At 40.6% G+C, this 72,089-nt stretch overlaps 1 protein-coding gene and 1 long non-coding RNA gene across 2 annotated transcripts; both read left to right on the forward strand.

The window, feature by feature from the left end:
* Positions 1-33,289: 33,289 nt before the first annotated feature.
* Positions 33,290-40,391, forward strand: LOC144521722 (ADAMTS-like protein 3). The gene is made up of 5 exons (XM_078256324.1): positions 33,290-33,923; positions 35,091-35,295; positions 35,767-35,870; positions 36,833-37,047; positions 37,912-40,391. Exons 1-5 carry the CDS (start codon positions 33,712-33,714, stop codon positions 38,028-38,030), a joined length of 855 nt encoding a protein of 284 aa, XP_078112450.1. The 5' UTR covers positions 33,290-33,711; the 3' UTR covers positions 38,031-40,391.
* A 2,338-nt stretch (positions 40,392-42,729) lies between these two features.
* LOC144521795 (uncharacterized) lies at positions 42,730-46,429 on the forward strand. Its single transcript, XR_013502358.1, has 3 exons — positions 42,730-44,330; positions 44,423-44,522; positions 44,911-46,429. It is a non-coding gene; the product is annotated as an uncharacterized LOC144521795 (long non-coding RNA).
* Positions 46,430-72,089: the final 25,660 nt, after the last annotated feature.

A 72,089-nucleotide genomic window follows, 5' to 3' on the forward strand; every position in this document is an offset into this window, starting at 1 on the left:
CGAAATGAACCCCAGACTGAAAGCCAAGTTCATTCATTTGCTGACCAGAAACAAAAACGTTATTCATTTTATAACTTCGGCCCTGGAGGTAACGAGTCTCCTCTTGGTTTTCTGACCACGGTCGAAAACAAAGCAATCAGGAAAGGTTAACACATTGAACATTTTAAATTAAACAGCTTATTAACGTGCGCTTGTCCCGTGTGTGCTGATGCGCTCATCTATTGACATTTCTGAATGCCTTCCTATAGTTGCTTAATAAAAGCTTTCCACACAAACAAACGTATATGTGTCATTAGTATGAGAACATTTTTTTATTTTAACTGTGTCTGGCTCGGGTCGGGCTCGGACACAAATTTCTTAATGTCTGTCGGGCTCAGGCCGGCTCAGGTCTATTACTTACAACATGTTGGAGTTAGCAAAGCAGTTTTGTGTTTATATGTGCGGGCGGGATTTATTCTGATTGATAAATCCTACGGTAAATTGGCTGGTTTACTAAACAGGGAGGGACTATAAATCCTGTCTGTTTTTTGTATTTCAAGAGCGAATTGCTCCACAATATGAATACAGATTGATCACTTATTTTGTTGGTAACCGTTGTTGTATAATCACAATATTACACTTGAGGAGGCCTATACTTCAGTAATGCGCCTTTCGGACCTCGAAATTAAACCCTCTCATGTAATATGGCTTAAACAAACGTCAACATTAAACGCTGATGCAGTTTACAGACGTCTCTGCTGATTGAGAATCACCTGTGACCTGAGCCGAGACACACCCACCAAACGAGAGAAAACATATCTCAAACATAGACTTATGTTATTTACAGTCTATGCAGTTGCACTCTCTCTCTCTCTCTCTCTCTCTCTCTCTCTCCTCCCCTCCCCCCTGTGGGGTCGAAAATCCAGCTGTTCCACTTAGCTGCTCCCTCTTTTTTGTTTCATATTTGCAGCGTTTATGTATTTGGTTGTGTTGTGTGTATTTGCAGCACGTTTGCTGAATGCTGCGCATGTTTTGTCAAATTAATGAAGTTGTTTTTTCTTTTTGCATCGCTTCTTTTTTCGGGGTTTGTGTGCTTTTCTTTTTGCATTGTTTTTTATTTGCAACGCGTTTATGTATTTGGTTGTGTTATATGCATTTGCAGCGCGTTTGCTGAATGCTGCGCATGTGTTGTCAAATTAATGAAGATGTTGTCTTAATTTGCTTGTGTTTTGTCTATTTGCGTGTATTTTCTTAAGTTGCAGGGCGTTTGCCCCTGTCGGCCACCGTAGGCTTGTATCATGAGGACGCACCAACGTGGATGTTTTCTTGTCATTACTTAGAATTCCTCATGGGGTCGACAGAAACTATGCACTATAGCTTTAACCCATTCTAAGTATTAGGAGCAGTGGACAGCTAATAGCATCCGGGGAGCAACTTGGGGTTCAGGGTCTGGCTCAGGGACACTTTGACATGTGTCTGGAGGAGCCTGGGATCCAACCGCCAATACAGTCAACTATAAATGCCTTTTTTATCTGTGAAAGAGGGAGGAAGTAAGGTGTTCGGTAGCTCGGCTGTAGTTGCTGAACACCAGTGATGCAATAATTACTTGGCCAGATGCCTGGCTTTTCAAACTTTCCAGCTCTGGAGTCCAGAGTTTGAGTTTAGGTGGATTTACCCACCTCTGTCCCCCTAATGAATAGCCTGCCCGGTCAGATTGGGGGCCAGCAGGCAGGTCAGTGGGTGTATTAGCGGCAGCAGACTTCCAACTTATTTTGGCCCTTTGGCCCTCTGGCAGTTCTGGAGACACAGGCTGGATTCTCCTACTGCTCTGGGAAAAGGATTACCATGCAGCTAATAATACACAGCTCCTACATTAAGCCATTAAGCAGCATACACAAGTGAGTGGCTGAAAACTGTATATGACTTTGATATAAGGCTTACTATGACTCTGGCAGAAAGTATAACTGCAGTCATTTTCAAACTCTGATCCTATTTTCCCATATTCTTCCCTGATTGACACTGGCTAGAATGTCATCATTTGTTTTTCTACCACTACTGCTACTGGCTTCTTTCTGGCCTCGGTGCTGCAGAATAGTTGGCAAATAAGATCCGATGGATCTTCCAGAAATCCGTCTCTAAAGCAGCCAAAGCCCCTTGTCCCCTTTTCAACACACTGATTGCTCACTTTGATCTGAGACATAAAATTAAAAAGAAATTGAAAGGCATTGAAAAGACGTGGAAACTGATCAATCAAAAATCCGACAGTTCTAGTTAGTCTACTCTCCCTCAGTCAGCAGATGTCTGTCTGCATATGCCTCTATGTAACATAGTGCAAAGTGAGCTATCAGTCATCTATAATAAGACAAATCAGTTAAAAAAAAAAAACAGTTGATCTCATCTCTGATTTCTAATAAACTGGTAATAAACTGGTGGCGTGCAGTTTGAAAGACATGGGTGTTTAAAATGAAAGACAGGATCAAGTCAGGCAGTGACTTTGAACACTAGCCATGTTTCCATCCACACGTTTTTATGCAAATGAAGTAATATCGAATGAAGAATCCCTTATGGAAACAGTAAAATTTGATTGAATGTCATGAATAGCGACACAAAGTTTGTATGTTTAATGTCATCGGATTTTCTCTTAATCTCGATAAATGCTGATGGAAACGTTATTTGCTGAATAAATAATGGATCGAGATTACGTTTTAGGTCATTTTATGATGGTTGCAACACGCCAAAAAACAAAGAAGAAGAAGAAGAAGAAGAAATGTTAGGTCATGTCTGCCACATTTTTCTGCTTTCTTTGCAGACACGGCGGGTGTCAACAAAGACAGATATAAGTGGACGACCAAGGAGACGAGAGACTTTTTAAATTTAATTACTATTACTATTACATAGCAAAAATCTAAGAAATGCCATAATTTTATATAGCGATGTTTTGATAGCGTCGCTATCAGCTGGCACATAAGCACTATTACAACTTGTGCAGTATATAGTAAGTAAGACATCTGCTGAAAAAGTTTTTGTATTCATTAGCATGATTTCCATACTGTTTAGTTCACAAACATCCAACACACCAAAGTACAAGTACAGTACCAGCTGGGAGGGCATGAGACGGGAGCATAGACTGTATATTATTAATATATTATGTTATTAATAATAATAATGATATGAATTTAATATACAGTGGATAATATACAGTCCACTAGCAAAACTTTGATCATAAATGTTTGGCAGTGTTATTAATAATGTCATACTACTTACTTCTTTGCTTCTGACAGGCAGTCATCATTTACATGGCCTGGTCTAATTAAGAGCGGAAAAGGAGCCAAACATTTTGTGTGATTTCAGAGAGGTTTATGTGGGTGTGCCTTCACTACTAAAGTGACCAAAATACTTTGAGCATTAGTGTGCTGAGCTGTGGCTTTCTTTAAACCAATCACAATCATCTTGGGCGGGGCTAAACTCCGGACATAGCGACGGTGACTCTGCAAAATAGTCTCGGGAAGGAACTTGTTTTGGTGGAACATTTGCACCCCGCAAAAGAAAATATATACATATAATATTAAATTAAGTCAACTGTTACAGTAACGTGCGCTATTTAAATTAGCTGGATACATGGTTAAACCTCATTAGCTCTTATCGCCGTTTGTACTTCGTCCACAGCAATCCCACCAATCGGTCCCAAAACGTCCCAGTTAGAGAGGAAATGCCGTTAACATATTCTTTGTAAATCTTTACAATCATTCCCCGAAACAACCAGGCAGGCCTGCCTTGTTGCACAATCCAAATTTTCTTCCAAACTTGCCATTTTCCGCATGTAGCTTGCTAGCTTGAAGTTTCTTGTTGTTTCCCTGAAGAGAGGAGTTAGACATCACCAGCACACATCGGCGGAACATCTGGTATGAATTGTCATCAATCCAGACTACCTCGATATCAAACTGACCAAAACCAAGGTTGCGCGCTGCACGCTAAGTCTCTATCAAGTCCCCCAACTTCATGAAGGTGCAACACTAAATCACTGGACTGCCACTTTAAACTTCAGGAACCACAACAGCTCCATTAGTAGTCTGACCGGGGTGGATTTTCTCCTGCGAGAGCAGTCATTTGGAAAACCTGTCATTGTTTGAGCACAGCTGGGTTCTTAATCATTACAACTTATGAAACAAAACATGACTCCAGGTCAGCTTTGGTCCATAAGTCAACAGTCACAGTATGCTACTGTGATGCTGAGCACTACACACACGTGTGTGTTCCTCAGCAAAGCAGCACTGCCGTGGTTTATGTTTAAGAAACAAATGCAGATCGATTCTACATGACTCGTTGGCCGACACTTTCATTAAAAGGAACATTTCACTATAATGGTCACACAATGTGCACTCAGACACACACACATACACATAAACACAAACAGATGAGAGTGTTTTTCCAATAGGCTGTCCCACTGCCACCGACAGCATGACAGTAAGCGATCCGCAGCTGCATGCTTACGTATATTGAAGAATAACTGGTCTTAAGAGATCATTACCTTTACATAGGCTCTGTGTTCCTACAAGGCACATAACAGCATATAAGGTAAAATACCACATTATATACAATTACAGTATATACAGTATTTTACCTTTGTCCTTTACTATTTTTCGCTCTAAAATCTCTTACTGTTTGTTGTGTTGTGGTTGTTTTAAGGGAGTCACTTGTAATCAAGTATACTCATTATGTTTGAAGTCAGTTTTACTGGCCAAACCAGAGACTAATTTCAAAAAAGCTAACTAATATGACTACATCTAGTTTAGTTTAGTTTAGTTTTAGTTTAGTTTATTATTTACACATACAAATACTACAGATGCATATACTCATAATCAATAAAAGATGTGATGGAGAGATACAAAAACCCCTCAGAGGGGCTTAATCAGGACACTCTCCAATACATAATCCACTTAATATAGAAAGAAACTAAAATACATAAAATAAAAGAAAACTAGAATTACACGCAATTTCAAATCAACAGAAAAAGTACAAAAGGTAAAATAATATTAGGAGTTACTTGAGTGGTTTACAAAGACATCCCATAGGGATAACATTGCACAGACAAAAACAAACAGTTTTCTTAAATTGTTAAAGTATTAGTTTAGAATTGTTTTCCAACTGAGCTGCCCCACTGTAACTGTAGTTTAACCTCTTTTAAAATACATACAGTATAAATATAATTTCCAGGGGCTTAGGCCTGGTGGGGGGCAATTTAGGCCTGGTGGGCCCCCAGGCTTGCAATACACTGGGAGAAACCCTGCAGAGGGATCTTTCATTATCAGTTTTAACAATTCTTTAGGCCTCCTGTAGCGCTCTGAATGCAGGGACTGGGATTTCAATCATCAGGGTAAATATAGCATGCCACCATGAGCACAAAGTCAGCCTCTGCATTTTTGATAGTGTGTTCAGAAGAGCACAGTATTACTGTGAGAGACTACTGTATGTCTGATAACAATGTTTGGATCAATACATGTGTGAGTCATACTTCAACCAGAATGCAACAAAGACACGCAAGAAACTGACTTTGTCTCAGCGAGCTACCACAGAACTGTATCCTGACATTTTTTACCATTAGATATGAAGAACTAAGGTTAATGCACCTTTGTCAAAAAAAGTGATTCAATGCAAATGTGTACTCTGTGTTGCACTACAAGACTAGATATAATTGGTAATCCACACACTGTAAATAATGGCCTTTTAGTGGCTTAAAATCTTTCCAGAGGCCCTTACCAACATAGGGGCACTGTATTTAAAAGCACAAAATGACCAAGTCGAAAAACGAAAATCCTTTTCAAGTCCATTTATTCCATTATTATTTATAATTTATCTATTGTTTATTCTATTTCAGGTACAGCGTTGCAGTGTGTGTGTGTGTGTGTGTGTGTGTGTGTGTGTGTGTGTGTGTGTGTGTGTGTGTGTGTGTGTGTGTGTGTGTGTGTGTGGTTGAACTGGCATAGCCAGGGTGCAATTTGTGAAAAAAACAGAGGGGGTTTTGTTTTGTTTTGATCATGCAAAACAATACATGGAAGAACTAAATCCCCCTTTCAATACCGTGGATATAGTGCCATTGAAGAGTAAAGAACAACAGTATGTAAATAATTATAACATACATAATGTATCTCGTAATTAAACAGACATGGTAAATATAAATGTAAATAAAACAGATATGCTCAGTAAACTCAGTAAATGGCTTCTTCAGGCCTGCATTATTTAATCCTGAATCCTGCAAAACAACCTTGTATCCATCCGCCTACGTTCAACAATCACAGATTTTGGTTTTGGTCACTGTACAGGCTCAATGGTACCAAACCTGGCAACCTCACTGGAATGACCAGACTCCACGCAGCTGTTGTCTGTCAAGAAACTGTTCCAGCATTTAATTGTCAGTTTTATGTTTCTGATTGCACACTGATTAAACAAACCAGAGGCAACATGTAAATGAATCAGCTTAGAGGTGTTGGTAGGCGTATTTTACTTTACTTTGGCTTGCTGTTTTCCTCTGCCTCCAATCTTTACCCTGACTCCAAACCGATACCTAACACACAGACATGAGTTTGATGCATTGTCCACATGGGCGTTTTTTGACGGGAGGGATCGCCCCGCTTCCCAGACACTTGATGGTCTCGCCACTAGCTGTTATCAATTTCTGTTCAATGACCACTGACAAGCAAAGAAAACAGGCTCCGCCCTCCTGCAACAGCGATGGATGCACCTGATTGGACGACACTTCACTCATGGGCTGTCTGCTCACAGATTTAAAAATGGATTAACATGGCGACTCGTTTGGAAACTTTGGAAGCTTTCTTTCTGAAAATAATTCACCGAAATGTGTTTCTGAAAACAGTTCATGCGAGAAATAAGCTGCAGTTGCTGAATCCGTCTTCATTTGAGATCGATAACAGTCAGTTTAAAATATTTTCAAGGGATTTTTAAGAGGCAGCGAGTTGACCTGGACACCCCTGATTTGCATGAAGTAGCCTGGATTCAACTTAATGCAAATGAAGAGTGGGCAACTCGACACCCAGTCTCTTAAAGGTCGCCACGACGCTCCCAGAATGCATTGTCCGGCTGCAGACAATGAATGGGAGTGCGTAATAGTGGTAATGACGCTTGTTGTGTGCGTCATTACCACTACTGTGGTACAGCAGTGGACACGTACCATCACTCTCAGGAAGAAAGAAAACAAGGAAATTTCCCAAGAAGCTACACAATCTCTTAAAAAATGCCCTGCCTTGATGTAACTCATCACGTTGGCCCTTGTGAAGTGTAACATGAAGGTCAGCCCGTAAAGCAAGTGAGGAGGACTAACATGTGTGGATGATCACAGATTGACATCAATTTGCATTTGCAAAAGTGGCTGTAACTAAATAGTCACAAGATGGTCATAATATTTATGTACGCTACTTAGCGATCAGTGTATGCCAGTCCGTGTGTGTGTGTATGTATCTGTGTGTGTGTGTGTGTGTGTGTGTGTGTGTGTGTGCATGCTATACATGTAAATCACTGCATTTCCAGGTAGCAGATGGATATTTGCCCATCTGGTAGTCATGCAAGTGGGAGGCATGTCTGATTCACACACAGTGATTTACCGCTCTCTTCTCCTCTAATGGACATTTACAGGAAGCAGCTGCAGAGTGCAGGGGCCTGACACACACACACACACACACACACACACACATACACACACACACACATGACATCTCTCTGTCCCAAGCACACACACTCACAGCACAGTACACATGCTGTAGTCTGCTGCCTGAGAGTTTGGGAGACCAACGGTGAGAACACAGTGAGGTGTATAAACTCCCAGATTCCCTCTTCTATGCTATCTGTCTAAAACTCTCTCTCTCTCTCTCTCTCTCTCTCTCTCTCTGCAAGTGACTGCTATGCATCATTCTTCTCTGTGGGGATTTGTCCCTTGCCTTGCATTTTGTCTGACTTTATTAACTTTATGAAAGCAATAAAGAAACTAGAGCTCTGTATGAGGGAGTTGCGTTGCATGAGGTCCAGTGCTATCAGCAGCCACGTCAGAGTCCTCAGGTCAGACGTTCAAGCAAGATTTAGTATCTTCAAATAAATTCATTTGGCAGCAATGGCATTCTTCCTTCGCACACAAACAGTTACAGACTACCATGCGAATAGCCTGTGCCACCCGTGTGCCCATAACTCATGAAATCCTTTTTCATGAGTCATTATTTAATAGAGCAACGCCACCAATGACTATCTGTGACATGCATAATATGTTAGAATTTAAATAAAACATCATGCCCATTAGATTCTGTTGATGAATTGCTCACTGTTTTTTTTTTTTACAGACATGACATATTAGTGTAAATGATTGTAATTTACCTGCTATAGCAGTATTATGGCCCCCTTAGTTGAAATTCAAGTGACAATATTTATCATTTTTATCTCTTTTTTTCACATTTCACATGTTTTGTTGGAGGAAATAACTAAAAAGCAAAAACTGCAGTGCGCCCTTGTGGCTCGCCTGGTTGAGCATGCGCCCCATCTACAGAGGCTCAGTTCTTACTGCAGCGGCCCAGGTTCAAGTCCGACCCTTGGCCCTTGGCTGCATGTCTCCCCCCCCCCCCCTTTCTCTCCCTTTTCCTGTCTTCAGCTGTCCTGTCAAATAAAGGCCTAAAATGCCCCAAAAATATTCAAAAACGTAATATAAAAAGACACTTAATGCCACATCAAGCGCTATTCAAGCAAAATCCAAGAGTTGAGTCATGAACATTCCGTCTCAAGCAGTGACAGCTGTGCATCATGATTAATAATGCCACTTAGAAATCAAGCCCAATTGAGCCAAGAAGGCTTCATTTTCAGAAACATGTTGCTCTGATTTCTCCATCCTCAATCTGATTCCTTTTACTTCCCACACAGTGTGGGTGGGAAGAGGTGAGACAGAAGGAAGAGATGTAACAGGGCCACAAATAGGGGTGGGTATCGTTAGGGTTTTTTCCGATACCGGTGCTAAAGCGATTCTTTTAAAGCAGTGCCGGTGCCTAAACATTAAAAATTTGATCACAATAACAATAACTTATTTCTCCAGTAAATTTCTGTTAAACGACAAAAACAACCACCAGATGTGAAAAGGGTATTTTACAATAACTTTGAATGCACCACGAGGCTGGCGAGGCGAGTTTTGTGTTGTTTTTCCGACAATGGCAGCTGCAGACTGTTGTACGTCCCAGTGTTGAAATCTTCTAAAGGGAAATACAGTCACACTTTTACACCGTTTAGCTGTCAGCATTTTAACCGTGTTTAATCCAGCTACTACCTTACGGTAGGCTAAAGTTACGAGCTGCTAAGTGTAAAGTTAACTAGCGTCACACGCAGTGATGCTTCTGTTGCGTCTAACGTCTGTTTCAGAGCATCAGAGAGCAGCGCAGGCATTTAAGTGGCACCAAAATGAGGCACCGAAATCTGCATTGCTATTCCGTTGCTATTACCGGTCGTTTAGGCACCGGTGCCGTATTAGCACCGGGTCTCAGTACCCAACCCTATCCACAAATGTACCACTAAGGGGACATCTAACACTGTTGGTGAAACTGGACAAAGTATCACCACTACTGCAGTCCATCTCCTAGAAAGAGCTTGCATCTTAAAGAGACAGATAGACAAAGTGCAAAGTTCTCCACATCATGGGAGCTTTCTCTCCCACAGACAGCACTTTTTCTCAACTGCTTGAAACGTCTCACCCACATTCCTGTTTGAAATTCCTTAATTAGTGATGTCATTAATTAAGAAAGCCAGCCCAGTTTTTCATATGTGCTGCCCATTGGTGCTGCTTGAGCAAGCACAGCCCACTCAGTGGCTTGTTTTGTTGTTTGAATTTGGTTGACCAATCATAACAAAGTGTGCCAGCTGACCAATCAGAGCAGACTGGGCTTTTCAGGAAGGCGGGCCAAGAGCTCAGACAGAGCGTTTCAGGCAGAGCAGCTGCAGCAGTGGGCAGTATGAGAAACATGATGGGGTTTTTTGAACATCAAAGCATGTAAACCTATTCTAGTAGACCCCAAGAGTACAAATATGATGCTGAAAAGGAATTGAAATAGGGGCTCTTTAATATTTAGCAGTATTGAGTGTCTGACCTGCTCCATTATCTCTCTCTGCAGATGGGAGGTGACAGCATGGACTGACTGCTCTGCATCCTGCGGCGTGGGCATCCAGACCAGGAGTGTGTTTTGCATGCGTCTGTTGTCCGTTGACCAGCAGGATATTCTGACCATTTCAGAGGACGAGTGCAGGGAATTCAAACCTGCCATCCTGCAACCCTGCAACCAACTGGACTGTCCTCCGGCCTGGGAGACCGAACCTTGGCAGCAGGTGTGGACTTTGGTTGTGTGTCTGTGCTTATAAATGTGACACAATCTCAAGTCAAGTCAACTTTATTGTCAATTCTCTCAAAATATGTGCCAGACATTCAAAGGTATTGAAAATGTGTTTCTGTCCATCCCACGGTGCAATAAGTACAAAATGTATATGTAACTGAGGGTTTGTTATGCTGCCTAAGCTCAGGTTCGACTACAAAATAAAGAAACACGGGCTTCCAATGCTGGAACCAAGACGCCACTGCACCTCTCACTTTATTAACGAACAACACAGTCAAAGTCCACTCATTATCGCTTTTTTCCACTTCCGTTTTTCTCGTCAAAATAAGAGCTCTATGGTTTACTGTAACTCCTCTAAGCATTCAACTGAGAGGTAACACAATAAAATACCTTACATATACAAAATACATACAATCAGGGCTATAAATGAACTTTTTTTTTATCATCAGCCAACATGGCTAGGAGATTTTTAAGTTAGCAGCCAATCAGATTTTCCACAGGCCACATGTTTGGTTTTCTTTCCTAACTAACTTTACTATTTCATTTCAGCTCATCTGGTTTATTTGGCTCCGTTCCGTTCGTCTTCGCCGTTTCAGCGTAGCTCGTAATCGATAACATGCAAGCTAGGCGCGTAGCCAACGGTGCGTTCATGGAAAATGTAGGATTAGAACTACAAGCAGTGTTGCCAGATAAAGATTACGTTTCCAAGCCAAACACACACACAAAACAATGTCTTAGCAGAAAACTGACCAATCTGGCAACACTGACTTGTTTTCTGCAGCCGGCCGATAAAAACAGACACTATGTTATATGCCTTATTTCATTCATCACCGGCCAAATTGCCTAGTAACTTTACAATGTTACTCACCAAAGTTCACTTTTACCCGCATTTGGCAGATGTCAATTTAAAGCATACAATTAACAAATTCTAAATAGTGCAAAAGTAAGACTAAACAGTATAGAAAACTAAAGAAATTGAAAATGTTCCATATGAAGGAAAAATATCATTTGTCTAAACTCCTCCATTCCTACCTCTAGTATGTTTATCTTCTGCTTGGTCCCTCCAGTGCTCCCAGTCCTGTGGCGGTGGTGTCCAGGTGCGGAAGGTCTTCTGTAAGCAGCTCCTGTCCACAGGGGCGTACAGGAGGCTGGGAGACCAGGCCTGCAGGGGGGCCAAACCTGCCACTAACCGAGGCTGCAGCAACACCGACTGCCTGCCCTACTTGGCAGGAGGCGAATGGGGAAAGGTGAGCAGCAGCGAGTGGAGGAAGGAAAGAAATGATCGAGGGGAGCTGGAGGATGCAAGCTTGAATGAAAGCTGCTGTTTTTAATATTGAAATAAAGAGGCAAAGTGGAACATCATGGGACCTTATTCCGGAAAAAAATATGTACCATAGTGAACGGGGAGAGGCAAATAATTATTTGATCCCGTTTGAATTGAGTCATGAATTACATATATGATGTTCGTCAATTTAAAAGATAATTTTGCAAGTGAAGAAAGTCACAGTTTGTCGTAAAACTGTGAATACTTAATTAGACTCCTCACCCCAAAGTTGCCAACGTGACATCTGGCTGAAGCTACAATGACGGTGTGTTTGGTACTGGGATGTAACGTTACTCGCACGAGCAACAGGTCTTGCGTGTTCTTTAAAACAGTGGTTCTCAACCTGGGGGTTGGGACTCCCAAGGGGGTCGCGAGAACATTTGTGAGGGTCGCCAGATGGTTAGGGAGAATAAAATTAAATAACATATTCTAGACTGGGGAATGTTTTTTATAACATTACAGTGTGCGTTTGGTACATTTCATGTGTTATGTTCAAAGCGTCACTTGTAAATCAGGACGTGCTGGAACACAGAAAGGGGTTTAAGGGCAAGTAAAGGGGAGAGAAAAAGTCACAAGCGCATTTAACCACCACAGAGCCTAGAGCACATTGGACAAGGCTATGTGCTAGCTGCTAAAACTAAAACTAAACTGTCATTAAAGCAAAGCATTATTTGTTTACATGTATTAATCAAAGCATTCACAAAAAGCACTCAAAAGCAGCAGGGGGAGGCGTGTAGAAACAGCTGTTTACACCGATTTGCAGCGCTCTTTCTCTCATTGACAAGATTACTTTTTTGGGCATTTTTTAGGCCTTTATTTGTAGAGAACAGCTTAGACTTGAAAGGGGAGAGAGAGAGGGAATGACATGCAGCAAAGGGCCGCAGGTCGGAGTCGAACCCGTGACCTGATGATGGATAAAACACATCAGGTAAGATAAAGTTACATGTGTTGTGGAACATAGCTAAGCTAGCTAGCTAGCGAGCAAGCCAAGCATCAAGCGAGGTGACGTACATATATTGCGGGAGACGAGAGACGTAGTTCACTGAGCGCTTTCACACAAAACTAAGTGTTAGGCTTCTACTACGACAAATTTATGACAAACTGTGACTTCTTTACTTGCAAAAACATCTTTTAAGCTGACATAGGTGTAATTCAAACAGGATAACAAAAAAAGGTCTTTCCCTGTTTACTACCGTACATATTATTTTATTAAATAATGTCCCGTGGGGTCCACTGGAAGGGGAGGGATTTTGCCTTTCTATATTAACACAGAAACGTATCTAGTTTGAACTAAGGCCTGATCAAATATTTATTTATAAAAGCAACACTTTTTAACCAAATCTGCTTTTTTCAATGGAATCACAGACAAATGTGGATTTCCTTGTGGGAGAGTGGCAAATCCACAAAAGTTTTGCAGGACTTTAGGGAACTTTGGCATGCAAATGTGTGGCATTAACCAAGAGCAAAATGACTCGACAGTGCTGACATTTGAGGGAAAGGAGAGCCAGAAAGCCCAAGCTGTGTTGCATATACAATCTTGCTCAGCCAGAGTATAAACTGTTCCACAAGAGAGCCATGGTTTGCATGCAGTTATGAGAAAATGGTACAAAATATCTCTTGAATAAACTGTGTGTACTTACATAGACCTAAAGTGAAACTGAAACTTCCGGACATTCTGGCTGAATGGTGTTGGAAAAAACGTCATATCATGGTCATGGAAGAAACCAAGTTCTGGCCACGCCAGTACATTTTCATGAGACTTGAGATTGTTTGACTTTTAAAAACGATGAACTTCTAATAGCAAGTGATATATACTCATATATCTTAGAATGTGGATTGTAAACCCTAGGAACACGTTTCACTTTTTGAGAACGAGCACCGACATAAATGCTCAATGAGAGACTTGAGCATTGAGTTATGGAATATAGTTTAACAGCGGCTTGCCCAGACGTCCCATCAGGACTTTGGTTCTCTTTTCTCCAGTTAGAAACCGACTAGTTACTGTAGCTTGCTAACTAATAGTTATATAACTAACTGTTTGCAAACTAACTAACTTGCAGAGCTATTGTTTTGGCTGGCTAACTTGTTAGTTCACCCACTTGCCCTGCCGCTTTCTGGTGTGACCATGCCTTTTAAACTAGCATCCTGAACATCCAAAAACATTCACCTGAACAAAAGTCTAATTGTCTTTATGTTTGGTGTCAGCTCATGTTGAATTCAAATATTAATATTCAATTGTCTTTCATTACAACACAGAAAGAGCCAGCTAATGGCTAACGAAGACTTCTCTACAAGTGTGATATTTGCTAAGAATTTAAGAGATTTACAGAGATTTCCGAATGAACTAGTCAAACCTGTGATCATGTATTTCACAAATGTGCTCTCACTTTTTAGGCTACTGCATAGTTTCTGTGTCGACAAAAACAAAAATTAAGCTAGCAAGCCAGTTTTGAGCTTTAGGTCTTTAGTTTTTAAATGTGTCCTGATGGTTTCTTAATTTAATTATTAATCTATATAGATAACAGTATTTATCAATGTACGTTTGTGTTATGTGTGTAGGTTGAATTTCAGCCCAGTATTATTTTACATTAACAATTCTGCAGGGCACAATTCACGTCCAGCTGCCATTGCACTATTAGCATCTTGTCTTATTCAGCAATAATTGTTTACCTTTTTTTAACTGCAACCAAAATTATTCCCTTACCTTAACCATAGGCCTACTAGACATGTGCAAAAACATTGCCATTGGTTGTTAAAACCATTGTTGCTACACATAACCCAATCTGAGGTTTTGCCGTATTGTCTAACATCAATGTTCTGTCTGACGATGGGGATGTTGAATTAGGGCGTTTTCACACTTTCACACCTTTTCCAGCCCTCCAAAAGAACTCAGACCTATTAGTCAGCATTTTTGTGCATATGTGAACACTCCAAAAGGACTCAGACCCCTTTGGAACGACTTAGACCTCCTCGGGAGGTGGTCTGAGTACGGTTCGCTTCAAGTCCGTATTGGGGTTCTCTTTATCTGTGCATTGTGAACACAACACGCTTCATGTTCGCTTTGCCTTTTGCCTTTTGACCTGTATACAGTTTAGCCCTGAGGCCCCATCTGTTCTGAAGTGGACCAGAAAGAGAACTGAGTCATCTTTCAAGTAAACTATCAATGTAAATGCAAACTGAGTCCCTTTTCTGTTGGTCCACTTTTTGGTCCTCTTTAAGAGAACTGAGTTTGGTTCATTTAAAGAGGACTATATGTGAAAACACACTTAGGTTTGCCAAAAAAAATCCTATTCTATTCTATTATATTCCACTCTGCAGTGCTCGGTGTCCTGTGGTTTGGGGATCCAGCGTAGGGAGCCATCATGTCACCAGTTGACAGCCATGGGCCACCAGGTGACGCTGGCAAGGGAGCTGTGCTCAGGGTTGGCCTCCCCTCCACTCGTACGGACCTGCCGCATGATGGCCTGTCCCAGTAAGAACACACAAACACTTGCACACATATTGTAATACCTTTATGTACTATATGTTCACATTTGAAAAACAGAACATATAAATATAGAACTAAACAACTTCTGTCGGGCCCCCTGCGCTGTCATGACACACAACCACCTGTAAGGGAGCAAGTATTATGTCATGTGTCATTCTGTTTTTTCTTTCACAGAAGACATTTTTGTGATCAATTCACTGAAGGTTTCAACAAGAATATAGCAAATCCAAAGTATCCCACTGCAGTATGCATACACTGGTGCAGTGGTGGAATGTAACTAAGTACATTTACTCAAGTACTGTACTTAAGTACAAATTTGAGGTACTTAAGTCTTTTCTTTTCATGCCACTTCCAGTTTCTAAAATGGGAGGATTTTTCTGCATTGAGTAATTTTACTTTTAATACTTTAAGTACATCTACCTGATGATACTTACATACTTTTACTTAATTAACATTTTCAATGCAGAACTTTTACTTTTAACAGAGTATTTTTACAGTGTGGTATTAGTACTTTTACTGAAGTAAAGGATCTGAATACTTTGTCCACCACTAGTGTTTTACCCATCACCCTGGAAACACAAAACAGCATGCAGTCAGTTAACTAAGCAAATTAATCACACAATTTTCATCTGTTCTAAATGTACTTTTAAAGGGATATTTTTCAAGTTTTTCATGCTCAAGTGGTATTTGAGACTCAACATACTCCGGTGGTAACTCAGTACATGCAAATAACTTTAGTCATGCGGAGAGAACCATCTGGAAGGGCTTTAAAACTCAACTTGCCATTCAAAAGACTCTTTTGTTTATCTATTTCTATCCAACACTTTGTGCTAGTCATCCACTCCTGTTCATAGATGTATTAGAAGACCTGTGGGACCCGCTCCCATTCCGCCGTCTCGTCTGCGCAGCAGAATAATACATTTAACAAATATTCAGTAATATTTATAAGTCACTAAGAGGGTCTGAAAAGTCACTAAATCTCGCGAGATACTTGCCAGAGTGGGAACACTGTCCACAACGTTACTGCTGCAGCTCCCTGATTCCCCAAACTATGGAGTAAAATCACAGAACGTGAGTGCGTTAATCACGTGTTAAAAAAGGTAGGTGAGAGAACCCTTGTGTAATGACAGGTACTGAAACAGGGAGCGTGAGGAGAGAAAAAAGAGTGGCAAAAATGCATACATGACCTAGACTGGCTAATCCCAGCACAATCTGCCGGCGATTTGATTTCGCCCTGCAGCTCAGACAGGAAACCTGTATGTTTATCTATCCTGCTTCCGTTACAAATTTGCGGGAACCAATCACAAACTGGCTTATCCACCTGGCACGCTATTGGCGGGTTTAGCACGATGATGATAGAGAAGCGACCAAGCAGCTTTTTGTTTACATTCAACAAGCCGGCCACCGAAACGCAGCAACCCGTTGATGCCGCTGTCGCTGCTACGTCGTCACCCGGATTGTTGGTCTGATTGGTTGAAGGACTATCCAATTGCGTACAGAGTCATTTGAACTATGCCCGTTGATCACGCCTCTCTGGAGCAGACTCCGCAGACTAATGTTCAATCTTAAAAGATTGAGCTTGGTCTGGTGATAGCCAGGCTATACATGACCATAAATTACACTAAAACTATGTTTTCAGGACATCTGAAAATCATCCATCGAGGGCGCCTGGGTAGCTCACCTGGTAGTGCGCGTCCCCATATACAGAGGCTCAGTCCTCGACGCAGCATGTCAGCATGTCATTCCCCCGTCACTCCCCCTTTCATGTCTAAGCTGTCCTGTCACAAATAAAGGCCTAAAATGGCACAAAAAAACTCATCCACCGAGTTGAACATCTGTTCAGGGTTGATAAGTTCCTATAAAAGCTATGTCCACAGTCAGGGTTTCCGGTCTTAAAAGGTCTAAAATAAAAAGTCTTAGATTTCAAAATCAAAATATTAGGCCTTAAAAAGTCTTAAATTCACTGAAGTATTTTGTTCTAGGTCTTAAATCATTTTAAACAGGTCTTAATTTTCGTACGTCCATGTAACGCTACCTCTACTGTCATTGAATTTCTCCCGCAGCGCTTTAGAACATTGTTGTTTTTTATTTTGTGCTGTTTTTCGCTCGTCCAAATATAATTTCGCTGTATTACGACTACAAATGAGACCAACATGCAACTTATATTGCAGCCAATCAGTTTGTGTGTGATTGGTGCGAGTCTCTTTCCGATTGTACCACAGACATAACATGTTTGTATGTTTTTTTTCTGTAGTTCAACAATGCATCTAACCTGTGTTCAGTAATATGTTCAATTTGAAAAAATGTATTTACTTTGCAAGAAATTTTGTGACTCTGCATTTCCTTTGTTTTTGTTTTTTTTATGTTGTGATATAGGTCTTAAATTTAATTTATAATGGTCTTTAAAAGTTCTTGAAAAGTGATAAATTTGACTTGGCGAAACCTACAGAAACCCTGACAGTACAGGAGGGAACGCAATTCCTCTATCTGCACATTCATATTCATTGAGTGCATGTGGAGAAAAAAATGCACACAGCGTTGTTCCAACATACAGAGAGACACTGTTTAAACAGGTTCTGTAATTCTGTGAGTCCCTCTTACTCACCTTAGCTGGAAAAACACACGATTGAATGTCTTCCAATGCCCTGGTGACTCCTAAGAGTCAGAGTCTAAATGTTTTTCATAAAATGTTCTCTGCAGCTGCCACTCCCTGCTCTCTCTCTCTACAACTACTATTTGTTAATTGGGAGTAAGTTCAGGGCTCGGTCATTGGGAGAGTTAAAATGCTATTAAGCTTCATCAGAAATGCTTGTCAGATGGCCAAATATCTTTGGAAACCCCCTCTGCACACACATTTCTGACGTGGGATCGGAGGAGGGTGGGTGAGGGGGTGCCGGGTGCAAGATAGGGCCCAAAGAGTCTGAGAAAGGTCTAGCACGAACTGTCGTTCCCCTTCTCTCTCCCGTTTCATGTCGAAAGCTGTCCTGTCAGAAATAAAGGCCTAAAAATGCCAAAAAAAAATCTTTAAAAATATATTTTTTTTCTGGAGAGATGATCATTCTTTCAAAATATATCCCCTCATTTGGCTTTCAATGGTGGTGTGCAGTGCTGTCTAACACATTGCTTAAGAGTCTCCCATAGCTGCTGAGTTGGGTTTAGTTCTGGTGACTGGGAAGGCCATGATTTTTCATTTTCATCAACCCATTCAGTGGGCCCCTGTGCCCTTTTCATTCATTCATTCTCCACGTACATTTTTCATTTATCCCCCATCTCTATGTTTATTGGCTGCATCATGGGGTTTCAGTAACAGACAACAATCATCCATGAGAAAATGTAATTATGTAATTTGATATAATTTTTTTATGATTAACAATTTTAGTTTTAGTTAAACATGACACACAAAATATACAATTTGCAACATGAACATTCCCCCCCGTCATCACCTCCCCACCCCCAGACAAAAATCAAGAAAAGATGACAGTAAGCACAATATTTAAAACTAGGGCTGTCAATCAATTACAAAATGTAATCTAATTAATTACATACTCTGTGATTAATTAATCTAAATTAATCGCATACATAATTGTTGCTGTGAAAGTATTTTAAATAATTCAATTCAAATGAATCAATACATAATCAGCATTAGTGACATTAAAGTTAAAACAACTCTTTTTATTATTATTTTCGGCTTGTTTATTGCTAAGGCCATATGGTCAAAATTAAATGATTTAATAATAATGTAATAACTATAACAATTACTTATTTCACTAGTAAATTGCTGTTGAACGACAAAAACAACCAGCAGATGGGAAAAGGGCATTTAACAATAACTTTGAATGCACCACGAGGCTGTAGGTTACCAGTTTCAATGAACGCATGAACGTCTGTGTTTTTTCGACAACGGCAGCTGCAGACTGTTACATCCCGATGTTGGAATCCTCTACAGTGAAATACAGTCACACTTTACACCATTTAGCATTAGCATGGTGAATTTTTATGCACCTATTTACCTTTTTCTGAATCAATGTATGCTGCGAATATCTTTATGTAAAGGGAAACATAGATTACAGTCCAAATATAAAAACATAATCGAATATATTACAATAAGGCTCTCCGGCAATACAGAATGTATTGCTATTTATTCTCCCGTAGATCGACTTTTCTAATTATATCTGAGTCAGCACACATGTAGCCTAGAGGCATCATTGAGTCTTTTGTTGAGGAAGTAACCTCCTTAAATGTGCATATGATAATTATTCACCTCAATGATACATGAATTCATTTTAATGGATTAATAAAGCACTGGAGTGTAATATTTCAGATGTGTTTGAGCAAGATTACTGCTCATGTTCAAACCTTTGTGCACATTCAAAATGTATCCCATCTGTGCTCTCTGTGATTTGGAGGAGTCATGATATTTTGAGAAAAATAAAGTGATAATAGGCTATTACAAGAATGAAGTCACTATATTTCAGAAAATAATCTACCTGCACCATAGTCTGCTGTGCATTATGTGATTGCTCTGCTGATACGGTAGATCTCAGACCTCCTGACAGACTCAGAGCCCCGTTTGAGACTCTGGTCTCTGAATGAGCAAAAGTTTAGGGAAGTGGCTGTACGCTGCTCTACATCGGAGGTGGGAAACCGAAACTACGCAGCATGTCGACAGCAGAGCGTGTCCATTATAAACCTGAAGCTGAAGGCGCGCTGCTCATCTCTATTTTTACAGCGAGAGTGGACACTATAAGCGACGCACAGGTCTGCTTCAGAGCTCCGTGTGTTTTGGAAAAGTGCTTTATTTGTGATTTAAATAATGGTGCTGATGATTTTTAGAGACCCCCACAGGTGTATGATTTTACTGCTTTCATGGGAGCTCATCCTCTCTCTATGGGAGCTCAGCTCCCACTGGCTCCCACGTAATTCGAACCCTGCAGTGGCACCAAAATGAGGCGCCGAAATCCGAGTTGCTAGTCGGTCCGGTAGATGCTGGTCGTTAAGGCACTAGTGCCGTATTAGCACCGGATTTCGGTACCCAACCCTATTCAGGAAGAACATTTTTATAAGTAAATGTTCCAAACAATGATCCAGGCAGCGCATTCTCATATCCCTCCTTCATTTTACAGTCTAATGGTGGCTAGAATGGCTCCGGGTCAAAGGTCAATATGGAATGGATTAATCTGCGTTATTTTTTTAACGCGTTATTTTTTCTCAGATGAATTAACCGAAATGAATGCGTTATTTTGACAGCCCTATTTAAACCATAAAAACCATAAACCAAATAAACATACGTGTATGTTTAAATAACAACACCATAAGCCCATCATACACGTCTCTCCACAGCACAAAGCTTATTAGCAACACTCCAGAAAGTTCAGATACTTTCCCCATTTTCTAGTGTAGACATCCAATCTGGCAAACAGTTTATATGACTTTTTTTTTTCAAACGCTGCCACCCTTGCCATCTCACAAGCCCCCTCCTGGATTGACGGCACCCCTTCATTCTTCCATCCTCCTTGAAAGAATCTGTCTGGCTATCATTAAACTAGTCTGGACCCAGCTTCTTATGTGCTTACCCATCCCGTTTAGGATTGACCCATCTCCCAGAACAAATCATCTTGGGCTGAATGGAACCTGGCTCCCTGCAATCATCAGACATAGGTTATCATGTATCCCGGTCCAAAATTCCTGGACCAAATTTGATATAACTGATGATAATATTTTGTACTTTTGAATTATTAACTATTTATATAAACAGTATAAGGGTGACTGATGTCTGTGAGGAGCTATTGGTAAATACATGTAGTCTACTGCACATAAACTGAGACATTCAAAGGCAGACTAGCCAACGCAGAAGAATTACCTGTAGCTGACATTAGAAAAACTTAATGAGCCTGCGACGTCTTCTCTCATAGATTTTTTCCTTTTTCATTTGTCATCTGGATTCCCAAATACGACTGCATGTTGACATCTACGAGGTCAGCAGAAACCACAACTACATGTGAAATAAAAACATACAAGCATATATATACGCAACATGAAACATGTCTCATAGCATTAGTATATACAGTATTTGTGGCTCATAGTGGCAAGCAGAGGTGATTGCACAAAATAAGTAATAAGTAACATTATGAAACAACAACATTATGAAAAGAATCCCTAAAGAGATAGACCTTTTTGTTAAAGAGAAGATATCCACCAGATTTGGCTAACTCAGACTGCTGTAACCTCATATTACAATACGATATACTTTATTGTCCCCTTAGGGAAATTAGTTTTGGACTCAAAAGCTGCACACATAAATTAATGCCTTGACAGTTACAAAAAAAGAAGAAAAAAAAAAACACATGAACAAACAGTACAGCACCAACTGTACCAGTCACAACAATAAATTGCACATACCGTGGTAAAAACAGATTTCCCTCACCCCACAGCAAAACACCATGAAACTATTGCTTAATCTCTACAGCCTCGAGCAGCATCGTTTAAAAGTTTGACAGAGGTAGGAACAAATTAGTTTTTAAAACGGTTGAGTTTACAGTGAGGGAGTCTCGCCTGCCAGAGGTTCTGTGTGCAGCATATGTGATGGGTCAGTCAACCAGGGTTGCCAGGTCCGCGTTTTTTCTGCGAAATTGGGCTACTTTTAAAGTGTTGCCATGGGTTGAATCTTTTTGTCAGCTGGTTGTGTAGACACCAGACCCCCACACACACACGGCGTGCCCCGCAGCCTCTCTAGCGAAGGCAGCAAACGGACTAGTGCACAGTTTACAACAAAACAGGTTAGTTTGTGATGAGGGTATGTGTGTGTGAGTATGTGTGTCTGGGTAATGTGAATATGTGTAGTCTTAAATTGTATTGTTACTGTATGTTTTACTGTTGGGTTGTTCTAAGAAAATGACAATAAACATATTGGGGGGAAAAAAACAGGTTAGTTTGTGCATCAGTGAATTGGTCTACATGTTCACAGAGATTTATTTATTTAAGATAATGTAATGTATCTATTTACAGAAGGCAAATATAGGACCAGGGTGAAATCATTTTAGGGAAAACTGCTATTAATGCTGCTACACTACACAACATTTATGGTGTTACTTTGTAGATATTACAATACATTTGGCAATTATATTAATTCTGTTGGACTTTAAAAGCAGTGTAAGGGTTAGCGTAATATGTTTTGGCAGGGGAATATGGTGTTAAGGTGGTTTTATTGGTCGTTGGGCTGGTTTTGTCATACGAACCTGGCAACTCTGGACTGAACTGAATGATAGTAGTGGTGCCAAGACCAGCGTGCACAATGACCAAAATCTGCTTAAAGCTATAGTGCGTGGTTTCTGTCTCCCCCATGAGGAATAAAAACAACACTGTCGGAGGATCCACATGATACGAGCCTTCCATGATCGCGCACCACCCCCACCCCTCCTCCACACAGTTGCTATTAGCCAAGGAGGACACGAAGGATTAAAAAAACACGATTGACTCTTCAGAAGAAGTAATGAGTAAAGAGCAATTATCTTGTGTTTTTTATGTCCTCTTCGTCTCCAAAGCTGAACGCTGCTGTTTCCTTTCTCAGCGGTGACGTAAAACACTTCACTCGAGCTGCTTCTCGCGAATGTTGCCATACGGCACCATTTTCTAAACATAGCCATACTGAGAAATACAGAGTGACTTTTGTGGAGCTGATAGGCCCAATTAGCTTTTTATTAACTAATTTGGCAATGGCTTGAATGTAACGGACGTTCATAATTATAAAGTAGTTGTCCACTATAGCTTTAACCTCCTTAACCTTATATAAACACAATGTTTGAGGTAAAGGAGAAAAACACAAGACTGCAGTGTGTCCACTTCACTAACTAATACTAATGGATACCAAAGCCATTGGTCAGCAGGCTCATCCATCCAGTAATAATCACTATGGCCTTGACCTGCTCTCCCATTTTTCTGACCATGTTTAAACTAAGCAAGTTATCTGGCCCAGACCTAATCTCCCAATATTTTATCTGCGTTAATGATGTCAAATCTATTTGCCTGTTGCCCTTTCGCCCAGGAGTTCCAAAGGGAGAAGACGAGGGAAGTGTTTGTATTTTCTCATAGTCTAAGTATGACCATCAATCAGTATGGTTTACAATCCTCATTACTCACACTGACCCAAACTGCTTCTATTTGTCACGACTTATTCTGTGTAATGTGTTCAGCTGACATGTGTGACAGTGCACAAATAAAGGTATCACTCTGCTTGGCCCACGTCCCTCTTCAGGCTCTGTGGAATTCACTTAGCTTTCCTACTCAATGTTAAACATAGTACAGTTGTAATAAATATAGAAGGCCTCCTCGTTGACATAAGATGTATACCACCTGACCATAGGTCAGATTATTGATTGCATGTTTGTGCCCAGAGGTTCTGGGAAAGAGCCCTGAAAGAAGTTCTGTTTTAGCATGTCTTTCCTGTAAAATCTCATAATCATCTGGAACCAAATCTTTATTTGCAAATGTCGCAGAAAAACACCAACCCCGGGGTCTCCCATGGACTGTCCCCAAATCCATTAGGTATATGAGAACGTCAGAGGTTGATATAGTGTGAGGCATTACGAGTACAATTGGGTGAGAGCCCTTGAGTCTTCCGAACATAGCACTTGCAGGTCACTTGACCCATAATCATTTAAATTTAATGCAGGGTTTCCCCCAGTGTATTGCTAGCCTGGTGGCCCACCAGGCCTAAGTTGCCCCCCACCAGCCCTCAGTTGCCCCCCTTTTTTTAAACAACAACAAAACACAAAAGTAGCACAATACTAAAATAAATACAGAAATAGGACTGACTCATGTTTTCCAAAGTTAACGGTTGTTCACACCCAGGACACAGTGCCATATTACCGGGATTCGCGGTATTAGCTAGCAAGAGTAACAGGGGCAGTAGCTCGGATGCACCTGTAATATTTATGTATGTTTATGTTTGTATGCCGGGCAGACAGTGAAGTATAGTGACGTAAGCAGCCTACCTTTACATACACACACCAAATAGGCTATCTCTGCAACATAGGCCGCTACAGCGACATCTCCCCTGGGAAAAGCTGATTAACATAGTGGATCAGAGGCCTTCAATGAGAGTAGAATTTATCAGAGGAGCCTCTGAGAGTGAACTTTATTTTCTCGAGTTTAAAAAAAGGTTAAAGTGTCACCCACTGGGAATTAATTTTATATGCATTTTAAAGACGTAAACTACAGTTACAGTGGGGCAGCTCAGTTGGAAACTTAGACGTAGTCGTATTAGTTCGCTTTTAGCACTGGCTTAATGTGGCGCCCTATGGAATCTGCCTTATAGCTCTTTTAAATTCTCAATTTTGCGATTCCGTCCATGATTCTGTTATCACAGAAACTATTGGGCTCTACGTTAATGCTGCTATCAGTCTGTGACTGGCCCTAGTTGAAAAAAAGACACTTGCCACCAGGCTAAACAACTTTTCTGGGGAAAACCCTGTAATGTAACTTTTTTACTGCGAACACTGTGGCCAAAAGTGTTTCCTGCGTTCTAACCACTAGGCACGCCTGCACTTTCCGCTACGCTCCACTAAAAATACATGCTGGGTGTATTTTTGACGAAGCGGGGCGAACAGGCCGCGAACAGGGAGTGGAAGGGCTAGAGCATCTAGTCAATTTTCAAAACTGAACTGAAACACTGTGCAGATCACTACACTATTTTAACAACTAAAACCGCCATACATCTTTGATCCATGTTGTTCATAACTGGACAAAATGGAAGAAACTGTAGACTACTTACTTTTGTGGAGGACATGGTATTTAGTTATTGTTTTTTTACAGTATATTTTTAGTATCAGGAAATCCACTATTGATGTGTTTTTTATAATGTTCAAATGTTAAGAATTATTGTTCTTTATTTAAAAAATTTTATGCACCGTGGTATTGACTTTGGTTTCGAGTATCATGTACTTTTGGTGGTATCAGTACCGATTAAGATTTAAAAATTTCAAGGAAGCCCAGTCACTCATATTTTTTGTTAAAACAGTTGAATTATTTTTCTTTTCTACTGGACTTTCTTCTGACCCATTAAAAAAATAATTCAGATTTATGCATCAACTCGAAGAATTGTTGTCTGCATTAAAAAAAAAAACAGCCTCTCACTTTCTTTATTTACTCCGACAGAGCACAAGAAAGAGATGAGACCCAAAGAGACCCTGAAGGTTCCGGTGAAGAACCAAGTCAGACAGACGGTGAGACGTCCACCGAAGGCTAGAGGCTATGAGGTCAGAGTTAAACGGTGTCCACTGCTCATGGGTATGCACCGCATCTACATCCAGACCCGCAAGGAGAAGCGCCTCCACCTGACCGTTGGCGGCCACGCCTACCTCCTACCCAACACCTCGCTGGTCATCAAATGCCCAGTCAGAAGGTTCCCCAAAGCCTACATTCACTGGCTCAAAGACGGACGCCCCCTGCCCAGCTCCAGACGCCTGGGCGTCACCAAATCCGCCTCTCTGAAGATCCACTTTCTGACTGCAGAGGACATCGGGGTGTACAAGTGTGTGGCTGGACCGGCCTCAGACATCTTCACCCTGCAGCTGATAGGTGGTGACAGAAGTTTAACTGGCAGAGAGTTCACCGCCAGTCCCGGTCCCAGCTGGGAGGAAATGCTCCCTAGCTGCCATACGCACAACTCAGGCCTGATGCTGTTCCGGCCGGGGGTCAGTGTGTCTCTGCAGCCCCCTGGTGTCCAGGAGGAAGCCTGGCTGCAGCCACGGCTGGAGGAGAGGCTGTTTAATATCACCCTGCAGGCTGACAGAGGGGAGATCCAACAGGAGCAGGCCTCAGAACTCATCGCCTCACTGCTGAGCCACATGTCTGCTGCCCAGATCTGGGCCAGGACTCCGCAGGGACCAGGAAAGGCCAAAGGTAACTAGAACTGCAGCTGCCAAGTAAATGTAAATGGACTGTATTTATATAGCGCTTTTCTAGTCTTAATGACTACTCAAATCGCTTTTACACAGTACAGGAACCAATCCCCATTCACACACATTCATACAGTGGTAGCCGAGGCTGCCATACAAGGTGCCACCATCTCATCAGATAAACATTCACACACCGATGGCGCAGCATCGGGAGCAATTCAGGGTTCAGTGTCTTGCCCAAGGACACTTCGACATGGACCTTCCAAATGGTAGGCGACCGCTCTACCACTTGAGCCACATGCTGTGCAGCAGCGTGTGTTTACCATTGAAGCTATTGTTTAATGTAGGGCTGGGTATCGCCAATGATTTTCCGAATGGATTAGATTCCGTTTCACAGGGTACTGATTCAATTACATTTCAATATCAATTAGGTTAGGGAAATATCAGTTACAATACCAATTTAGCTTGGATATAAAAGAGATTATGCTGTCAATTGCATAAGCAAGAAACAAATATTTTTATAATGCACCAGGTTAGTTCACCACATCGCTGTTGAAAAGGCATACTGTATATTAAAAGACTGATTTCAGGATTTTATTCAATGATATCAGATCACTCAAACAAAGATTGTAATTGGATCATCGATTATTTGAACACAGCCCTAGTAAAATACCTTGAGGTGCTCTTCTTATTCTCTGTTAGACAAACTTCTTTGTTGTTACACCACCTCATAATGTATACAGTGATGAATGTTTTGTCATTTAATGTCATTAATTGCATATTTTGATATGTGCTTTAATTCAATTCAATTCAATTCAATTTTATTTATAGTATCAAATCATAAGAATTATCTCAAGACTCTTTACATACGGACAGAGTAGTTCTAGACCACACGCTATAATTTACAAAGACCCAACAATTCCCCCAAGAGCAAGCATTTAGTGCAACAGTGGCGAGGAAAAACTTCCAAAAGTTTAAGGTGTTAAATTACTGCTTCATGATTTGCTTGTAAGAAGGACTTACAGTTTCATACATTTTTAGATAAAAGTTGTCCATAAGTGATTTATAATAACAATTATAACAGTACACAAATATAAATTAATATAAGCATTGAACACATGAAAAGAAGACCCTTAACATTATAAACACAACCAAGTAGTTTTGCTGCTTAAACCGAATAGAGATGTTCCGAAACCAATATCGGAACAGCCTCTGATACTGCGAGGTATGCTGGTATCGGTATCGAAAGGTACTGGAGTTTATGCACCAATCCGATATCACGTACGTTTAGCCCCGAAATTTTTTTTTCTTTAAAGTAGTTTGTTATTTTTCCGTTATGACTCTCTGTCAAACTGATTAATAAAAGAAAGTTCTGTGGTGTTAATTGTTTGTGTAAGAGTTAAGAGTTTAACCTGAGCCAGATCATACAACGATAGCAATCACAACACATCCATACAGTGATAGTAGTATGCAGCTGTTAAAACATAATAAAATATATGACACAATGGTATCGGATCGGTAGTGGGCATCGGCTGCTACGCAAGTTCAGGTATCGGAATCGGTAAGCAAAAAAAGGTATCGGACCATCTCTAAAACCGAACTTGGTTTGTACTAGAGGAGAGGAATAAACAGCTTATATTGCCGTATGGTTTGGAGGACTTGTTGATATGCACATATACTGTAAATATGTTGACCACATGTCTCTCCTTACAATCAAGGCTATATGAGGCATGCAATAATACAGTCAAAGATATTTGTAATATGTACATGTATGGCCCTTGATGTGATTCTCTTTTTCCAGTTTGGCCCTTAGTAACATTGAGTTTGACACCCTTGATTTAATAGGATACCTTTCAATAAAAGGACATGATCAGCATATTGATCTTGGTCTCATTTCTAGGGATAACATTTTTTGTTCCTTATGTTGTGTTTGTATCTGATTGGTCCCACAGACAGATTGGCCAACTGGTCTGAGCGCTCTTCATTGGAGACGGTTGGGAGTAGAGCAGTGATCATCAGACAGCAGCAGAGCCTTCAACTGAGTCTTCAGAAGAACATCAACATCAGCATTGGACACAGCGCCCTCCTGACCAACACTACCCGATCACTGACCATACTCTGTCCTGCACAGGGCTTCCCGCCTCCTAAAATCAGCTGGACCAAAGATGGAGCTCTGTTGCAGCACAATGACAGGTAACACACTGGAGTACTGCTGACATACCAGTCAAAATACTTAGGTTGCATCCGAAATCGCATCCTCTGCACTATATACTCAACATGTATACTATCGTTCAACATATTTTTGTGTAAATACACAAGATGTATTTTTTTTTACCAATGTTCAAAGTGAAGCATGTAGTGATGATTATGCACGCTGACATCACCAAAACTGTCCAATAAATGAGTTTCCCAAGGGCGTAACTTTGGGTTCAACCTTGGGGGGGTTGAGATCTCCACTTTTGAGCAAATTTTTCTGCAACAATTTGTGCCTTTTCTGCATCAATGTATTGTGCACATGTCTTTATTTATTTATGTAAAGGAAATTATACATAAATGGGTGGGTTGGACTGGCCAGTTTTGATTATTGGGGGGCTGTAACCCCCCCATTCCCCCTGTAAATTACGCCTATACCTGTCCATTACTTGTCTACTCCTCTTGGTTCGTTTGTAATAGTTCTATGTCAACACAAATTAAACCACAGCTAAAAGAGTAGTCCGTGGAAAGAGAAACACTCATAATACATACAATATATACAAATATATTTTCACTGCAGGAATTTTTTGTCCTACTGCTGTGGTTGCAGAGAAATTTTAATTAAAGGGGACATTTCATGCTCATTTTCATGTTTATACTTGTATTTTTGGGATATTACTAGAACATGTTTACATTTATTAATGTTACTGTCTGTCTGAATATACCGGTATTCATCCTCTGTCTGAAATACTTGTTTTAGCACCTGGCTCTTTAAGCTCCCCTCCTGAAAAAAGCCCTGTCTGCGTTTCCAGGTCTTCCACATCTGCACTCTCGGAGTCTCTGCACTGTCATTCCAGCCAGGGAATGACTGTAACGCCACTGTAGCAGCTTTATACCTATATTTATTACAGTTGTGACATCACAACTGGTAAATATTTGCTGAAGTGGTACATGTGTTTGAGAAACACTGCCTTAAGGCTCTGACACACCAACCCGACGTCCGACTGTCGGCAGAAAAGGCAGTCACACTGATCAGTCGGCTCCCTGAGGTCAAAAAAGTGCCTCGGAACACACACTGCTGTTTTAAACTCTGTTTAGAAATATGCAGTGGGAGCACAACGACTGTAATAATTCAAGTATTAAAACTACATTTTGAAACAGGGCCCCTGTACCAGACAGGGCCACATCATTCGGTAACAAAGCAGGATCAACTTACTTAATATTGTGCTTACTTAGGCCTTGTTATTCAAAACATCTACTGATGCACAGTGACCCTAAGACCTTTGGGGCCATGGGGGTTCTGAGTTGACTGCTTTGCTCAGTTGTTAATCCAGCCTTGACCAGAGACCAGAGAAGGAACTCTCTTAGCCTTTTGGTCATGATTATACTGATATCACTGTCACAGACATGGTGCAATCAATGCCAATTATTTATGATAAGATTGATTCTGACTTTTTTTATGATTGTCTGACAATCCTGTCCACTTCACATAGTGATTGGCCAGATCTGCAGAGACGTAAAAGTAGGCAGGGTTTGAACACAGATACCTTCGTCACTTTTGGTGTGTACAAGATGTGTGTGAGAGTCCCTTAACCAAGCCACTTCCTCTGTTTCTGTACTGCAAGCTATTTTTTTTTTTGTCCTACTCTATGTGCCAAGAAAATAAATAAAAAAATTCCCTGTGTGTCTGCAGGGTATCCTGGGATATCTCCGGAGGACTCCACATCCTTCAGCCCCGAGCGTTTGACAGAGGCCAATACAAGTGCACAGCTGCCAACACACACGGCTCAGACTCCGAGACATCTCAGCTGTTGGCGGCAGGTGTGTACTTACTTTTAGATACGCTGGTCTCACGTGTCATTATTATGTGTATCTTCCATAATTTGTCACTGTAGTACATTTTTTATATGTTTAAAATAAATTACATGGACCTAAAATTAAGTTTATTTGTATAGCACAACTTTATGCAATGAATTTGCATATTAGCATTTGCAATTTAGCCACATGATGGACTCTTCAGAAGAGGTAATTATCTTCACTCGAGTTTCTGCACGCGAAAGTCGCCGGACAACACCAATTTCTAAACACAGAGAAATAAAGAGATAGTTCTGTGGAGCTGATAGTCTTAATTAGCTTTATAGCAACTCATTTTGGCTTGAACGTAACGGACGTTTATTAAAATCAAAAAGTTATGGACTAAAGCTTTAAGTGCGAACTCCCACCTAAAGTCTTTGTGAGGCTGTAGGCACAGCGGTGCTTGGAACCAAATATGAATGACAGCATGGAAACATGCTCACAATGACAATGCTAAGATAGATAGATAGATAGATCTAACATTTTCAAATTCATTACGTCATGACTGACTGCTACTCTTTCTCTGTGTGTGAAACTTCAGAGCCTCCAGGCATCGCGGTTTCATGGAGGAATGTTTCCGACCATGGCGTTGTGTTGGGCCACAGCTTGAGGACCAAGGTGGGGGGACGAGTCAGTGTTCGCCCGGGTGCCAATCTCACGCTGGACTGCCCCGTCACCGGTAGGTCACAATCAGGGCTGACGTCTCCAGGTCATTTGGTCGATATGGTCTTATACGACCAAATTCTCTTTGGTCAGACAATAGCCTGGTGTTACTTACATAAGGCCGCCTATCCATCGAAGCATTTCTCCCAGCTATAAATACCAGGAGCTCTTCTGGAAACACCCAGCTGGTAGTGCTAGAGTGCTTTGGTGGCGCGAGGATGTGACAGTTGGTCTTTGTGTCATTTGTCCCGCCCATCCTTCACTGTGATTGGAAGGCTGGGTAAAAAGTGTCAGTGACGAGAGCAGCATTTTACCGAAAGTTAAACATTTTCAACTCTCTGCGACCACCAGAATGTAATGGATAAAAACATTCATCAGATGATTCCAGGATGAGGTAGAATTGATCAGCTGAATCACTTAGTCAGTTTCTTTTTTGGCATAAACAACATCCTTTTTGACCTCAGGATCATTTTGTTCTGGAGGTTCTCTCAAACCATCTTGATTGGTAGGCCAAGCTCTACTGGTTGCCCCCTGGTGTACTGCTCCAGGAAATAAAAACAGTATCATCTGTCTTTGCAGAGGGTAACACATTTGCATTTAGCAGGGGAGCTAGAAATAAATAACAGTACAAATAATTACAGGGTACATACAGGGGACCAACAGGCGTATCCTATTTGTTTTTTTTGGCATTAGGTATGCCATAAGAAATAAGTCAAATTGTGTGTGGGACTTTTAAAATGTGATATAGATTGGCTTTAATTGTGCACACATTGAAGTGTAAAACTATAATAGCAACAACTTGTACTTACATACGTGTCTCTCTATCGGTATCCAGTTAGTATTTATTGATACCCTATACTAAATAATTACACTGTACTATGGGCCTGTAATAAAAAAAATTCCTGGTGCCCCTGTGTTGTCTGTGTGTCAGGCGTTCCTCAGCCCACAGTATCGTGGAACAGAAAGGATGGAGTATTAGATGCCAGTGCTGTTTCCCTGCCTTCTGGATCACTGTGGATCACAAATGTTTCTCTGCACCACCAAGGCACCTACTCTTGCACCGCGACCAACGCCATAGGAAGGTCCACTGCTTCTACTGTCCTGCAGCTCTACGGTGGGTTCACACTTGTAGTGTACAACACTTTTCATCAAATACCGCAAATATCAACACACAGGCTCAGATAAGGAAAAACTGTTCATATTGATCATGGTTGTATCTGTGTGTGTGTGTGTGTGTGTGTGTGTGTGTGTGTGTGTGTGTGTGTGTGTGTGTGTGTGTGTGTGTGTGTGTGTGTGTGTGTGTACAGATCCATACCCTGCTGGAGGAAGCAGGCTTGTCCCAGTCTCACAAGAGCTGAACAGGAGAAGGGTCATGATGGCGTCCCACCGGGGAACCAGTATCTTTATCAAGCCTGGCCACATTCTACGTATAGGTACTCACACAAGCATACATACCAACACAGCCTGCACATCCTCATGTACAAACAGTAGCAGACAAACTAAACCACATTCACCTCCGTCTTACTTTACCATGTGGTGACAGAAAATCTCAGAGACAAATGTTTTAAAACCCCGGCGACATTAAAACACAATTATCTGCAGTACACCTCAGGCTGTTCTCATCAACCATTCGTACATATAGCTACCAAAAGTAATGAACTGTAATTCGTATGTATTCCTCGTATTTATAACTGTACTCTATTCACCACATTGACTGCTGCTGTAGAAGATCACAAAGGGCTTTCAAGTGGGGGAGTGGAGTTATTGTGCCGGAAGAAAACCGAAGACTTTCACCATCTCCCTGTAGTACTACTGAAACCATGGGACTGGTGTTTTAAACCAAACCACAATTAAAATGGATGCAGCAGAACCAGAGATGTTGTCTTTTTTATTCCACAAGTTCTTCTCTGTCATAACCTGGTGCCTCTATTACCCACAATGCAATCTCAAAACGGTGTACACGTCCATGCAGTAGTACTCCCTAACACCTGTAAACAGAGCTCCTCTTGAAGTATTTCCATCAGTCCATTAACATGTTTAATGTTTACATTCAGTCTGCTTCTGTATTTGGACAGGCTGTCCAGTCGTTCCTGACCACAAAGTGCCCGTGCGGTGGGACTACAACAACCAGATCCTGAAGGAAGTTTCAGGTCCAACCCAGACCCAGACCCAGACCCAGACCCAGACCCAGGGTCAGGATTTGGGTCTGCAGTACAGGATGCTGGTGGGAGGCCGTGTGCTTGAAGTCAACACTCTCCAGGTAAAGTTCTCTGGGCGGTACCGATGCCAGACCCTGATCAACAGCACTCGACCCATGCTGTCTGCCTGGATACACGTTCACACTGAAGGTGAGTGTTAGGCTGATCTGCATTCATTGGTGTAGTTTATATAAACCCAGTTTTTTTCCCTAGGTTTGTGGAAGACTTGGGTGCGCATATTTGGCAGGGGTTTAGGAGTCTTTCCTTAACAACATTTTATGTTTTTTAATAAATAAAATATGCAATTTGACATCACTTTGGACCATTATCTGTGTTTAAAACATTGGAAAAGCATGAGCAGTTAATAAATAATTAACAATCAAAAAACATAAAGACAAAACTTGCTAAAAAAGTCCAATGTAATCTTTTAGTTAGTTTGATGCTTTTTCCACTGTTTTTGGTGCTATTTTTGACGCTATTTTTGATTCCTGCATATACCCTAACTCAGTGCATCAGTGTCTTTAGTTTTTCTTTTATGCGTTATACAGTGCCTCTGCCAGCTGTCTCCACTTTGCCTCAGGCAGTTTCTTACCTGTAAGGTGGGCAATTCAAAATCTGAAATAAAAAATTGAGAACCTGCGCAGAACACTCATGTACACTTAGATTGGCAAATCCTTGGATGGCGGTAAAAGCTATTTGTTTCCCTATAGTGTTCTGAAATCTTCTTTCTGTTGTTGTTTCCTTGATCCTACGGATGTGGGTGTTGTATCTTTGGTCCACAGAGTTTGGCTGGCGGTTTGGAGACTGGACCACATGCAGTGCTTCCTGTGGGAACAGAGGCACTTGGCTGCGGAGGATACGCTGTGTCACTCTGGATGGAAAGGATGTTCAGCCCACCATGTGTCAGCACATACCAAAACTCATCACTTCCCCAGTCCCCTGCAACAGACAGGACTGCCCCCCCAGGTACACTCACCTGTAGACATCAACCCGACCACCATACCACACCGGGAGCGTTTCAGAAGAGAGTGTTTTGCCTGCCCGACAGATTTTATTGTCTCTACAAGTACTATACAGAACAATCACGTATTTATTAAGCTGGTATCTACCTTCCACTCCAGGCACTCCTACAGTTAAACTCCATGCCTTTTCTTTTCTGGTGTTGTCTTTATAAAAAAGATCTGTGATGTCGTATTTATGTTTTACAACCTCCAGGATGAATCTTTCGTTGTCTGTGGTGTTGTAAACAGACATATACGATATTGGGGGCTGTCTTTTGGTAAATTGACAGAATAGTCTTACTGTTTTACTTCCTGCCCGGCTGTCTGAACGCCCCGCTGCTCGGGTGAAAATTGACCTGCCGCGTATCTTTAGCGGAGAGGAGAGCCGCTTCTTGGAGGCCTCCCGAACGCAGCGCAGACGCGCCCGGTGGAAAAAGGGGTCAGGGTGTCATTCTGACAGCAGATCATCAGATAAGTTCTGAAACACAGCCAGCTCCTGTCACGGGAATATGGGAGACTAAGAAATAATAATACAAAATTTTATTTAATTAAAAAAAATACATTATTGAAAAAAAGCAATGCAGTCATATGTAAGACTGAGGAGGCTCCTAGTCCAGTGGAGTCTAAGATTATTTGTAATAGACCAGCTGTATTCACAAATGCAATTGAAAATTAGACATCTCAAAAAAAAAATTGATTTATCGTTGTTTCTTAATTTACACACACAAACACATATATATATATATATATATATATATATATATATATATATATATATATATATATATATATATAAAGATACAATATATAATTTGTAAGGGAAATTTAAAGGAGAATTGCCTAAAAACCTTCCAGGGGTTTTAAAAGTGCCAGCCTCCGGGCAACATATTACAGGAAATAATCATGTCAATGTAATCTATACACAATTTGCATCAAGAACACTGAATCATAATACATGCAAATATACACAAGCACCATCATTAACAGACTAGGGGCATGCATTCAATGTGACATGGCCTAGAGTCCTCACCATATATATATATATAGCAATTCACAGGCCAAGCTATCTCCCATTTTGAAAGTTGTATCTCAGAAATGTCTCTGTATTTCTTGTGTCTGGTCATAATTCCAGATGGTCGGTATCAGAGTGGTCAAAGTGCTCAGCATTGTGTGGAGGAGGCTGGAAACAGAGGCAGTTGTCCTGTCAGCAGCTGGATGCCAGAGGTGCAGTGAGGACTCTGACAGCAGCGGCCTGTGAGAGGACGAGCCGGCCCACAGACACGGTGCAGTGCACTGCCAATAACTGTCCAACCTGGGTAACCAGTGCATGGGGAAAGGTACATTCAAACACAATTAAAGCTTTAGCGTAACTTTTTGATATTAATAAACGACCGTTACATTCAAGCCATTGCCAAATGAGTCGATACAAAGCTAATTAAGACCATCAGCTCCACACAATTCTCTCTGTATTTCTCAGTATGGCTATGTTCAGAAGATTGTGTCGTCCAGCGACTTTCGCACACAAAAAATCAAGCGAAGATAATTACCTCTTCTGAAGAGTCCATCATGTTTTTTTAATCCTCCGTGTCCTCCTTGGCTACTAGCAACTGTGTGGAGGAGGGGTGGGGGTGGTGCGCGATCACTGAAGGCTTGTATTATGTGAATGCTTCAACAGTTTTGTTGTCATTAGAATCAGAATTCCTTATGGGGGAGACAGAAACTATGCACTGTAGCTTTAAACATGGGTGCATGTCACACAATGTAGCAAATGCATTGTTAAGTGTTAACTTCATGTTCCTGGATTTCAGTGTTCAGGGAGGTGTTTAGGCCCCACCACCACTGTACAGAAGAGATCGGTCATCTGCCAACATGCCAACGGCTCCTCGTACACAGACTGTGATCTCAGGGACAGGTATACACACACATTACAACACAATGAAAATGACTATACTGTATTACCATCACAACTAGTACATTTAAATGGGCTGTATTTATATAGCGCTTTCTAGTCTTAACGACTACTCGAAGTGCTTTTATATAGTACAGGAACCAATCACCATTCACACACACATTCATACACATTCATACACTGGTAGCCGAGGCAGTCATACAAAGTGCCACCTGCTCAGGGGTTCAGTGTGCCCAAGGACACTTCAACATGGGACTGTAGGGCTAGGTATAGAACCAGCAACCTTCTGATTGGTAGGCGACTGCTCTACCGCCTGAGCCACAGCCGCCCCACCTAGTGGCCATGATAAGCATTTTGTACACAGTATGCAACTTGTGTTATAGTGTAGAGATCTTCAACTGGGGGTCTGGGATCCCTAGGGAGTCCTCAGAGTTAGGGGGCTACCAATTTATTCAATTTTTGAAAGCTTTTTCTAAATTGAAAAAGTCTGAACATGAATGCAACATATTATTTGCAAATATAAATCAGCCTATTCGTGAAAAAACATTGATGATAGGCTTACTGGCCTATAGTAAGGTAGTCACTAAGATTTAATATGCAACTTTCTACTTTTCTACATTATATGTAGTATGGGGTCCCTGATCCGTCTCACTTTCAGTTAAGGGGTCCTTGAGCTCTCCAACTATCTAGGGAGGACCCAGGACATGTATGCATGTATTTAAAAAAAAAAAAAAAAAAGAAAACGTCAGAAAAATTGTCGAAACTAAAACTCGAAAAAAGAGACAAAAACGTCACAAGGTGACAAATATCTGGAAAAGACAAAAACTTTGAAAAAAGTGCCAAAGACTTTTAAAAAATGGCCAAAAAAAAGTGAAAAAGGAGACAATCCCCACCTTAATTACACCTATGGCCACAGTAATGAATGTGTAGCACTAGAAACCAAACTAATACTGAACGTCTTTCAGGCCATCAACGGTACGCAACTGTTCCTCTAACCTGTGTGACGTCCAGTGGCGTCCCGGTGCGTGGCGGGCGTGCACGGTAGTCTGTGGGAGTGGCTTTCAGTCCCGCAGGGTGGACTGTGTTCACCGTAGGAGTGGCAGGACTCTGGCTGAGCAGCACTGTGCCTGGCTCCAACGGCCCTCCACCTGGCAGCACTGCAACGCCACCAACTGTGCGAGTAAGTCACAGTGTGTGTGTGTGTGTGTGTGTGTGTGTGTGTGTGTGTGTGTGTGTGTGTGTGTGTGTGTGTGTGTGTGGCACCACAAACAGTCAGCTGTTTAATGTCCCCTTAGTTATAGATTTTGAGATTTTAAAATGTGAGATTTTGTAATCAAGAACATTTTTATGGATTTAGCTGTTAAATGGTGTACAGTTCTCTCAGAACTGCTAAAATCTTACTGAGTGAAATCCATTTAAACCCAAGTAAATACTAGTTTATTTTTGGAAACTTTGTTTTCCATTCTTATGTAACTGCACGCTTTCCTATTACTTCCAACTACACAAAAATACACATTTGGCGGCCACTTCCTGTTCATAAACTCACTTATTACTGCCAAACAGTTTCTGATTTCTGTTTTCAGTTTATATTTGATCAGCATTGCCTAGTTCTACAGTTTAATCTGAGTTCGGACTGAGTTTGAGTAAGAGAGAAAGAGGGGCGTCTATCTGTCTCGATCCGCTTCTATACTCTTTGTGTCCATATGCAGAAGTACAGTCTGTAGTTCGAGTAACATATAATACATCTATAGTAATAGCTTTCTAGCCAGAAAAAGCAGATGCTGTTTCGCTGGGCGATGAGCACAGAGAGGGCGGTGGCCAGATAGAGGGAAGTTGTTGTTATGATACAAAGCTGGTTAAAAGTCGGCAAAGTATCTTCTTAATTAATACCAAATTACACATTCAATTCCAGGAAACATCTTAAGTTACTTTAGAATATGTCAAGGAAATTATTAAAAGACTATGGGACTTCTAAAGTGAAACATTGACAACAATTACATTGATTTTCTTCAATGATTACATGGACTGTTTTGTTCCCATGCAGGTGAATGCAAGGACACAACTCAGTACTGCAGCATGGTGAAGAGGCTGAAGCTGTGCTACCTGGACATGTACAAGCAGAGATGCTGTGGGTCCTGTTCACAGGATCCCGACTCCACCTAGTGGCAGCGAGCCGTTATAACCACACATTGCATTTTGTAAAAACAGATGGACTACATGAGACGAATGAGCAAAATACTGAAAGGACACCGTCTATGAGTGGAAGCTTCAAAATGCACATATTTAAACAGGAAAAGCTTCAGTCCAATTATTTCACTTCCTAAAAGGAACCTGAACAGAGCCTTAAAAGGCTGGAAGGATAAAGGGGCTTTACTTTCTGAATTTGGACCCAAACTCCTAATATGAAGACAAGTGTTCACTATGTGGATCAAATGGAGTTTTTGGACTTTCCTTCAAAAACTGAACATTTACTTTACAATGACATTCATTCATTATATTCCTTTTTGGCACAGCGCAGCCAAAAAGAAATGTAACAATGTTTATTGTAGAACGCGTACCACTACTCTCCTGTAAACAAGACTTAGACTGAGGTACACAGGTATACAGGTATACATCCGGCAGTCATGTTAATTGAGATTCGTCGAATCAGTAGCTACATAAAAAGCCTACAAATCTTGTAGTCCTACTTTTACATACACATACTCTTCACATTTTCCTTTATTTATTTGTGTAATTGTTAAAAAAAAAATTTATGAAGTTACTCATATCAAATATAAAAGCAAAATTTAACTTACAACTTGGGTCTAATTTTCTTAGTTTTGACCATAATTTCTACTCTCCGAATTGCTGAGATCTGGCAACAGAGCAACATTGCTACACAAGAAGTCAGACAGCTTGTTAAACCACTTTATTTTGAGGTAAATATAAGAAGTGAGTATCCAATAATATTACGTGATGGAAATGATGACCACAACTGCAACTGTCCTATGTGTTTTAGTGTCTTGTGATGCTCTTTCAAAGGCTTTTCCATTCTGATAGGTTTAAAAGTTTGGTAGACACACTGAATTCTTGTTCATCTTTGACATGAAAATGATCCAAATTAAATATATTGACACAAAAACATCAACGCAAAACCAACAACTCGTGTTGGCCTTCAAAACCCCGTATCTGTAACACCTACCTTAGCAGCAGATGTAATGTTGATGCTGGACAATTCAGCAAAACCCTGGATTATGTTCAGTGCCAACGTTTTTGAAATTATTTTTTTCTTCTACCTGTGTGACAATTCCAACATTGCTGTGGTTGGGAAAATATAGTGGTTATGGCAAATTAACAATGGTTGACCTATGGTTAAAGGATAGACAACTAAAATACTTGATTGAAGTTTAGGAAAGATGATGGTTACGTCAGGGTTAGGTTAAAGAGTCTCCATTAACTAGGCTAGTTTGGAATAGGGAGCTTAAGCCAGTGTTGTAGTCAAGACCACCTAAACTGAGACTAAGTCACTACCAAGACCAGAGTGTATCGAGACCAACAAGACCAAGACTTTGAGGGGTTGAGACCAAGTCAAGACCAAGGCCAGACCAGTGCGAGTCCTACACTGCATGACACGATAAAATAAATGAAATGCTAACCATAGGCACTCCTCATATTGATTTGAAAGATCAACATTCACATAAAAACACCCACAGAAAACAAATAAACTCCTTTTGGTTTAGGTATCCAGATTTTATTACCAACTATTTGGTATTTCCTGTCTCCATTCACTTTCTTGGGAGTGTGTGTTAAGTGGGGCGGGTAGAGGGGGTTAACAGTAATACATTTCAAATTAGAAATGAGTCAAATTATTGGTTGCATTTGAAGCAGGATGTTTTACATCCAATCACAGTAATGATATTAACACATAAAGCAGACAATGCACAGGCAGTTCAGTGATATCCCTGCGGTTATGGTCTTGACCAGTCTTGAAATAAAATCCAGAGTCCTCTTCATCGGAGACCAAGTAAAAATGTTTTCATTCCGATACGAGACCTTCAAAAAGTGGTCTTAAGAGCCATCTCGAGACCAAGACCGAACTTGAGTACTACACTGGCTAAAGCACAGGTTAGCACTTGCTCACATACCATGTGGACCCCCTATTCAGAAAGAGCCCTAAACCACTAAGAAGCATGGTAGAGCAGAGAGATGAGAGAAGGACAATCCAGGAGACAGTGAGGTTTCTAAGGCAAACCTGGTTGGGCATCCAAGCTGAGGCTTTTGGGGTTAGAGCAAACCAGTAGTCGAGGGCCAGAAAGAGAGTTCAAGATCCAAAGATGCAAAGCTGTTTTAAGAAGATCTGATTAAGATAAGAATGAACCCGTGGTCAACACAATAATAATTCAGGGTGGGATTAGCCATTGAGATGAAGATGGTAAAGATAAGGGTAACCTGTTGGTTAGGGGTTAGGGTCACAAACCTCACATCTTCTGCATGAAAGTCAGATGTGCTTCACACCCATCCACCACTCCAACCTCCACGCCCTTACTTTACAGTCCCTCCAGGATTTCGCGGGAGAGCTTTTGTAAAAATAAAAGTTGCAATGTCTTTTGTATTTTTGTTGCAATGAAGTTGCGAGAGACAGTGAAAATTGCAAAAAAATATACTATACCAAAATACTTTTGGTATGGTTCTTTAAAAATGAAATGGAAACTTGTTTCAGGGAGAATAAAATTACTCTGGGCTTAGTTTTCTTAGTAACCTTACCAAAAAGGCTGAGGATGCTGCAAATGTTGGTATAATATGAAAATGGCTGGTGGATTTAAGACAAAAACTAATTTATTGAATTAATCTAATTTGAACATACGTGTCAGTGTTTGTTAAAATGTAAAATGTAAGCTTGTTGATCTTTACATTGTTAGTTAATTTCCTATCCTGGCCTGGGACACACATTGTTATGATTTGATAATGTACTTATTGGACTGTAACTTATCATTGCACTCATAATAACGAGTGTAGCTGTCCTCAATTTAGGTCATCCAGTACGTTTCATCTCCGTTTTTTCTGCATCCACCATTAGTGTGTGTGCGCCAGAGATGGGGACTTGAGTCTGAGACTCGGACTCGAGTCGCACTCTCTGTCGCACAAACAGCTGACTTCAGACTTGACTTGCGACTTGACCCAAAAGACTTCAGACTTGACTCGGATTCGAGCTTCAAGACTCGTTTTTCATGCAATTATTGCTTTTTAAATCTAAATTTACTTCTATTTTCTTTTATTGGCTCATATACGTTGGGGAAACGTATGACGAGCTGCATATCAAAAAATGCATTGACGATGGCGACACCAACTCCTCCCGGAGTTGTGCCTTTTGTCATTAGTTTTGCTTTCAATAACTTTGTAAACAGTGGCAGTAAGCAAAAACCTACATGCAAGGTGTGTGGCACCAAGATAAATAATGCCAGATCAACAACGTCGAATTTCGTCAGGCATCTCAAAACGCACCTAGATAGGTCAGTCACTTGCTAATGTGAAAGAGAAGTTAAATTTAGCATATATCGTCACAGGTAACAAGCTAACCATCGCAATGTGTTGTGCTAATGCTGCGAACAGGCAAATTGTATCTTTATAGTTGTATCCCTATGATGTGACAGACTTAGGTTAATATTTCACCAGGTTGTTGTTAAATAGCAATACAGATCAGTTCTCACATGTTTGCACCTGGTTGGTGTATTAACTTTCAATACAAATGTTTCCCTCAAACTTTGAACACTGAAAAATGTAATGCATGATCAGGTTGGGCTTTACAGCCAGTTAGTAACACAGACAAACATGTATTCTTAGGTGCAGATACCGACATTTTTAAAAATACAGTTAATACAGAAACTAATTTGTGTTTCTTCAGATTGCATTGCAGTACATACAGTTTTCCTACAACTGATTTTGATACTGTACTGTATGGATAGTAGCTACAGGACATGCTTTGAATTCAGAAGATTTAACAATACAGTGTTAGGGACAGATCAGATGGCCAGAGACTTGAGACTTGACTTGGACTCGAGCTCAAAGACTTGAGACTCGACTTGGACTTCCAAAAAATGACTTGTGAACATCTCTGATGTGCACGTGTCAGTCGCGGGGGGAACTGAGCAGCTTCCAGCAACTTTAGAGTGAAAAACATTGATGTTAAAATGTATACAGGTTGGCAGGACCGTCATAAATGTTTTGCAAGGTCTTTCGCTGTACGTTTTGTTGGTAAATGTGAGATGTTTGAGTCACACATGTCTTGTCTTCATATCAGAAACAAGGAAATTAATTTGGCGACGCATGTGTGTTAGGTCAATCCGTTCTCACTCCCGCTTGATCAGTGGTTCTCAGAGTACGCCTCAGAGTCATATACTGACGCAAAGTCTGGACTGCTGGGATTGGTTGAAGTCGTGGGAACCTCCGGTTATTGGTCAATTTTGCGGAAAAGTTGCGGTGAATGGTCAAAATTGCGTGTCGCACCAAATTCACGGTGATTGGTTGAATTCGCGTGAATTGTTGCGATCGCAAAATCCTGGAGGGACTGATTAAAGGGTAATTTTTTTTTTTTTTTCAACCTGGACCCTCAAGTTTTTGTGTGTAAGTGACTGATGGGAACACCAATCTTCGACATTGTTCCAATATTAAACAAGATCGCTGCAGTCGGCAGCGGCGAAACAAGATAAAATGTAAGTTATTGGGCAATTGCGCATCTTCAATTTACATCCACATAAGTGCTGTTTTACCACTGAAAGGCTCCAATTATTATTGTTAGTGTCTGACAACATTATGGAAAGGATCCCTACAGAGATAGACCTTTTTGTTAAAGAGTAAGACATCCCTGAAATCCCTGAAAAAATACACTTGATTCAAAGTAGACAGAAACAAAATAAATCAAAAGCCTAAGTCTTGTGCTTACTTTATAAAAGCAGTGTCAGGTGATACAGTATATAAAACAGAATTTAGAATCAAAATCCTTAAAGACCATTCACTTGAGTGAAGGTTCTGGTTTGTGATTGTAGTCACATGTCACTGATGAGAAAAGAGCTGCTGCTGTTGGTGGAGCTCCAGTTGTGAGAGCATAAATTCATATGCACATATTTACTAACACCACTTATGATTTTAAACCATGACCAGAAGGTTTTGTAAAAAAATTATTTCGATATTACACGCGAAGAACAGTTTGCTCATTGAGGCAAACCTGACTCTAGACAGAGAGGCACCAGCACAACACTGATTTTGACTGATGGGTCTATTCATTACCTTTGTGTTGGTTATCATACCGATGTGCTGCATTGTAAAATGTCTTGTATATACTGTGTTCTAAGTGCAATATCGTATATTGAGTGTATGTAGATTGTGTGCGACTTTTATTTTCTTACTTATTCATGGTTAAGCTGTCTTTTTAACAACTGTTAAATATCCTAGAGTATAAAGCATGTGTATATGTTGATTGGGTGGTATGTTTGCTACCACTCACCCGGTTTTATTTGCATGTGTAAAAGCGCAATCTTCGATCTTTTATACTCAACAAGCAATCCTCAGTGTTGACCCCTGGCTATACAGTATATCCGATGTGGTGACGTTACACTGCTTGTGGACTTTTTGACTGAAAGAATATGAGGTAGAACGACAAATCATTTAAGTGCTTTAGATAACAAGGCAAAGGAATAAAGACGTTTGATCTCTTCATACATGTGGACCTAGTCTTTGGCTGCATATATTTGGAGGAAAAAAAACCTTGATCCAGCTCTTAAGGTAAATGATAAGGGTTTCCTAAAATCTTATTTTGAAATGGGGATGTACAGTACATCATTTTGATGAACATGATTTTGTGACAGTACAACTCATCAAACCATCGCCCCAATATGCTAATCACAAAAGCAGGCTGAGGAAATTTGAAATAGAGCGCACTGAGCGAAGTTTACAGCTGGGCACAAGGGTGGGATCTGTATGGGTAAATTCTGACATTTTGGGAAATGTGCGTGTTTGCTGTGTTTTACTTTAATAATAATTCATTATATTTATAAAGCGTTATCATAGATACTCTAAGCGCTTCGGGGGGGCTACTCTCTACCATCACCATACCATGTGTAGCACCAGCCTGGGTGATGAACGGCAGTCTTACAACACCAGACGCTCATCACACATCAGCTCGGTAGAGAGGGAGGAGACATGTTTTAGTGGAAACCGGAGCATCTGGAGAAAACCCACGTAGTTACGGCGATAACATATATACTCCCTTCTTGCTGTGAGGCCACGGTGTAAACCATTGTGCCGCCATGCTGCCTTTTTTGCCGCCAGTGCTGATTACTTGCATTAATTTTTTATTGGTGAAATAACGTAACCAAAAAAATTACTTATATATACATCTTTATCTTTATTTTGGATCCCCATTAGCTGCTAACAATGTAGCAGCTACTCTTCCTAGGGTCCAAAGAAAAAAGAAATACAAAAGATCAGGTAACTATGTAATATGATCATTATTTGCTTTCTCTCATTAACTCTCTTTCTCTTTTGCCAATATTATAATAAATTATCTTTGTCCATTGCAGAAACTCTCTCCATTCCATTGGTGAGCAAAGCAGTGGTTCTCGGCCAACAAAAAGGCGCCGGGCGCTCAGTCCAGAAGTCCGTGAAAGGATTGCAGCAGAGGTGAGTTTGTTATAGAAATCAGTCAAAATACCATTTTACATTATTGTTGTGCTGCAGAGATGTCCTGCCCACATATCATATTCTAAAGACTCAAGAAAACACTTTTTGCTTGGTATAAATCCTTACAAAAATCATAATTTTAATATTATACAACAGCATCCTGAAAAGAATAAATTGGCAACATAAAAATAAATGATCAAATGAAATATGAAGTCATAAACTACCCACCAAAAACTACACACCAAAAACTACTGTCTTGTATGGGACAAAAAAAAACTCAAATGGCTCTATTTTTCTTTTGAAAAGTCATTGCAACAGTGACAACTAGTGGTCTACTCCAGGCTACTACCTTGCATTTACATATATATTTTTTTAATTATCTCTATAGGTCTGTGACACCATCCTGGGACACATAGGGAGCGTTTCTCCTTCACAGACCACCTTGTCTGTGCCACCTTGTTGCAGGGGGACAGGTTTGAGGAGTACAAGGATACCTTTCCTGAAGCTGCATTGAGCAGCACCATGAAAGCGTACCCAATGCTCAGTGGAAGCAAGGTGAAGACAGAGCTCAGTCTCATCTACAGCCAGGAAGAGTTCAACGCCTGCTGTGGTGCTGTGGACCTATTCCAGCTGTTTATGGAGAATAATCTCGAAGAAGTCTTTTCCGAAACTGTGACTCTCCTAAAAGTTGTCATTACCACACCCATGACTACAGCTGAAGCTGAGAGGTGCTTCTCAATCTTGAAAAGAATAAAAACTTTTCTCAGAAACACCATGACCCAGGAGAGGCTGAATACACTGGCCATGCTGTCCATGGAAAAGAGACTTGTTACTGAGATGACTGACTTTAATCAGAGAGTCATTGAGAAATTTGCTGGCCAGAAGGAAAGGAGAGCAAAATGTATGTTCAAGTAGTTAACATGCTTTTTGGTAGTGGGTGGGAGAATATAGTTTTAAAAAACTCAGTCAGTCACTATCTTGTTATGTTTGTAGCTTGATGTATTTGTATCATATTGTCTTGCTCTTCTTAAATACAAAATACATCGTTGTTTAAATAAAGTTGTACTGGTTGTTTTGCCCAGTTTCAAAATTTAAAAAGAAGCACCCCCCCAAAAAATCACCAGCCACCACTGCTCCATGCTCAGTTAGCTAAAGTGAAGGGGAATGCTAGGAACAGAGAAAAGATCCTCACCAGGCAAGTCCAAAGCATGACAGACCCACTCCCAGCACTCCTCACATGAACAATAAAGAAGCACAGGCTTTTCATGTCAGTGTCCCAAACCCCTGCCTTGTCTCTGCCCACCAGCTCTGCACCCAGCCCAACAACACCCTGTTAGCTCCTTATACACTCACACAGCCAGCTCTGCCCATCTCTCCACTCAGCCTGAAGAACAAGTCCCGCCAGTGGTCCTGCTGGTTGACTGAAATGGAAAATTCCTGGTAAGAAAGTGCTTAACACTAAATCTAAACGCTACAGCACCACAGGCCAGGCAATGAAGCTGTTAAAAAGGAGACCCTCAGGTGCCCTCAGTGCCTGGTGATCCACACAGGAACAAATTACCTGCAAGGCCTCCAAAAGGACACTTCTAAGGCAGTAAGGAAGATAGAGAAGCGGGCCTGTAAGGAATTCCTTGACACCTTGACACATTCCTTGATGTATTAAGAGAACTGGATACAGCATCCAGCCCCGTTCATTCCAATGAGAGTTGCTCAAAAGCGCATCAAGCAATCATGGAGCTCGAAAATACCCGAAACGTTAAACATTGTTTTTTCGTTGTTCCTGATCGTTTACATGCTTATCTAAATAAACGATGGATGTATTTAGACAACCAAGGAGATGTTATGTCATTATGTTGTGCTACTAGCTAGATACTAGCTAGCGCTAGCTACTGAGGTTCGCCTGAAGTTTCGTGAACAGAGCTTTTCTTAATGCATCCATGGCTTCATCCCTCATCCACGTTACAGGCTTTACAGCATACAGCCCTCGGATGTATCATAAGATGAGTGTTAAACCCTAAACCTAAACCCACATCGGCTCTTAGGGACATATAAGATGGAACATGCCGACTTATTGAGATTCCATACATACCTTTTCATATCCAGGGAGTCCCTACAGTCCATACATACCTTTTCATATCCGTGCGTGTTGTAACTCTGTCCGACGCACCCACCGCTAGCCTAGCTTACCACAGATCCTGGAGGTAACCGCCTCCAACTAGCCGACTGCTCCCAATAAGTGACATGTTGTGATTTGTATAGTCACAGCTTGTACAAATAAAAAGGTCACATGAGACACAGCCATCTTCTAACCGTATACATACTGGGAACTATTCTCCACAGATGGCGAAGCACTGCAACTTCTGCTGCTTGGGCGGAGTGATTTGCTCGCAGCACCTGAGAAGCCCCGTGGTGAGGAGCAGAGAGTAACAACAGTGCTTTTCAGGTGTTGTGCTAATCACTCTGTAATGGAAGTTTCTGCTGCAGCAGGGGTAGAGTTTCCAAAGTTTAGTGAATGAAACAAATAAGACAGTCGGAGAACTAAACCAAGTTAGGGTTTTGTATTTTATTAAGATATATTTGCAAATATAGGAAGAATAACAGATTCACAAAAAGCACAAACAGTACAGTGAGTACAGATTCTTCAAATGAGTGAAGGGAACACTGAGAATGCACATTGGGGAAAGGGGAGTGACAATTCACACATGATCTGTTCTAAAACAGGACTTTACATTTTCTCACAGGCAGCATAAAGATAAGGTCAGAAGGTTAAAGCCAAACACGCACATAAAGATACAGATCCTGCCAGATACTTTCCTAAATCTACAGAAAGCGTCATAAAACCACTTCATCTAATCTCCTGTCCCCCACTTTCACATCTGGTGTCACATTCCCCGTACATCGTAACTGATGGGAGGAACGGATCTGGGAAGGAAGATGGTTTACAGTGGCCTTGTAGTTTATCAGTTCAAACAAAGGGCCTACGCTTCGTCTTCCAGACTCTCTGTCTCAGCAGTTGAGCAGGATCGAATCAACATGATAAAATAGGATAAACTGTCTTTCAATAATGCTGAGAAAAGGTTATGTGCTAATGAAAACATAAGAATTAAAAGGAACAGTGCTTAAATGTAATGTTTGCCATTACAACTCCGCCCAAGTAGCAGTGCTTCGCCTTCTGAGAATATAGTTCCTAGTATGTATATGGTATACTATGATGGTAGAATTAAAAACCAGCTACGACATGACTAAGCGATTATATATGCTCATATAGAAGCCAAAAGTTCATGGGGCACCATCCTTGTTTTGAGATAAATGTCTTTATTCACAGTCTTGGATAAGTACTTCATTACCCACAATCCTGAACAATCCCACAGTGATGCCTCTGATTGGTGGAATTCATGTAATTGTTTGGTTAAACCCTAAACCCCGCGAAAGTCCGTTAGAGTCTTTGCTGCTGTACTGTGTAGGCTACTGTAACGTTACTGTCTACTGTACGATCTTTAATAAAAAGAAAAGAAAAAAAACCTGTGTTGCGTTTGTTGTTTCTGCACAGTAGACTTATCAGTGCAATCATGATCTCCTTGGCTGCCATGATGGCTTTTTTCAAGGACGAGAACAAGAGTGTCCAAAGGGGTGCAAACCACTTCGGGTCACGTTATTGAATGAAGTGTGTCCGAGGGTCAGCTTGTGGGTTTTGTAAGGGCCAGCATGAGGGACAACACCTACAAAGTTGTGGTGAGTTTTGCAGGGACGTTGGTAACATTAGTTAACATTATCCATTCACTTTAGCTAGGCTACTGTAACCTTAATACTGTATGAGTCATATCAATCATTTTATCATGCTACTGTCAAAAGAATATTTAGCCTAGGCATACTTCTTCATGCATTTAATTAACATTTTGTGTAATAATTCACGGCAAGTTAATAAACTGAATATGATGGTGGTCCAAGAGCAGACCATGCACCGGTCCATGCATCAGACCGCCAGTGGTGTGCCACTTTCTGGTTTGCTGACCATCACTTTTAATTTTCACTTGTTGTGAATATTACGAAAATACATGAAATGTTATTAAAATTAAGGATGAACTATAACTTCATAAATAAAAAAAAGAGCTTGGACCATAAGTGGGAAGTTGTTGTAGCATTTGTTGGCAAACCGCCCGCTGGAAAACTGATGAGCAAAATGCCAGCGGACCGCCAGATCTACCCCCATGAGCCGTGGTCCACCAGCCTTGCTATCTGCAGAAGCAAGCCTACAACAGATGCCGACCAAAAATCCTATCCTCCTTCATTATAGGCATGTGAAATTATGTGAGAGAAGATATCTTAGGCTATGTCAGCAATTAGGTTTTTAATAGGAAAATAGGATAGCAACTGCTATTATGAAAATAATAATGAGAAATTAAAGCTGCAAGCAGCATTGGACGGGCCTTCACTCCTCTGTGCGCGTCGAGGTTACGGGCGGACGCCTCTCCTTGCAACCATGCATTTGCGCTGCACTCAGACACTACAACTCATCACCAATGAAAAGGGAACTCCCTGCTGAGTTCAATGATACCTGACATAAGATTGTACGTTATACAGTTCATTAGCTGTGAAAGGGGGCGTGGTCAATTGTATTAGGCCGAGCCCGACCTGAGCCAAGATGCATTACAGTAGGACAATTTAGAAATTTGAATAGTGAGCGTTTTATGGGACAGGTTTCAATTAATACCCACTGTCTTTTTTCATACTGAGCTAAATGATGTAATTAATAGACATGCTCCTTAGAAATCAATTAAGGTAAAGGGTAGACACTTACCATGGATTAATGGTGATCTTATTAGTCTTTTTAGACAGAGAGACAAGGCCTGGGAAATATATCACTTATCAAAGGACTCTGACGACTTGATTTTATATAAACTCTTACGGAATACATGTACAACTAAAACTAGAAATGCTAAATCTAAGTATTATAAAGACTGTTTAAATAATGATTTTAAAAACCCCAAACAGTTTTGGAATAAAATTAACAGTCTAACTAATAAACCCACTAAAAACTAATTTTCTCATATTAGATTCAATAATGAAAATCTCACTGATTATTCTACAATTGCCAATGCTTTTAGCGAGTACTTTTCTTCCATTAGTAGCTCAAAGCACTCAGATTTTCCCTATCCTGAAATCTTACCAGATAACCCTATATGTCATAGTTCCTTCTCGTTTAGCAGAATTCATCCGGCTGATGTCAAGCAGGTTATTTGTGGATTGAGTTCAGGTAGTGGTGCTGGCCCAGATGGTTTGGAGATTAAGTTTATTAAAATTGCCTCTCATGTTCTTGCTTATCCTATATCTGACTTGTTTAACCTTTCCTTATCCACAATTCCATCAATCTGGAAAGGTGCCAAAGTTACCCCTTTGCATAAAGGTGGCGACTCTTCTGACCTCAATAATTACAGACCCATTTCCATTATTAATAGCATAGCAAAGGTGTTTGAAAAGTTAATTTTTAATCAAATATCTCAATATGTCAATGACTTATCTGTTAGGAGCTAGTTCTGACTCAGAACGCAGAGATATCACTCAGACAATGTAGAGCAGTTTTAAAAGGTTTAATTAAACAACGTGTACTCAGAACTACACAGTTGATTGTGTCAGGGCGGGAAAACTCTTGGCTGGTCCGAGATAGAGGCGAGCCGATGGGGAAGAGTCCAGGTGGTTTCGGGACACGAGGGAGACAGGCAGAGATGAGTACACTGGTGGTTTTCCCAAAGTGGAGACTGAGGCTGGACGGTGAGGCTGGGAGCATGCAGGCACAGCGGAGAAAGCAGCAGGTCTGAGCGGGAACTAGAGAGAGACACAGGGTAACTTTAAGTACAGAGAACAAAGGCAACACTAGACTTCTTCTGGGACTTGGAGCCAAGTTACCACATGGGTTGTAGTTAACGAACTGGCGCTGATGGGATGATCAGCCCGGGTTTAAATACTGCTGGGTTGAATCTGGATGATTAGCTGTAGCTGTGAAGATCAGCAGTGCATGGTAGAAGCGGCCACGCCCCTTGACCTACTTTCCTCCAGACCACGCCTCCAGCACTCCAGCACTCCAGCACTCCAAACGGAAAAACACAGACAAAACACAAATAAACACAGACACACAGGAAAAAGACATCCAAAGCAGGGCGGAGAGAGAGCTGACTATAACACTATCTCCACACTAATCTGGATTCAGACCTAATTTTTCTACAGCCACTGCTCTTATGAATCTCACCAATGATATATTTTCTTCTTTAAATAATAACATGCCTACTGGTGCAATTTTCATTGATCTGACAAAGGCTTTCGACATGGTTGATCACTATCTTCTTCTTGACAAACTTTTTGCTATTGCCTTCTCTAGACATTCTTTACTATGGTTTAACTCATACCTTCACAATAGACGCCAGTGTGTTTCTTATAATGGTTGTCAGTCTAAATTTATAACTATTGAAAAAGGTGTACCTCAAGGCTCATCTCTTGGACCTTTGTTAGTCTCTATTTTTATTAATGATCTTCCGCAATCCTGCTCTACTTGTCATATTCATTTATATGCAGATGATACAGTTATCTATTCCTCCAAGCCAGATATCTTACATATTGAGCATTCACTACAGGTTGACTTTGATGCTGTTCAAAAATGGTTTTCACATAACAAACTTTTACTTTTACTTTGTTCGGCACTAAATTTAATTCTCTTTACCCAGTTAATAATTGTTCAATTCCCTTTTTGGATGGAACAACACTTGAGAAAGTGGAGGAATTTAAATATCTTGGTCTCTTGCTTGATTCCCAGCTTTCTTTTAAACCTCATATTAATTCAGTTGTTAAGAAAATAAACTGCAGTCTGAGAACACTATATCATTCTATCAACTGTTTTAAACTACAGGTTAGGAAAAGGATCATCTCACAGCTTCTATTACCAATATTAAATTATGCAGATGTTATTTATCAGAATACCTCCGAAACAAATCTTATCCCTCTCAATGTAGCCTATAACAGTCTCTGTCGATTTGTTCTGAGGTGTCCTTATAGAACCCATCATTGCCTGATGTATGAGTCGCTTCACTGGTTAACACCCAAATTTAGAAGGCATTCTCACTGGCTGCATTTTATTTTTAAATCAATTTTCTTTAATTATCCTATTTATTTGAAAACATTCAATCCCTTATAGATCAACATATAGTCTGAGACATACTGTGTACCCCTTTTTCTTTGTTCCCAGACTCTCCAAAGAAATTTAAAGCACCATCTGATTGGAATACCTTGCCCACTTCACTTCACATGGTACCTGCTCGACTCGCCTCGACTCTACTCGCCTCGACACACTGTGCGTCCGTTTTCCATTGCAGACTTTAGTACCACCTCAGCGTGGCTGGTCGTCTTATATGCCGGCTCGATGCACAAGTATAAACATCAGGCCACTTGAGCTTGTTTTACAGTTCTGTGGAGGCTCCACGCAGAGCTTTCGCCGTAGCCTATGTAAGTGGCCTGATGTGTATACTTGTGCGCAATTACTTCATTTGTTTTGTTTAAGGCATCTGTCTTTAATTATTTACAAATAACCTGCTCTTGTTTCTAACTTGACATATTACGATTTTGTTGATTTATTTATTTATTTTATGAGTTGGCTCCTGTTTGTGCATCTACTAAAATAGCATCATATTTGGGATGTATGCAAATTTACTGTTTTTAATTGTATGTATGTGGGGGAAGGGGATCAGTTGTTGTTGGAGCAGTTAGGCTTGGGAGTGATTTGTGTTTTGTATTTACTGTTTAATTGTTTTAAGGACCCCCTCGAAAATGAGATGATTCATCTCAAGGGGCTATCCTACTAATAAATACATTTATTATTATTATTATTATTCTGCAATATCATTCACTAAAGCTTGTTATTAACTTTAACTGGACGAATCCTGAGTCTTATTTCGAATCCTGAGTCTTATATCTCTGATCTACCAGTAAACGAACACTATTCAGAGTGTAGTAACCATAGAATTTGAGTCAGATTAAGTCTGGCCTTTTTAGGGCCAGACCGGTCATTGGTCAACAACCAGCCACCTCTGGAGCGTGATGGTGGGGAGAGCCGGAGTGGAGCAGCTTGGCGGGCCGCGCTGACAAATGACGTGTCTGCACTGCATGAGACACCTCTGGACCACGACTATTTTTCCCAGGTGAATAATTAAATGTGTGGAAGATGACACATCCAATACATAAAAGAAAGTTTGTTATTTCTATGACTATTAAGACAAATAACATACTTCAAAGTTACCAGCTGGCAATTATCCTTAAACTACTGTAACACTGTAACCAACATATGAAAAGTCATTTAACAACACCATTGGTAAACACCCATAAACAGTCAAGAAGGTACATTAAATATACTTAATGTACTAGTGATGTACTTCATTATGTATATCAAAAAATGGACATAGACAGTTTATATTAAATAAATATAATAAATAATAATTAAAAAAGGGGCAAAGAAGACAAAAAAGACAAAACCAGTTAAATTTAAATTTACTTTATTTTTCCGCCAACCTCTCCAACAGTAAAAAAAAAAACGGTTTGACCTCTCTCTGGCCTCTGCTTCCCTCCTCCGCCTCCCTCTGATATCTGATGTCCTCCTTGAGGAGTTGGAGGAATGGATCCTCTCTCTCTCTCCCTTCTCCTCTTCTCTCCTCTGTTCCCTGCCCTCTCTTTGCTGCTTTCTCTCTTCTCCTCATCCTCCTCCTCCTCCTCCTCGTCTCTCCCTTCCTCTACCTCTTGTGCAGTGCTTGGCCCTGGTTTGTCCTCTTGGATCGAGGCAATAAGGCAGGGGGGCGAGACTGCCGCAGACTGCCCTAATGCCTCATCCATGAGGGCAAACCAGGGCCAAGTTGCTGCTGTCGCCTTGCCATCCTCTGTCCCCTGACCTGTAGCAGGACACTTGCATTCCTAAACAGTGAAGATCAAAAGATTGTTGTGATGATGTATTACTACTATATTACACAATACTGCATCTAAACTTACTGTCAGCAGGCCCAAGTCTGTCAGGTTTACATCCAAGGCTTACTTCAAAAATCACAAGTTACATTAAGATGTGCATAACAATTATGTCCATACATTAATACCCCAAAGTACAATATCTCCCACCTTGTACTTGGTTTTTAAATTGTCCCACTTCTTCTTGGCCTGGGCGTGATGTGACTGAGGGGGGGAATAATAAGCAGATTACACAGCTATGACTTCTGAACATTACAATAACAATAGTTAACAACAATTAACAATAGTGTAGCTTCTCACCGATATCAGTTGGCAGCGGTGTCTCTCCCCCCGGTAAACAGCTGCCTTTTCTCTAAACGGAGACGTATGAACGTCGGAGAATTGCCCGTCACTCCGCTCCGCTTAGGTCAGCCATTTAATTTTTTTTAACAAGCCGCGCGCATAGGATTGTGGGTAATATGGGAGCGTGAAGGATACACATATGCATCCTTTGCTGTCTATGGGAAATTCTCCAAACAAAGGACTCTGTCCTTGGTGGAATTCGGAGGATCCTCGACATTGGAACAGTCCTTCGACGGACGTTGATGACGTAGCATCCTCGAAATTCTGGCTTCAAAGGATCCTTCCTTGACATCGAGAAACACCTAGACTCTCCCCTGAGCTAGCTGCAACAGCCTGAAGTGTGTAAAGTAAGATGTAAACAATAAGTACCCCAAATCTTCTCCAGACTCCATCTGTAACTTGTAAACAAAATAAGACAATCAGCTATGAAACAGAAAATACAGCATCTCTGTTCTCTGCAAAGACAAATTAAATTACCTGATTAATGCAATTTTCCCGGCCATTTTTCACCGCAGAAAGCAGCTCCCTGCCTGGCTAAAGCTAATATAGTTAGCCTAAAGAAACAAGGCGTCTGTCCCAACTAACGTTACGGTTCGGAGCCACGACGCTGGAAAAGTACCACTAATCTACAACAGCAGTCTTATCCACCACTCTCTCGCCTGTACTACTGAAACTGTCCTCTAACTCTTGTGGGTCGCCACCACTCGCCATACTCATCCTTAGTGCTGCTATCGCTGACTCAATAAAACCGCATACATAGGCAGAGATCGGCTACATAGGCAGCGCGCCAATCAGCTTCAGAGCTAAGGCGGGGCTACAGATTAGGTGTCCCTAAGGAACGCAAGTTTTATTTATTTTTATACCGTGTATTCTCTGTGTAAATTCATGAACCGAACCATGACGCCCGTACCGTTTCGGTTCAACACGAATACATGTACCGTTCCACCCCTAATATATATATATATATATATATATATATGTATAGGTGATTCTCCAACTACAGGCACTTTTGTGTCCTTGGCCTTTTTTTGTAAATAAATAAACAAACATATGCACAAATACATTGTCATTATGAAGTTCATGCTCCAACATTTTAGTAATCACCAAATCTTGCCCGTTTTCTTTTAAAAATGCTTTTGCAAGGCTGTTTATTAGCAGATTTTGCCGTTTTATGCTTGTCCCCAACCCAGACTGGCCCTCTTTGAATGTTAAAAAAATATATTAAAGGATTTGTTTGTCTTAAGGATAAATAAAATAATATCATACCATCGAAATGTATATCACAATTTTAAACTATTTTTGGAATAAAATAACTCTGTCCCCAGGTTTTCCGTCATTTCCACCTCCCTCAACAAAATCCACCTTAATAGATCCACCTTAAATATTTTATTTACTTGGTGACCATGGAAATAATAGTGAAAAGGAAGTATTAGTTGAAGGTGAAACTTCAGGCACATGTGCTCTTCAGGACAAGAAAATAAATCAAGGTAACTCAAGCTTTTATACCGAGTACTTTTATTCAGCGTCATTTCCACCTTGGCTGTAGTTTGGTTGAATTATTTACAACAAATATGAAAATAATGTATTTATGTTTATTACGAGTAAACAATATACTAAGTCCAAAAGTAGCTAACCCTGACATGAGTGTGTGCTAATATTGCAGAAAAACTCCACCTCCGTCATTTCCACCTCTGAGAAATTACAGGCGTAGCTTTGGCATATTGACAAATTTGTGCTTTTGGACTGAGAACTTTATATATCACCATTCCAGTACACTCTATATTTATTTTTTTAATCTATATTTATATTTAAGATGCCAAAGTCGATGGCCAAGAAGTCACAGGAATACAGGGACAGAATAAAAGCCGATCCAGTTAAATATCAACAGAAACTCAAAAAGGACAGAGAAAGATATCGCAGGAAAAAAGAAAGAGGACTAGTGAAACCAATCTTAGAGGTCTCCAGGAAGGAAAAGAAGAGAAAAAGAAAACAGTGGATGAACGTTTTTATGAGAAGTTCCTAAAAGAGTTTCCTGAGGAAAAGATTTCTTACTCACAATTCTCCAAGAGGTGTCCCTTTTGGGTGGTTAGACCGAGAGTACAGGACAGAGACACAATGTCTCTGCAAAAGACACTCCAATACACAATTCATGGCGGATAAGTTGATGCAGTGTAAGGTGATTAACACAAACAATGTTGACGACCTCATGGCCTCTCTCTGTTGTGAGAATAGCACAAAAGAATGCATGTACCGTGATTGTGTTAATTGCAAAGAAAAAGAGCTGCAAACAGCCTCCTTTGATGGTGGTGAGAATGCACCAAACATTCTCACCACCATCAAAGGAGGCTGTTTGCAGCTCTTTTTCCATTACTGAGGAGAGAGAGAAAACGGAAAAAATGGGCCAAATTTAAAGACGCAGGGAGTGATGTCCATATGTTCCCTGAGCGCCTCCATGAGGCATGATCCAGCAGCCATTTGGGCCCACACAAAGAAAGTTTTTCATTTTCTGAAAGAGCAAAACCCAGGATTGACTACTCGTCATGTTGTCAGTGATGGGCCAACCACCCAGTATCGTTCCAAGAAGAATTTCTTTCTTCCGTCCACATTGCCTTTTGAGATGGGGTAGACAAAAGTGACCTGGAATTTCAAGGAGACTGGTCATGGCAAAGGGCCTGCAGACGGAGTTGAAGCAGCAGTGAAACAGAAAGCAGACAGAATGGTTGCAATGGGAAATGATATATCAAGTCCAAAAACTCTCTTCAATGAGCTTCTAGCTTTGAAGACTAACTTCTATGAAGATTAACTTAAATTATTCTTCATTTAAAATGAAAAAATGTATGCAATCGATGCTCTTCTGCCTGATGACCTTCAAACTCTTTGCGGCACAATGACAATCCACCAGGTAAGCCTACTAAATTCAAATAGTCTAACATTTACTGTGGGCCATGACATAACATTAATAGTCATTTGGCTATGGTAATAATTAGTTTGTGTCCTTCCAGATTGTTTCAGAGAGTCCTGGTGTGATCTCCTGGCGCGTCCTAAGTTGCTTCTGTTCATCTCCAAATGAGCCTACGCCAGTGACTAAACGCCATGTTCAAATCAATGCTACTGCCTGGCAGGACATTTGCCAGATAGTTGATAAGTAATCGCTCCAGTCATTTGATAGGTTAGAAAATTGCAATGAGTTGAGTACATTTGAAACACATTAACTCAAACAATCCATATACAGATTGTATATGACATGGTTATCTGTTCTGATTGTATATGATCTAGTTATCTGTTTTGTATTTTTGCTAAAGAGCGGTCCACACTCCCACAAGGTTATTGTGGTTATGGTTGATGAACATAATATGTTATAACTGTTTTTTACTGTTGTTTATGTAACACGTTAGTTAGGTCTAGCCTGTTTTTAAGTAGCCTATGTGATTATGGTTATGATGTTACACTTGTGTGTTTTTAACTGTTTATGATGGTAACATTTTAATGTCTAATGCACACAACGTGATTGATAAGCTGGGGCATTCCATGCATTTTGATGTTTCATGCACACAGACACTATGCACACACACACAGCTTTTTTGAATAAAATGAATGTTTTGAGCAGGTTCATATAATTTGCATCTCATTTGTAATCGTTTTTTTTAAACTATTAGGTATACTGTTCAACTCATATACTGTATGTTAAATAATAAAATACATGGTTAAAATATTTTGGACTGGCAATTTCAGTAAAAATAAACAGAAACCATCTTTGCACCATAAACCGTCATTTCCACCGCTTTCCACCACTACACAGTTTTTAAGAAAAAATAAGAATAACCAATGATGCTAAGCTAAATGTATTTTAAATCAAGTATTAATAGTTAATTACTTACAATATATGTGTGAGTGACTTTAAAAATAAACATACCTGTAAAAATGAAATGCTGTAGGCAAAAATCCCAACTCATGGCAACTCGTGGCATTTAGCAACTTTAAATAAAAATGTGTTCATTGAGTATTACGATTTATTTCGTTACATGATTAGGTAGCCACTGATGTTGTTGACTGATACATAATCTTATATAATCATAATAATAATAATTAACGTTCAATTTTTACGGACCCCACTTAACATTAACCTAACAAATAATTTGTTAGCTAGCATTCTTTTTAGCTAGCACTTAACAGCTTCCGTTCAACAAAAAAAAATAGAGTTAACATAACGTTATAGTAGAGATGGTCTATAAAGCCACACATTAGGGTCATGCAGGCCATAACGTTAACCGACTTTTTGGATGGCAAATGGCTGATTTAATTAACTGACATTAGGTATCTGGCAAATTTTCAAGATAATGCTAACATCAGCTAGCAATTTGCTGTTTAGTTCGGTAAAAGTCCATTCCGTTTTGACAAAAAAAAGGTTGTAAAGAACATATAACACACTATATCAGCTTAACATCAACGTTATCTCTGAATCTCTGTGTCTCTTCTTCAGTCAGTATAATTCCTGAATCCTTTAACTTCTGGAGCAGCTCCTCAGTTGAAAACAGAGGCGGCGCCAGGGGGGGGCTAAGGGGTGCTGTAGCTACCCCTAGGATTGCCATAGCACCCCCTTAGCACCCCCAAGAAATTGTTGTGGTTGATTTATAAATAAATAAAAAATCGTTAATGTGTAAATAGTATAATTTATATTTGAAAAATGAATAAATACATTAATAAAACAAACTGATTATTTTTAGGCTAAAAAACACAGGTGATCGTATTCGGCCAAAGGGTGCAGCACACAACTTTTGACCTTACTTCCGCAGTAACGTATTCACACAGAAGAAGAAGAGCTCAATATTTGGAGCTGTTAGGATTAGAGAAGTGAGTCTAACGCTAGCAATGGATCGTTTTTTACTCCCTAAACGTCAAGGTGTGGAGACTTTATCAAAATCTGTAAATGAGACTGAGAGATATGGTGAACTTGTCACCAACCGGGACGAAGAAAAGCGGCCGGAGGAAGGTGATCTGACCACGGCTGTGATTGCTGCTGAGGATGCTTAACGTCACCCTGCTGTACATGACATTAGACCAGGCGATCGCACAGCCAGGCCACAGTGGGTGAATCAGCTGATAGGGGTCCATGCAAGAACTTTTCGCCCTCAGTGGCTTATTTAGATGTATTAAGTCACTACAGATATGACTACATTATTTTGACCATACGTGCAAGTGTTAAAACTGTGTGAGGATACATGCGCGTGTGTGTTTATGTGTGTGCTTGGCTATGGGTGGTGTATTTGGCCTGCTGCATTAATCTTCTGAGCCACTGTATGAGAGCTGCAGTAATGATTGTTTAAACCCGGCTTGTTGGATGGTATTTGAGATATGTTTGGTGGGCTAATCAGAGTTCTATGGTGCTGTTGTATCGGCAACTTTAAATCAATCTCTCTCGTTTGCTCGCTCGCAACAGCGGCGGAGGTGGGTGGGCATCTGCGCGAGCGTGTGTAACGTTAGCCTATTTGTGTCAAGGGAAACTCAGAAATTTCAGAGCACCCTCACTGAAACGTCCAGCAACCCCAAAGCACCAGCAAAATAACATCTCTGGCGCCGCCACTGGTTGAAAACTCCATTCTTCTCCAGTTTTCGCGCCAGGTGCGGCAGTGACAGTTGGGAGAAGCAAAGTGCTGCTGCTGCAACCACTGCGCACGTGTGAACTCCCTCATTCAAAAATCATCATTCAATGTTGCCTCCGAGATAAATATTTTTTACTGTCCAATTCTTATATTGCTATTCATTGTTGATTTCACAGAGTTCTCTATAGTTTACTAGCATTAATAACAATAGGCTTATTGTTTCTAATCTCCTAGGTAATGAATTTGAGAACGTCATCATTTCCTTGACAGCCCTGAGGCACTAGCCATCCCATCCCCCAACATAATTTTGGTCACACCATGTGTCACACACTGACATATTTCTTATTGTACCCCTATATGTTTGAAAAATGGTACAGACATGGACCCTTTCTCACGTTTGTACCCTTTCAACCTAGAAAAAGTACAAATGTGGATCCCTTTGGGGGTATATCACCAGCAGTTGTACCTCAGAACATAAATGGGTGGTTCTTCAACTAGGAGCACTTTTGGCCTTGTGAAATAGAGGAATTTCTTTCTTCAAATCACACTAATAACAGTCTCACAAGTTTTTTTTTTATGTCTAAATTTGAGGTCCAAGAGTGGACACACTTCAATCTCAAGATAATTGGGTGTTTCTGATGCTTAATGAACACATTTCATTTCCACCTCATCTAAATAAATGACTATAACTTAAAAATAGAAGGACATATATTACACCACAATAATATGACTATTTTCATCATAGATTTGACAGCAAATACTTTTGTACAATAATTAAACATTTGTTAATTAAAATAATTTAACATCAAAAGGACCAAATAGCTAAACCTTGACCAAACTACAACCTGAAATATAATCTTGGCCTGGGTATGTACTAAAAATAAAATGTATTATTACATTAAACAGAGGAAGCACTCACAAATTAGAGTAAAAGTGGTTAATGTATGATTAGAACTTTTTGAATATTTAAAAAAAATGTGTGCCGTGATGGAAATGACATTTGACGACCATGGATGGATAGAATATTACATTGAAAACAGTGGAACCATTTATTTGATAAAACATTTGAACAGCAAAAATAATAACACGGTTATTTAGTATTAAATTTATCAAAAATATAATGGAAAGTATGTTGTTACATGTCATTGGGCATTTTTAAGTGGGTAGCCTATATAGAAATCCTGGAGCTTACTATCACGTAGACTACACCACTGGCAGTGATATTGACAGGATAAGCGTTGTGATTTACGTAAAACAGCGTCAGCTTTTTTTGCCAGCTTTCCTTCCTGCATTTTGCCTGTAAAACATTTTTTTGTGTTCTTCATATTTATGTAGAATTATAGTTTGCTCTTCTTGTTTAAAATATGCGGCTCTGGTAGATGTTTGCGATTGGTCGTGGTGCGCAAACACCGCCTCTTTTATGTGAACGCGCGCGCTGCTGGATTGGGAAACCCTGGGTTGATTGAACTAGTTGATAACCAACGTCGTGACACAGGTTATGCGGGACCGCGGTTGTTAGGGTTAGTGAAGCCGGATAACTGAAAGAAATCCAGGGCATGTTGATCTTGATTCGTAGTACAGGCCTCTGGTTTCAAAATAACACCAAAACATTGATTAGTTTACAAAAACAAGGAGAGCATGAAAACATGTATTTGAAAGCAGAGAAGCCTTCCAAAGAAGACAGGGAAAGAAGGGGAGAGAGAGAGAAGGGGAGAGATAAACAACAGGACAACAGGTCCTGAACAAATAACAACTATGATTGTAAAAACACACAACTAACTATGATCACTTACTGATACTCACGATTGGTATCAATCCGAACTTGAAAAAAAGACCAACCTTTTTGCCACAACATGAACATATTATAAATAATAAATAAACAAATGACAAGTGTACAGGATAATATTGAACTAACTAAAATGCAAAGGAATGTCAACAACAAAGACTTTTTAGTGCAAACTGCATAATGACACAAACCTTTAACACTTAACTTGGTGACTGCCCTGTTGTCAACATTGAACTAATGGAGAACTAACTTAAGTGCAAAGGAATGGAATTGAATTGCCTTGTTGCTGAAAAGGTGCTGTAGAAATAATTAATATCATATCGCAGCAACCGCTGTCTACGTGAAGTTTTGAAAAACTGTAACTACACTTGAAACCACTTTATTGGCATTGCTGTGACTCACTGTGACTTCAACAAAACTGCAGAGCCGACGTAGTTGTGTGTGTGTGTGTGTGTGTGTGTGTGTGTGTGTGTGTGTGTGTGTGTGTGTGTGTGGGAGCTCCGCTCCCTGTCAATATGCAGAGAGGACAGATGAGCTTGTGCTTACTATTTTTCAGCAAGGGTGCTGCCTACTTCCCGTATTAGGGGGTTCTGAAGATTGACCAATGCACAGCACAGCTGCACCAAGACATTGGCTGAGTTTCGCAGGTCAAGGATTCTAAACTCCTTCACCCTAGCATTAGCCCTCTCGACATGAATCCGTTTTTTTGCAATCTCCTTTGTCACCCTCACTTCACTCTCATTACATTTTCCTTTGTTCAGAAAGGGTGGTATATTTACTGTTACGCCCTCTGGCACAATGTCTGAAATTAGAAAACCCTTGTCCGCCAAGACCAGGTCACCAGCAACCAGGTGGTCCACAATCCCTGACTGCTGCGTGATTGCTTTGTCGGAGACAGAGCCAGGGTAGAGTGCACTACAGTAATTTTTGACCCCATTTGGAGCCACAGATATCAGTACCTTAAATGAGTGCATCCCTCTGTAAGTTTAATATGTTAATTTGGCCTTGTCCATCTCTTTGGGAGCTGCAATATGGACGTCTGTGCAGTCCACTATCATCCTGCAGTTGCTTGCGGATGGTCTAAATGAAGCAGCCATGCTGTAGGTATTCTTGTGCTGACTGGGCACTGTCGCCATCAATGCTTTAAACAAGACTTTGTGTAGCACGTGAATAATCGTTTTGAAAATGTTGGCTACTGTAGCAGTGCTGCAGCAGTGGATGTGGATAGTTTTGCCTTATCTTCATGAGTGTCATGAAGACCCGGTCTTCTAAACGTACCCCTTCTACATTCCAGCCAGCTGCATAAACAATGGAGCCTTCAAAATGCTGCACAAGCCCCACCACCCATCTGAACATGGCCATATCAGAAAGCCCCGTCTCCATTTGGATGACATCATCAGGTAGGCCGTGTACATGGGTGGATGACACTTGCCACTGACAGGGCTAGACTGGACGACATCATCCCCTGCTTCTTCCAGTGGAGTGGATCCACATTGCGTTGTGGAGGGTCCTGAGTTGGGACTAGTGGCAGCAGTGTCATTGTCCAGTTTTCACATAATTGTGGTCTGACTGTGACAGACTTGTTGGGTGGACCAAGCTTGTCTTGCTCCACTGGAAAAGACACGGCCCTTTGTCTTTCCCATATGGAAAACGGCAACTGCATATTCTGGAGTTCCCATCTGGCTCTCTGTCTGCTTGTCTGCAATGAGAAAATGTAACAATGAATTATTTAAACCTGCATAATTATACTCAATCCATAGTTTACTTAATGCAGATAATGCAGAATATATATTAGCATTGTGTTTCAGTGTTCAGTCAGTTTATTCAGTATGAACTGATATTTTATAATGCAAATTGCACCGCTAAAGCCTTTAAGCAAGTCCAGCAAACACCTTGTTAACTTCATCTCTGCCATCATAACGGTCTACTCACTGTCTAATATTTTCTTCCGGTAACCGGAAATGTCCAAACATCCTTACGCCAATGCAGAAGTGATGCGTGCATAGACCACAACCACATGACGACGCCATGAAGGTCAGCAGAATCACTGGAAGCACAAGCTAAACAGTGTAGTAGACAAGCGGAAAGTTTCATTAGTCTCAATAACTTGAACTTGAACCCCTCGTTTTCAACAACCGAAACGTGGCGCTGTACGGGAAGGATAACTCTGGGAGTTGGAAGGGGTGTGTCGCGATTCTGCCTTCTCACACAGGTTCGTGGACCTGAGTGTCCCGATTTTGGTTTCATAACGCATATCGTTACGATCTTCCAGAAGTGGAGGAAGAGGAGGATGAAGAAGATATTGGTAACAGGAGGAAGGAAATAACAGGATTATTTGGCAATGGGGAAGAAACAGGGGACAATGCCTCTGGCAAAAAATACATGATAATGTAATGCTCAACAATCTGGCCTTTAGTTTAATAGTCCCGTCATTTTAAGCAAAAATGGGGTTCAACCTAGGACAAATTGCAAGAGAAGCAAACTCAACTGATTTTGTATCAAAATCAATATGTCCTGAGTAAGGAAAAAAAGCCCCAAAGAATCCCATTAGGGGAAAGTTTCGAAAAAAGACCCAAATATAGCCTATTCATACGCCTATTCATTCTTTTTCTCACGTGAATAGGCTAAAATGTTTAACCTTTAGATATCACCATGAAAATTACTGAGTTGATTACTTACATTAAGACAAACAAAAAACTTCCTTCTCCCATTCTCTCTTTTTTTACTAAAAATGTCAATATTTATTGCAAGGAAATCACAAAATTCTGGTAGCAGGTAACAATTCAAAATACAAAATATAATGGAATATTATTATATTCAGTAGTCCAGTAAGGGGGCTTTCACATCCGGGACATGGGCCGGATACGACAACACTTGACCCTAAAGTCCAGTTGTTTAATTAGCATGAACAGGGCTCCTTGGGGTTTTCCCCCAAGGAGCATGTTTTGCTCCCAAGTTGAAAAATGTAGGATTGACTTAGGCTACTTACTCAGTGATGTTGAATATAGCCTACAGTGTAATGGACCACCACAGTTCATTTATACATGTGAACTGCGGATTAATTGCAGAGTTTAACCTACATAGTGGAAAACTACTATGTGAATGGGGCACAGCAGAAAGACAGAACAGAGCGACGCTGCTTGTTCAGGGTTTTCATGTGTACTCCTATAGGCCTACACTTCACATCAGGCCTTAAAACCAACTGTACCGAATTAGACTACTATTTAACGCGATAATGAGACGTTTTTAACCGGTAATGAAACTGTCTCAATTTAATACTGATGCCGTCAGACGGCCGTGCGGACAGACAGCAGTCGGAGTTCCGGCAGAGCTCTGCGCCCGTCAGCAGCGGCTTCTCACTGCGCAGCCGGTCCCCCAGAGCAGCATGATCACAGGGAGAGTCCGGTCCAGCCTGAACCCTGCAAACAGAGATCCCGTTTGAAGGTGACGTGCTTGATTTTGACTGAACGTCCCAATTTAAGTAACCTCTGATTGGGTCGTAAGGTTGTACTAAATTAAGTACCCTAAGTTTAAGATTAGGTGTTGGTCATTCTCAACATCTTTCTACCCCCCCTTATCAACTCTGGACTCTGTGCTGCTGCCAGCCTGTGTCACCATTGATCGACTGTTAGCTTCAGCTGGCTAACGTTAGCAGTCAACCTCCCGACTAACGGTTACCGCTAGCTAGTGATCTAGCGAGGATCAGCCCTTCAGACCGCAGTGGACTTCAGTGGACTCTCCATCCAAACTCCCGACTGGACCTTCGTCTGCCACAATTGCCGGAGTCACTTGGTAGCTGTCAGCTTACGCCAACTAGCTTCTGTTAGCTTCCACCAACTGACGGCTCGCCCAGCACATCTGTTCGCTGTAGAGCTCTTTTAGCCATGTTTCCCGGCTCAACACTAAGTTAGTGTGGGCCACGACCTCTCTGCACTGCCGAAAATGGTGCTCCTAAAATATTCCTCACTGCAACTTCTCAACGTCATCCGCTACGTCGCTTCAGCTTGCATTGCCAACATAAAATAAAAATATTGTCCCGTTGTCGGCTTCAGCTAAGAAAATGGCTAGTTCGCCCCCACACGTCCAAAATTCTTATTCAAATAACCTTCCGCAACGATTGCAGGCTCTTTGGTGGAGCTCTGCTTTGAATGAAGTTACATCGTGACAAATTAATGGACCACTTGCGGAGTGATAAGAAGACATGAATCAGAGGCACAAAAAACTTTAACAGCAGTGGCCGGTCATTATGTTTACCAATACCCCCGACCCGTGCCTTGCGACCCCCCAAAAAAAAAAAAAAAACGGATTTGCATGATTTACGAGAGCTTCATTTTCAGGTCGGAATAGCCAGATAAATCCGGAATTTCACACCCCTGACAACCCCAAGAACACCATCCCAACCATGAAGCATGGAGGTGGAAACATCATTCTTTGGGGATGCTTTTCTGCAAAGGTGACAGGACGACTGCACCGTATTGAGGGGAGGATGGATGGGGCCATGTATCGCGAGATCTTGGCCAACAACCTCCTTCCCTCAGTAAGAGCACTGAAGATGGGTCGTGGCTGGGTCTTCCAGCATGACAACGACCCAAAACACACAGCCAGGGCAACTAAGGAATGGCTCCGTAAGAAGCATCTCAAGGTCCTGGAGTGGCCTAGCCAGTCTCCAGACCTGAACCCAATAGAACATTTTTGGAGGGAGCTGAAAGTCCGTATTGCCCAGCGACAGCCCCGAAACCTGAAGGATCTGGAGGTCTGTATGGAGGAGTGGGCCAAAATCCCTGCTACAGTGTGTGCAAACCTGGTCAAGGACTACAGGAAACGTATGATCTCTGTAATTGCAAACAAAGGTTTCTGTACCAAATATTAAGTTCTGATGTATCAAATACTTATGTCATGCAATAAAATGCAAATGAATTACTTAAAAATCATACAATGCGATTTTCTGGATTTTTGTTTTAGATTCCGTCACTCACAGTTGAAGAGTACCTATGATAAAAATTACAGACTTCTACATGCTTTGTAAGTGGGGAAACCTGCAAAATCGGCAGTGTATCAAATACTTGTTCTCCCCACTGTATATACACACACAGAATGTATTAAAAATCTGTATTAGCAGCTGTGAATCAAATAAACTTATAAATAATGTTATGTAATTTTTTTATTCTTACACTGAATGTTTGCTGCTTCAATCCAGATGAGTATTGAAAAGTATTTTCCACTACTGAAAAAGGCACGTGTTGAGGAGTGAGGACCAGCCTGAACCGGAGGTATCAGTCTGAAACAGAGCTGAACAATCCAACCAGTGTTATTAGTTATGTTATTAATTTGTTTACAATATTTTCAGGCTTCAACCAGCTCAAGCAGAAAGACAGGGTCAGGGAGAGAAAGAGGGGGGGTGCCATTTTCAGGACTGGTCCAGAACCCTGCAAGGGCCTCGGACAAAAGAAATCAGCCACTTCCACCACTAAGTGGCGCTATAGCAGAAAGAACGTGTTTGGCCTTAAAACTCCCAAACCATACATTGCAGATAAAAAATACACATATTCACGCGTTCCCTGAATTCAGCTGAATCTCATGATATAGGCCACGGCCATTTCCGTCTAGACTATTACGCGCGAAAAATCACAATTTAGCGTAAACCTCCTTTTTCTAACTCTTCCTAGACTGTGCGACTGATCTCCACGAAACCTGGTACGTAGCATCTCCAGCCCGACCTGACAAAAAGTTATCAAAAGAATTTCTATCGTATGAAAACTGCACAAATTACCATGGATGTATTAAGAGAACTGGATACAGTGTTCGGCGGGAAGCCCTGTACATTCCAATGAGAGTGCTCAAAAGCGCATAAAGCAAACATGGAGCTCGGATCTTCCGCTTTGACTGGCCCATGATGTCACAATGGACATGCGCACTAGCAACAATTTGTTTGTGTTGTCGTAGCAACCGGTAGCAACATGCGCGTTCATGAACTTCTCTCTCGTGTCTCTTACATCCACATTCACGGTAAACGTAGCGAACTCATGAACTCTCCATTTCATTGTCTAAAATAGTCACTAACGTTAAACATTGTGTTTTCGTTGTTCCTGGTCGTTTACATGCTAAGCTAAATAAACGATGGATGTATTTCGACAACCAAGGAGATGTAATTATTATGTCGTGCTACTAGCTAGCTAGCTAGCTAGTAGGTTAGCCTGCAGTTTCGTGAACAGAGCTTCTCTTAATACATCCATGGCTTTATCTCTCATCCACGCTACAGGCTTTACAGCATACAGCCCTCGGATGTATCGTAAGATAAGTGTTAAACCCTAAACCCACATCGGCTCTTAGGGACATATAAGATATTACGTTAACATTAGCTACCTAACTAGCTCCATTATTTAGCTTTTGCAATAAACCACTAAACCAGGTTGAGTGATAGTTACAACATTACAAACAACATGTTCCTTATTTTCAAACTAATTAACTTAATTTAAGATTAATACTGAAACTTTCACTCATTGTTTTGTTAAATTGCAATAACTTTTCTCTCTTTTTTTCCACAGACAACTCCAACCTTGGGAGTACAGTTATCATCTATTCATCCATCACCTATCTTCCAGCTGCATGACATCTATGCAAATATTTTATCTGGGATTCTTGTGTGCAATATACAATAACCTATACCTCACAATGAGTTAAAAATCCATGCATGTATTAAAACATTCTGTTGAAATTGTATGCATAATGTGTAATAACAATTTCAACTGATGCTCATTGCAAGTTACATGTACTCCCAACATTTTTGTTATTAAAAAGTTGACTTTTGTCTCAAACTTTTCATGGAAAAATCGGAAAGCACAAAAAATAATGCTCAACAACACTGGTGTATATTTACATTTTAACACAATACAATTAATTAAGAGAATTATTGATTCTCTTATTAGATAAAATGCATTCCACCTGCAGGATTATTTAAAAAAAAGCATTAAAAACATAATGTAGGACGTGGCGGCCTCTGGCTCACCCAGCATATAAGATATTACGTTAACATTAGCTACCTAACTAGCTCCATTATTTAGCTTTTTGCAATAAACCACTAAACCAGGTTGAGTGATAGTTACAACATTACAAACAACATGTTCCTTATTTTCAAACTAATTAACTTAATTTAAGATTAATACTGAAACTTTCACTCATTGTTTTGTTAAATTGCAATAACTTTTCTCTCTTTTTTTCCACAGACAACTCCAACCTTGGGAGTACAGTTATCATCTATTCATCCATCACCTATCTTCCAGCTGCATGACATCTATGCAAATATTTTATCTGGGATTCTTGTGTGCAATATACAATAACCTATACCTCACAATGAGTTAAAAATCCATGCATGTATTAAAACATTCTGTTGAAATTGTATGCATAATGTGTAATAACAATTTCAACTGATGCTCATTGCAAGTTACATGTACTCCCAACATTTTTGTTATTAAAAAGTTGACTTTTGTCTCAAACTTTTCATGGAAAAATCGGAAAGCACAAAAATAATGCTCAACAACACTGGTGTATATTTACATTTTAACACAATACAATTAATTAAGAGAATTATTGATTCTCTTATTAGATAAAATGCATTCCACCTGCAGGATTATTTAAAAAAAAGCATTAAAAACATAATGTAGGACGTGGCGGCCTCTGGCTCACCCAGTTTTTACACAAAAATGGTTTATTAAGCTCTCATATACATTTTATATTGTGTAAAGGACTAGCATTACAGGTACTAGTCATACCCTAAAAAATGTCCATGAATTTGTGTATCACCTTTATGAAAGGATTATGCAAATAGAATAAATAACAATGCTTGTATATAGCCTGGTTCACCTTGTCCAAGGATGGCCGGGACCCCATTGGGGTTTCTCCTTTTGGGCTCAGTCTACCTGGGAGCGTCTTCCAACTCTAAATAAAGTAAGTAAAAAACATTTATGTTCTCCCTACTTTAAAAACTAAGAAAATTATCAGCAAATGCATATTCAGTTGAGTTAACTAGCACTCAGACTACTTATGTATGTGTTTTCCTATAATACATATATCCTGCCAGGTCTATTAATTTGTGTATCATCTTCATGAAAGGATTATGGAAATATAATATATAAATGTTGTTCACCTTGTCCAAATACAGCCGGGGACAACGTTATTGTCCTCGGGCTCAGTCCACATATCTGCCATATAAAGAAAGTAAAAACACTCATGTTCAATATCCAAAACACAATGTGTGTGTCTTCCTATCTACCAATGACAGAGAAAAGAGTGATTGAGAGCACATGGATGTAAAGTTAACATTAACGTTACAATACTATTTTCTTAAGTCCTAAAAAAATTGCCCTAACTTGGCTAAGTTGAAAACAAAACATTCGCCCTTGCTTGTATGTACAATTTCTAACGTCAGATATTTGGTTAAAATGGAAAATACACGCAAAACGACTAGCTAACGTTAAACCAAAGGCCAACATTAGCTTTGCCACAAGAAATTGCTAAAATCTAATACTGTATACATATTTACTACAGCATTATGTAAACCAGGTGTATCATGTTGACATACAGTACTCTGCCAATTATTACATCCTATTGTTTTATAATGTTACCTTATTCACCCAAAACAGATTTTTGTAAGTGTTGGTATATAGCCTCGTCAACTCGTCAATTCGTGTACAGCATGGATGTATTAAGAGAACGCGCAGGCGCGGGCCAATCGCTTATCCTTTCTTTCCAGCATCTGTGGCGGTAAATCTTCTTCTTTGTCTTTACAGCCAGCAAGAAAATCAAAAATTCTTCAAAATGCCGTCATGTGTTGCCTACAACTGCGTGAAGCGATCAGATGGTAGTTCCAAGGTTACTCTGTTCAGGTATGTTGAAATGATTTCAGTTGCAATATACAGTATTATTTTTTATATTATATTTTTTTATTTATTTATGCTAATGCTAGTATAACTAGCTTAAACTACTAGCTTTACATTTGATAATGTGTTATTGTTATATATTCATGGTGTGATCACATAATGGATAAGGATCACATTCTCTTAATATATCCAGGATCACATCTATGTGTAACATTGATAAACAATTAAGAAAATACTCTCAAGTGATTTTTACACTTTTTTTTTTATTAAAGTAACGTTAACTCTTCCATTTTTTTATTTACTTTAACAGACTGTATTGTGACTAATTTAAGTAAGGTATAGATCATGCTTTCTAAAGGGATTTTCTGCATTGAGTGCTTTTACTTCAACTGATTACACTAAATATTTTACAGTTTTCCTCACCATTTCACAAAGGAGTGTTTCCTAACTGGCAGTGCGGGAAGGAAACTAAATTCAACTGCTGTGCCTACAATCTTCGACATCACCAGTGACAACAGAACAGCTAAGCCACGGGTGGTAAGTATGCAGACACAGGTAAGTACTGTGTACTTAGATCACTCGTACATGGCTGTAAGTGTTACTTCTGCCTTTGGAGAAGTCACAACTTGTGAGTCAGAGATGGAAGTGACCTTACCAGAGTCAGGAAATGTTGAAGATAGCATTACTCAGCCAGACACTGATGACCACAGTTATATCGGAGTATCTCCCAAAACATTGAAGCACCAAATTAGACAAAAATCGACCACCTGCCGCAAAAAACTGAAATTGGAAAAACAAGACTTTTGCAAAGGAATATTTCCAGTTTAACTGAGGTCATCAGTGTGCTGAAGCAGAAACTGATGATATCAACAGGCTGTGCAGAGATGCTGGAAGCCTCTTTTAGTGGTGTGCCAAAAGCGCTACTCACACGAATCACACAAAAGAAGAAGGTTATGAGATGAGTGTCTGAGGAATTGCGTTCATTCGCCATGACTCTGCGTTTTTATTCCACTAAAGCTTATGCTTATGTTCGTGAATGCTTTGACCTTGACCACATCCCGAAACGATACGGTCGTGGTACAGCAAAATCTCTGCAGATCCTGGATTCACACAACCGGCTTTTTCTGCCATCAAGTCTTGTGTAGAGGACAGAAAACGTGAGGGAAAAGAAACCTTGTGTGCCCTCATATGCTGCTGGGAAATTCCATGGATACGTGGACCTAGCCTTTGGCATTGTCGATGACAGCCTACCACCAGCCAAAGATGCCTTGGTCCTCATGGTTGTTGCCATTGATGATTCCTGGAAAATCCCAGTAGCCTACTTCTTAATTGATGGATTGACTGGAGAAGAGCGTGCTAATATCATCAAGGATTGCCTTCTTCGACTCCATGACATCGGAGCACATGTGATGTCACTGACGTGATGGTCCATCATGCCACTTTTCCATGTTGAGAGCCCTAGGAGCAAGCTTGGATGTGCATGACATGAAACCCTCATTTTCACATCCGGCAGATCCCTCAAAAATGGTCCATGCAGTACTTGATGCGTGCCACATGCTGAAACTGATCAGAAATACATTGGCTGACGGAAGTCATTTGCTAACTCCAACAGGAAAAATCTGTTAGAAATATCTCCAGGAGTTAAACAACCTTCAGGAGTCACGGGGACTGCGACTTGGAAAAAATTAAAAATGGCCCACATACTTTGGGATAAACAGAAGATGAAGGTGAAGCTTGCAGCCCAGGTGTTTAGCAGCAGTGTGGCAGATGCTCTAGAATATTGCAACACACAGCTGCATCTGCCGCAGTTCAGAGGATGCGAAGAGACGGTGGACTTCCTGAGAACTATTGATGCTGCCTTCAATGTCCTCAACAGCAGGAATCCTCTAGGGAAAGGATACAAAGCACCACTGAGGACATCTAACAAAGACTGCGCTGAAGAAATCCGTCTGAAGGCACAAAAGTCTCT

This window comes from Sander vitreus, chromosome 1 (assembly GCF_031162955.1).
Source record: "Sander vitreus isolate 19-12246 chromosome 1, sanVit1, whole genome shotgun sequence".
NCBI lineage: Eukaryota > Metazoa > Chordata > Actinopteri > Perciformes > Percidae > Sander > Sander vitreus.

What these genes read in the sequence shown, in the direction of transcription:
- LOC144521722 (XM_078256324.1), top strand. Translation starts at nt 33,712, where the DNA reads ATGTGGGTGTTGTATCTTTGGTCCACAGAGTTTGGCTGGCGGTTTGGA. An exon ending in GACTGTGATCTCAGGGACAG is followed by an intron (nt 35,871 to 36,832) that starts GTATACACACAC and finishes AACGTCTTTCAG; the next exon opens with GCCATCAACGGTACGCAACT. An exon ending in CAACGCCACCAACTGTGCGA is followed by an intron (nt 37,048 to 37,911) that starts GTAAGTCACAGT and finishes GTTCCCATGCAG; the next exon opens with GTGAATGCAAGGACACAACT.